This window comes from Odontesthes bonariensis, chromosome 17 (assembly GCF_027942865.1).
Source record: "Odontesthes bonariensis isolate fOdoBon6 chromosome 17, fOdoBon6.hap1, whole genome shotgun sequence".
Lineage (NCBI taxonomy): Eukaryota > Metazoa > Chordata > Actinopteri > Atheriniformes > Atherinopsidae > Odontesthes > Odontesthes bonariensis.
Genome location: NC_134522.1, coordinates 35931372 through 36003460, shown reverse-complemented (window position 1 = coordinate 36003460; position 72089 = coordinate 35931372). Strand labels below are relative to the sequence as shown.

Sequence of the window (72089 nt, the reverse complement as noted above, 5' to 3'; positions counted from 1 at the left end):
AAATGGAGATAAAACAATCTTCCATACTTTATATCACCATTTATAAACCACCACAGAATTGTTTTATTGATGATTTTACTGAACTACTTTCAATTGTGTGCACTGCTTTTGACTGTTTAGTCATAACAGGGGACTTGAATGTGCATGTGGACGTAGCACATAACAAGGAAGCTAAAGAGCTCACTGCTGTCCTTGAAATGTTTGGTCTAACTCAGCATGTGACTGAGCCCACCCACAACAGAGGGCACACTCTAGATGTGCTCATTTCAAGGGGTGTTGTTATTTCAAACGTGAATGTCGTTGATGTTGCTTTATCTGATCATTTCTGTGTTTTCTTCGACCTATCTACTTTACCCAAAACACCAGCTGGGTCTGCAGTTGTTTGGGGAAGACTCATAAATGACAGAACAGGGACACAGTTTATGGAAATGATTAGGTTTGAGAACACCCTGTGTTCTGATGTTGATGATCTGTTGAACTCTTACACATCAAGTCTCTTAAATGTTTTGGATACCATTGCTCCTGTCAAGGTTAGAATGGTTAAAAGTAGGCAAAGGGCGCCATGGAGGAAAGAAGAGTCGGTCAGGGCACAGAAAAGGGAGTGCCGGAGAGCCGAACGGAAATGGCGCAAGTCAAAGCTCCAGGTTCATTATGAGACTTACAAAGAAAAGCTATGTGTGTTCAACCAGACTTTGCGTAGAACAAGGGAGAGTTATTTTTCTGAAATCATCAAAAACTGCAGTAACAACTCTCATGTCCTGTTTGCTACAGTAAACAGATTAACAAACCCTCCAGTTTCACAGCCTTTAGAACTCATTTCTACATCCAAGTGTAATGAGTTTGCAACATTCTTTAATGACAAAGTTCAAGGCATTAAGAATGCAATAATTTCCACAACACAAATAACTACTCTGCAGCCAGCTAGACACCTAGAGCTGACACATTTCACACCTGTTACTGACAAAACAGTCGAAGAGACCATCTGCAGTCTGAGTTCATCAACGTGCTGCCTTGATGAGTTGCCCACTAGATTCCTAAAGTCTGTGCTGAGCAGTTTGTTACCACAACTCGCTCATCTAGTCAACATCTCACTCCAGACTGGAACATTTCCAAAGCCCTTAAAAACCGCTGTCATTAAGCCCCTTCTAAAGAAGAGCAATCTTGATGCCACAGTACTGAACAACTACCGGCCCATATCAAACCTGCCATTCTTAGGCAAAGTCCTTGAAAAAGTTGTATACCAACAGCTTAGTGACTTTCTCCTGTCTAACAATGCTTTTGATACTTTCCAATCAGGCTTTAGGCCCCACCACAGCACTGAGACAGCTCTGATCAAGGTGACAAATGACATCCGCCTGAACACAGATGCAAGTAGAGTCACAGTCTTAGTTCTGCTGGACCTGAGTGCTGCCTTTGACACAGTTGACCATGCGATCTTATTACAGAGGTTAGAAGACTGGGTGGGAATCTCTGGTCGTGCTTTAAACTGGTTCAAGTCCTATCTGGAGGACAGGAAATATCTTGTTGAAATTGGTAACTGTGTCTCAGACCAAATGGCTATGACCTGTGGGGTTCCCCAGGGGTCAATCCTGGGACCCGTATTGTTCAATCTGTACATGCTTCCACTAGGCCAGCTAATACGCAGCTATAATGTGTCCTACCACAATTATGCAGATGACACTCAGATCTACGTGTCACTGACGGCAGGAGAACACGGGCCTGTAGATACACTGTGTCGCTGCATGGAACAGATCAGTGTGTGGATGCAAAACAATTTCCTCCAGCTAAACTCAGACAAAACTGAAATCATTGTCTGTGGCCCACAGAAACAAAGAGAAAGTGTTATCAGTCACCTTGAGACTCTCTCTCTAAAACCTAACTATCAAGTTAGAAATCTCGGGGTAATATTGGACTCAGACCTGAACTTTAACAGCCACATTAAATCAGTAACATCAGCAGCTTTTTACCATCTAAAAAACATTGCCAGAATCAAAGGAATAGCATCTAAACCAGACTTAGAGAGACTGATCCATGCGTCTGTCTCCAGCAGGTTAGACTGCTGTAACGGCCTGCTCACTGGGCTCTCTAAACGGGCTATAAGACAGCTGCAGTACATCCAGAACGCTGCTGCTCGAGTCCTGACTAGAACCAGGAAATACGACCATATTAGTCCAGTGCTCAGGTCTCTGCACTGGCTTCCTGTCGCTCAGAGAATAGACTTTAAAACAGCTCTGTTTGTGTACAAGTCTCTTCACGGTCAAGCGCCAAAGTACATCTCTAACATGTTAGAGCCATATGAACCAACTCGGGCTCTGAGAACCTCAGGGAGGGGTCTCCTGCTGGTAACCAGAGTCAGGACTAAACAAGGTGAGGCTGCGTTTCAGTTTTATGCTCCTAAAATCTGGAACAGTCTTCCAGAAGATGTGAGACAGGCCTCAACTCTGACAATGTTTAAATCCAGGCTGAAAACAGTTCTGTTTAGCAGTGCATATGACACCTGAAAGTATTTTATCTGCACTCTTCACTTTTTAATTACTTAATGATTATTTTAATGGGTTTTAAATTTCTTTCTTTTTTAATTTCTTTCTTTTATTTTTTTTATTCCTGTTCAATGGTTTTATTGCCTTCTTGTGATTTTATGTAGCTGTAAAGCACTTTGAATTGCCCTGTGTATGAATTGTGCTCTATAAATAAAATTGCCTTGCCTTGCCTTGCTTGAGGCCTGTGATCTTCTTCATTCCTGACCACACATCTCTGATATTGTTCCTCTGCAGTTTACTCTCAAGCTTCTTTCTATACACATCCTTGCTCTCTCTGATCTTGACTTTGAGCTGCTTCTGTATACTCCTCAGTAACTCCCTGTCTCGCTCCCTAAAGGCTCTTTTTTTCTTGTTCAATAGTTCCTTTAGCTCACTGGTGATCCAGGGTTTGTTATTAGGGAAGCATCTCACTGTTCTGGTGGGGATGGTGTTGTCCACACAGAAGTTTATATAGTCAGTCACACACTCAGTCATGGCATTAATGTCCTCTCCATGTGGCTTACAAAGAGAAATCCAATCGGTTGCATCAAAACAACCCTGTAAGGCTTCTTCAGCTTCATGTGACCACTTTCTAACAGTCCTTTTTGTGACAGGTAGTCTCTGGACAAGGGGTTTATATGCTGAACAGAGAAAAACAAGGTTGTGATCTGATTTACCCAGGGGAGGTCTTGATTTCGAAATGTATGAATCCTTGACATTTGTGTAAAACAAATCCAATGTCTTGTTTTCTCTGGTAGAGCAGCTGACAAACTGTTGAAAAGTTGACAGTGTAGCAGAGAGTGAGGCATGATTAAAATCACCAGATATTGCCACAAACGAATTGGGGTGTTGTGTCTGTATCTTAGCAACAACGGAACTGATGACATCACATGCAGTGTCGGCAACAGCTGAGGGTGGAATGTAAACAGCCACCAAAACAACACTGGTGAACTCTCTTGGCAAATAATATGGACGAAAACTTACTGCCAATAGTTCAATGTCAGGACTGCAGAGACGACTCTTCACAGTAACATGTCCTGGGTGACACCATCTGTTGTTGACAAGCACTGCCAATCCACCCCCTTTCCTTTTCCTGCTACTCTTTAAATCTCGATCTGCTCATACAGTCAGGAAGCCCGGCAGAGAGACGCTGGAGTCGGGGATATGATCCTGTAGCCATGTCTCAGTAAAACACATAATGCTACATTCCCGATATTCTTGCTGAATCCTTGTCAAGGCTAGAAGTTCATCCAACTTGTTAGCTAATGATCTTACATTGCCCATGATGACGGATGGCAGAGATGGTTTGAACTTCTTCTTTCTTTCTCTCCTCTTTGCTCCTGCTCTGCATCCACGACGCCTCCTTTTCAATTCCAGTGGGATTTCTGGCTTCAGTTGTCGAATTATTTCTGCTTATCCAATGTTAATCAGCTGCTCCCTGTTGTAAACCACCCTGTTGCTATGGTTATGCATCATAACAAAAGAGTAAAATATACAAAAGTATTGGGAAAAATTAATCCAGTTGCACAGCATCCAAGGCAGGAAGGAACAGTTGTCCAAAAAATGCAATTTCTTCCAAGAAATAACAGGAATGAAATTTAGAGAAAAGAAAAATCTCAATGTGAGGTACAGAGCTACTCCAACGTGCAGCCACCCTCAGCAGCGCATTCTAGAAAAAAGTCATGTCATGTCACGTCATGTCACCAACATGTCGTCCTACAATCGCTGGCTGTCTAGATGGTGTCCAGAAAACAACGTGGGCTACATAGATAATTGGCAATCTTTCTGGAGAAAACCTGGTCTGATGAGGAGAGACGGCATCCATCCCACTTTGGAAGGAGCAGCTCTCATTTCTAGAAATATGGATGAATTTATTTGCCACCCTAAAACATGACAACCCAGGGCTCAGACCAGGATGCAGAGTTGTAGTCTTACACACTTCTCTGCAGCTTCCCACCTGCTGCTACCCACCCAATCGATTAACACAAAAGGAGCAAATCCTCTTGTGCAAAAAGAAATTATTAAAACAAAAACTTTAACTGAACAAAAACATCAAACTATTAAATGTGGTTTGCTGAATATCAGATCTCTCCTTTCGAAGTCTCTGTTAGTGAATGAGTTGATTTGTGATCATCATATTGATATATTTTGTCTTACAGAAACCTGGCTGCAGCAGGAGGATCATGTTAGCATTAATGAAGCAACTCCCTCTGACTGTTTAAATGTTCACGTTCCTGGAACCACAGGCAGAGGAGGAGGAGTGGCAGCTATTTTCAGATCAGGGTTACTCATCAGTCCCAGACCCAAGATTAGTTTGAGCTCTTTTGAATCTCTGATTCTCAGTTTTTCCCACGCAAAGTGGAAATCACAGAAACCTCTTGTGTTTGTTGTTGTGTATCGTCCACCTGGCCCTTATTCTGAGTTTCTGTCTGAATTCTCAGAGTTTTTATCCCAGTTAGTGCTGAGTACAGATAAAGTCATTGTAGTGGGTGACTTTAATATTCATGTAGATGTTGAAAATGACAGCCTGAATATGAACTTTAATTCTATATTGGACTCTATTGGATTTTCTCAGAGTGTACACAGACCGACTCACTGCCTTAATCACACCCTTGATCTTGTGCTGACTTATGGCATTGAGAGTGAACATTTAACAGTGTTCCCTCATAACTCTGTCTTATCTGACCATTTTCTGATAACCTTTGAGTTTACATTACTTGACTATACAGTTTCTGAGAAGAAATTTACATATAGAAGGTGTCTATCAGAGGATGCTGTAACCAGATTTAAAGAATTAATTCCATCATCCTTTTCTTCACTGCCATGTGCAGATATGACAGAGGACGACTACCTAAACTTTACTCCAGCAGCACTTGACTCTCTTGTTGACAGCACTATAGTTTCAATGCGTACAGCACTGGACAATGTTGCCCCTCTGAAAAGGAAGGTAATCAGTCAGAAGAGGTTGGCTCCTTGGTATAATTCACAGCTGCGTGCTTTAAAGCAGACTGCAAGAAAGCTGGAGAGACAGTGGCGTTCCTCTAATTTAGAAGAGTCTCAGTTAGTCTGGAATGATAGTTTAACAATGTATAAGAAAGCCCTTCGTAAAGCTAGAACTGCTTATTATTCATCATTGATAGAAGAGAATAAGAATAATCCCAGGTTTCTTTTCAGCACTGTAGCCAGTCTGACTAAGAGTCCGAGCTCTGCTGAGCCAGTTATTCCTTTAACTCTCAGCAGTGATGATTTCATGAGCTTCTTTATTAATAAAATTGTTTCTATCAGAGAGAAGATTGATGGAGTCCTTCCCACTATTATCAGTGATGTATCATCAAGTACAGCAGCTTTAGAAGTATCTTTAGAACCTGATTTGTATTTAGACGGCTTCTGCCCAGTTGATCTCTCTGATCTGACAATAGCAATAGTCTCTTATAAACCATCAACTTGTGTTTTAGACCCAATCCCAACCAGACTGTTCAAGGAGGTTTTCCCATTAATTGACACTTCCATATTGGATTTGATCAATCTGTCTTTGTTGACAAGATATGTACCTCAGACTTTTAAGGTTGCTGTAATTAAACCTTTACTTAAAAAAACTACTCTTGATTCAGAAGTGTTGGCTCATTATAGACCTATATCCAATCTCCCTTTTATGTCTAAAGTTCTTGAAAAAATAGTTGCAGCTCAGCTTTGTGATCACTTACACAGAAATAATCTGTTTGAAGAGTTTCAGTCAGGATTCAGAGTGCATCATAGCACAGAAACTACACTGCTGAAAGTTACCAATGATCTCCTCTTAGCCTCTGATAGCGGACTTGTGTCTGTGCTTGTCCTGTTGGATTTCAGTGCTGCATTTGATACGGTCGACCATAGTATCTTATTACACAGACTTGAACATGTTATTGGGATTAAAGGAACTGCATTAGGCTGGTTTAAGTCATATTTATCTGATAGATTTCAGTTTGTTCTTGTAAATGAAGAATCTTCCTCACACACCAGAGTAAGTCATGGAGTTCCCCAGGGTTCTGTGCTTGGACCGATTCTTTTCACTTTATACATGCTTCCATTAAGTAACATTATTAGACAGCATGGCATAAATTTCCATTGCTATGCTGATGATACTCAGCTGTACTTATCTATAAAACCAGATGAACCCAATAGGTTGGTCAGACTACAAGCATGTCTTAAAGACATAAAGACCTGGATGACTCAGAACTGTCTGCTTCTAAATTCAGACAAAACTGAAGTCGTTATCTTTGGACCTGAGCGTTTCAGGGAGAAATTGTCTAGCCATATAGTTACTCTAGATGGTATTTCCCTGGCTTCTAGTTCTACAGTGAGGAACCTTGGAGTTATTTTTGACCAGAACTTATCATTTGACTCGCATATAAAACAGGTTTCTAGGACTGCCTTCTTTCACCTTCGTAATATTGTTAAAATCAGGAACATCTTGTCTCAGAGTGATGCAGAAAAACTAATTCATGCATTTGTTACTTCAAGATTGGACTACTGTAATTCTTTATTATTGGGCTGTCCCACATATTCTCTGAAAAGCCTTCAGTTGATCCAAAATGCTGCAGCCAGAGTTTTGACGAGAACTAACAGGAGAGATCATATTTCTCCAGTTTTAGCTTCTCTTCATTGGCTCCCTGTTAAATTCAGAATAGAATTTAAGATTCTTCTCCTTACATATAAAGCTCTTAATGACCGAGCTCCATCATATCTTAAAGATCTCATTGTAAGATATTTTCCTAACAGAGCACTTCGTTCCTAAACTGCAGGTTTACTTGAGGTTCCCAGAGTTTCTAAAAGTAGAATGGGAGGCAGAGCCTTCAGTTATCAGGCCCCTCTCTTGTGGAATAAGCTGCCAGTAAATGTCCGGGAAGCAGACACCCTTTCCACTTTTATGACCAGGCTTAAAACTTTCCTTTTTGATAAAGCTTATAGTTAGGGATGGCTCAGGTGATCCTGAAACATACCACAGTTAAGCTGCTATAGGCCTAGATTGCTGGGGGGCCTCATCTGTCACACCTTTCCTCACTTTACTCTCTTTGTGTATATGTGATATTATTGTGGTCATTAACTCGTGTTTCCCTGTTCCAACAGATATCCTTTGAATGGTGTTATAGTGCCGCCGCCGCCGCCGCCGCCGCCGCAGCCGCCGCAGCCGCCGCAGCCGCCGCAGCCGCCGCAGCCCCCTCCCCCCCCCTTCTGTCTTCTCAAACCCCAGCTGGTCGAGGCGGATGGCCACCCTTCCTGAGTCTGGTTCTGCCAGAGGTTTCTTCCCGTTAAAAGGGAGTCGTTTCTCTCCACAGTCGCCTCAGGCACGCTCAGGCCGGGAGATTGGACCGAAAAACAAAAGTTTTCAGTGCAATCTGTTGGTTTTCTTAGCTAGGAAATTGTTTTTGAATTGGCTCTATATGAACGAATTGGATTATTTTATGAATTATGATTATTATTAATTAATTGAATTCCAATTGGCTTGAATTGGACTTACTATCTAAGTGCCTTGAGATGACATTTGTTGTATTTGGCGCTATATAAATAAAAATGAATTGAATTGTATTAATGGTGTCATGACAGGTTATACTTCATGATATGTTCATGACAAATCAAAATGCGACCACTTTACTTGAGATCAAAGAATATCTTCAATACGCTGTCATAATGGTGTCATGACAGGTTATACTTCATGATATGTTCATGACAAATCAAAATGCGACCACTTTACTTGAGATCAAAGAATATCTTCAATACGCTGTCATAATGGTGTCATGACAGTCAGGTTATACTTCATGATATGTTCATGAGAAATCAAAATGCGACAATTTTACTTGAGATCAAAGAATATTTTCAATACGCTGTCATAATGGTGTCATGACAGTCAGGTTATACTTCATGATATGTTCATGAGAAATCAAAATGCGACAATTTTACTTGAGATCAAAGAATATTTTCAATACGCTGTCATAATGGTGTCATGACAGTCAGGTTATACTTCATGATATGTTCATGACAAATCAAAATGCGACAATTTTACTTGAGATCAAAGAATATCTTCAATACACTGTCATAATTGTGTCATGACAGTCAGGTCATACTTCATGATATGTCATGACAAATCAAAATCTGACCACTTTACTTGAGATCAAAGAATATCTTCAATACGCTGTCATAATTCAAATTCAATTCAAATACAAAAATACTTTATTTATCCCAGAGGGAAATTAAATGTTGATGTAGCTCAATTAAATCAAGGAGTTATTATAGATGCTGATGGCTGTGGGCAGGAAAGATTTCCTGTAGCGGTCCGTTTTGCATCCAAACTGAAGAAGCCTTTGACTGAAGAGACTGTTTTCCGATAACAGTCTCATGGAGAGGATGTTTAGGGTTGTCCATAATTCTCTTGATTTTATGCAAAATCCTTCTTTGCATTATTGTCTCCAGAGGTTCCACAGTCGTCCCCAGAACAGAACCAGCCTTCTTTATCAGGTTGTTGAGTCTTTTTAGGTCCCTGGTTCTGATGCTGCTGCCCCAACAGATGACGCCAGAGGAAATGACGCTCTCAACAACAGATTTGTAGAAGATCTGCAACATCTTGTTGCAAACCTTGAAGGACCTTAGCTTCCTCAAGAAGTACAGTCTGCTCTGTCCTTTCTTGTAGATGGCTTCACTGTTGTGTCTCCAGTCCAGTCTGTTGTCCACATGAACACCAAGGTATTTATATTCCTCAACCACCTCCACTTCTTCTCCCATGATGGAAACAGGGTTTGATCTGACCCTGTTTCTCCTGAAATCTACAATCATCTCCTTTGTTTTGTTAACATTCAAGATGAGATGATTGTTCCCACACCATGCCACAAAGCGGTCCACCAGCTCTCTGTACTCAGCTTCTTGTCCATCTCTGATACACCCGACAACTGCAGAGTCATCTGAATATTTCTGTAGATGACAGGAGTCTGACTTGTACTGGAAGTCTGAAGTGTACAGAGTGAAAAGGAATGGTGAGAGTACAGTCCCCTGTGGTGCTCCTGTGCTGCTGATCACCTGGTTAGACGCACAATTCTTCAGTCTGACAAACTGTGGTCTGTTTGTCAGGTAGTCATTAATCCAGGTGATTGTTGAGGCCTCCACCTGAGTCTTCTGGAGTTTCAGACGAAGCAGATCAGGCTGGATTGTGTTAAATGCACTGGAGAAATCAAAGAACATGATCCTCACAGTGCTGCCTGCTTTGTCCAGATGACAGTGGGTTTGTTGAAGCAGGTGTATGATAGCGTCTTCAACTCCAACTCCATGGCGATAAGCAAACTGCAGGGGGTCCTGATATGTGCTGGTTTGCTTACACAGGTGGGTCAACAGGAGTCTCTCCATGACCTTTATGATGTGGGATGTCAGGGCAACAGGTCTGTAGTCATTGATGTCTGAAGGGTGAGTTTTCTTTGGTACCGGATCCAGACAGGATGTCTTCCACAACAGTGGTACCTTCTCTTGGGTCAAGCTAAGGTTGAAAAGGTGTTGCAGAATCCCACAGAGCTGCTCTGCACAGGCCTTCAGGACTCGGGGGCTGACACCATCTGGACCTGCAGCCTTGTTCCGGTTCAGTCTCTCCAACTGCCTCTTCACCTGACTTCTAGAAACAGAAAAGTGGGAGAGGGAGGCAAAGGGGACAGCAGCATCTCCTGATTGGGTTGAAGACAAACTAGTGGAAGCAGAAGAATCCATGACTGAGGTGGAGGTGGAGATGTTACAGGAAAGCTGTGAGTCAGAGGAGCGTGGGATGTCTCTTTGGCTGGGAACAGGAGGGGAGGATGGTGAGCTTGTTCCTGAACTGAACCTGTTGAAGAATGTGTTCAGCTCATTTGCTCTGTCCAGACTTCCATCCATCCGATCCTCCCTCTGCTTGAGGCCTGTGATCTTCTTCATTCCTGACCACACATCTCTGATATTGTTCCTCTGCAGTTTACTCTCAAGCTTCTTTCTATACACCTCCTTGCTCTCTCTGATCTTGACTTTGAGCTGCTTCTGTATACTCCTCAGTAACTCCCTGTCTCGCTCCCTAAAGGCTCTTTTTTTCTTGTTCAATAGTTCCTTTAGCTCACTGGTGATCCAGGGTTTGTTATTAGGGAAGCATCTCACTGTTCTGTTGGGGATGGTGTTGTCCACACAGAAGTTTATATAGTCAGTCACACACTCAGTCATGGCATTAATGTCCTCTCCATGTGGCTTACAAAGAGAAATCCAATCGGTTGCATCAAAACAACCCTGTAAGGCTTCTTCAGCTTCATGTGACCACTTTCTAACAGTCCTTTTTGTGACAGGTAGTCTCTGGACAAGGGGTTTATATGCTGAACAGAGAAAAACAAGGTTGTGATCTGATTTACCCAGGGGAGGTCTTGATTTCGAAATGTATGAATCCTTGACATTTGTGTAAAACAAATCCAATGTCTTGTTTTCTCTGGTAGAGCAGCTGACAAACTGTTGAAAAGTTGACAGTGTAGCAGAGAGTGAGGCATGATTAAAATCACCAGATATTGCCACAAACGAATTGGGGTGTTGTGTCTGTATCTTAGCAACAACGGAACTGATGACATCACATGCAGTGTCGGCAACAGCTGAGGGTGGAATGTAAACAGCCACCAAAACAACACTGGTGAACTCTCTTGGCAAATAATATGGACGAAAACTTACTGCCAATAGTTCAATGTCAGGACTGCAGAGACGACTCTTCACAGTAACATGTCCTGGGTGACACCATCTGTTGTTGACAAGCACTGCCAATCCACCCCCTTTCCTTTTCCTGCTACTCTTTAAATCTCGATCTGCTCATACAGTCAGGAAGCCCGGCAGAGAGACGCTGGAGTCGGGTATATGATCCTGTAGCCATGTCTCAGTAAAACACATAATGCTACATTCCTGATATTCTTGCTGAGTCCTTGTCAAGGCTAGAAGTTCATCCAACTTGTCAGCTAACGATCTTACGTTGCCCATGATGACGGATGGCAGAGATGGTTTGAACTTCTTCTTTCTTTCTCTCCTCTTTGCTCCTGCTCTGCATCCACGACGCCTCCTTTTCAATTCCAGTGGGATTTCTGGCTTCAGTTGTCGAATTATTTCTGCTTTTCCAATGTTAATCAGCTGCTCCCTGTTGTAAACCACCTTGTTGCTATGGTTATGCATAATAACAAAAGAGCAAAATATACAAAAGTATTGGGAAAAATCAATCCAGCTGCACAGCATCCAAGGCATGAAGGAACAGTTGTCCAAAAAATGCAATTTCTTCCAAGAAATAACAGGAATGAAATTTAGAAAAATCTCAATGTGAGGTACAGAGCTACTCCAACGTGCTGCCACCCTCAGTGGCGCATTCTAGAACAATGTATAAGTGTATCTTCAATACACTGTCATAATGGTTCATGACAGAGGTTATACTTCATGATATGTTCATGACAAATCAAAATGCGACCACTTTACTTGAGATCAAAGAATATCTTCTATAATGCTACCATGGAGACGGCGCCGCGGATGGCTGCCTCGGTACTTCGCTCTCTCGTGTTTTTTACGTTTTTGTGCATTTGTCGTGTTTTCTGTGCTCCTTCTCTGGTCACTTACTCCAGAGAAGAACTCCTAAACATTGGTATAACCACCAGCAAAGTTTTTTCTTCGGTTCTCATCGATCCGGAAAACTTAACAGAACTACTCATTGGAGGAGCAGCAGCTCTCTGTGGTCTCCGCTGGAGACGCCGGACACATCGGGGGAAGCGAGCCGGCGCACTTGTCAGATTGCGGCAGCGGGGGTTTCGCACTGCGCTCCCGTCTATTCACCTGGCCAACGTCCGCTCTCTGGCGAACAAGGTGGACGAACTGCAGCTCCTAAATACAACCAACACGGACTTCAACAGATCTGCTGCCTTGTGCTTCACCGAAACCTGGCTCGGTGAGCACATCCCGGACACTGCTCTCTACCTGCCTGGATTTCACCTGCACCGAGCGGACCGGATAACGGAGCTTACGGGGAAAACGAGGGGAGGCGGAATCTGCTTTTACATTAACGAAGGTTGGTGTACTGATGTCACGGTCCTAAACAAATCATGCAGTCCTCAACTAGAAACACTCTTCATCAACTGTAAACCGTTCTATTCGCCGCGGGAGTTTTCCTCGTTTGTTCTGGTCGGAGTCTACATCCCTCCTCAGGCCTGTGTTACTGAGGCGTTACAACACCTGGCCGACCAGATTAATAACGTGGAGAAAAAACACCCGGACTCTCTGCTCATTGTTTTGGGGGACTTTAACAGAGCAAACCTCAGCCACGAACTGCCAAAATATAAACAGCATATTAAGTGTCCCACCAGGGACACAAACACTCTGGACCACTGTTACACTGTTTTTAAGAACTCATATAACTCTGTCCCCCGTGCAGCCCTGGGACTCTCTGACCACTGTATGGTTCATCTTATCCCGACCTACAGGCAGAAGCTGAAATCTGCTAAGCCTGTGGTCAAGACGGTGAGGAAATGGACCAACAACCCCAAAGTGGAATTACAAGCCTGCTTGTAATTCCACTGATTGCACTGATTGCACTGATTGGAGTGTTTTTGAGACTGCAGCCTCAGACCTGCATGAACTGACTGATACCGTGACATCTTACATCAGCTTTTGTGAGGACATGTGTGTGCCCACCAAAACCTTCCGCACATACAGCAACAACAAACCCTGGTTCACTGCAAAACTCAGGCAACTTCGTCAGGCCAAGGAGGAGGCCTACAGAAGTGGGGACAGAGTCCTGTACAACCAGGCCAGAAACACGCTGACAATGGAGGTGAAAGCAGCCAAGAGGAGCTACGCTGAAAAGATTAAAAACAGCCTTTCAGCCAACGATCCAGCGTCAGTGTGGAGAGGCCTGCAGTCCATCACCAACTACAGGAGACCATCCCCAAACACTGCAGCGAATCATCAAGTGGCTGACGAGCTGAATGTGTTCTACTGCAGGTTTGACACATTCACACCTCTCCACCTCCCCCCCCCCCATTGACATCACCTGCCACTCTGCCACCTCTCCCCTCTGACCCCCCACCAGCACTCACGATCTGTGAAGAGGATGTTCTGTCAGTCTTTCACAGACAAAAGATCAGGAAGGCACCCGGCCCAGACGGTGTGTCACCTTCCTGCCTGAAGGTCTGCGCTGACCAACTGGCCCCCATCTTCACCCGGATCTTCAACAGATCCCTGGAGCTGTGCGAAGTCCCCTCATGCTTCAAACTCTCCACAATAATCCCGGTCCCCAAGAAACCCACCATCACAGGACTGAACGACTACAGGCCTGTTGCCCTCACATCTGTAGTCATGAAGTCCTTCGAGAGACTGGTGTTGGGGTACCTGAAGGACATTACAGACCCCCTGCTGGACCCCCTGCAGTTCGCCTACCGAGCGAACAGGTCAGCGGATGATGCCGTTAACATGGGACTGCACTACATCCTGCAGCACCTCGACTCTGCAGGGACGTACGCCAGGATCCTGTTTGTCGACTTCAGTTCGGCGTTCAACACCATCGTCCCAGCCATCCTCCGCAACAAACTCACCCAGCTCACTGTGCCCTCCTCCACCTGTCAGTGGATTACAAACTTCCTGACTGACAGGAAGCAGCAGGTGAGGCTGAGGAGCATCACATCCAGCACCCGGACCATCAGCACAGGCGCCCCCCAGGGGTGTGTACTCTCCCCACTGCTCTTCTCCCTTTACACCAACGACTGCACCTCAAGAGACCCGTCTGTTAAACTCCTGAAGTTTGCAGATGACACAACAGTCATCGGCCTCATCCGGGACGGTGATGAGTCTGCATACAGACGGGAGGTTGAACGGCTGGTCTGCTGGTGTGGTCAGAACAATCTGGAGCTGAACACGCTAAAAACAGTGGAGATGACAGTGGACTTTAGGAGAAGCCCCCCCACTCTGCCACCCATCACCATCACCAACAACGCAGTGTCTGCTGTGGAATCCTTCAGGTTTCTGGGCCCCACAATCTCTCAGGACCTGAAGTGGGAGACCAACACAGTCACCATCATCAAAAAGGCACAGCAGAGGTTGTACTTCCTGCAGCAGCTCAGGAAGCTCAACCTACCTAAGGAGCTGCTGATCCAGTTTTACACCGCCATTGTTCAGTCTGTTCTCTGTTCATCCATCACCGTTTGGTTCGGATCAACCACCAAACAGGAAAAAAACAGACTGCAACGGACAATAAGGTCTGCAGAGAAGATTATTGGTGTCAGCCTGCCCTCCATCCAGGATCTGTACCTGTCCAGAGTCAGGAAACGGGCAGGTTACATCTCTGCAGACCCATCACACCCTGAACACAAACTGTTTAAACTCCTCCCTTCTGCAAGGCGCTACAGAACTCTGTACGCCAAAACAACAAGACACAGGAACAGTTTCTTCCCTCAGGCTGTCTCTGTGTTAAACAGCTAAAACCGGACTTCAGTGTTTCATCCTTGCACCATGCACCAATTTGCACTTCTGATTTAATCTTGTTCTATGTCTATTTTTTTGTAATTGTTGCACTAAAGAGAGTGAGGTGTAACCGGAGTCAAATTCCTCGTGTGTGTCCACATACCTGGCAATAAAAAGCGATTCTGATTCTGATTCTGATTCTGAATACGCTGTCATAATGGTGTCATGACAGTCAGGTTATACTTCATGATATGTTCATGACAAATCAAAATGCGACCACTTTACTTGAGATCTTTCAGTATTCAATTCTTTTCCAAGAAATTTTGTTACTTTGATATCACCAAAATGAAAAAAAGTGTTGTGGCCACTGAATAACCGATAAAGGTCTTGATTTGAAAAAAAGTGTCGAGCGAACAGTGACTGGTGACTTCGTCCAGGGTGTACCATGCCATGCATGATTTGGATTAAGTGGGAATGAAAAATGAATGAATGCATTAATAATGCCTTTAAATGCTCAAAAATAACTGTCGGCACATTTGCATAATCCACATTGTTTCAGTCCAACCAAAAGAAGATTTTTAAAATGCATGTTAATGGTCCGTGCTGGTCCAATCGAAATCTTACAAAATGAAACTTCTGAAACAAGAGTAACTGGACATATACAGGATGTACTGATGAATTAAGTGTTAAGAGAGCACAACATCAATACATGTCAGCTTTGTTAAACTCCTTACTTTCATATGATAAACAGATAAATTTATCACATGGTCAATGTCTAAGCATGGCCAAGTTTCAACCCCTGAGAGTTTCTGTTTGTTCTGACTGAAAGAAACCGTTTCAATCAATCAGTGAAGAGCAGAACCAGACCAAGGCAAAGCATCAAAGAGCAAAGCCTGACCAAAATCATGAAGAGCCCTCTGTTGTTAGGCTCTTGGTCTGTCTGGGTTTTGTAAATTGAATATCAGTTTTCCATTCTATTTAACAATAACTTTAACACTCTGGGGTCTAAAGCCCACCGGTGGGCATTTTTGACACATCTCCAAAAACACATCTGTAACTCTGTGAGTTTTTGTCATTGAAACATATAAGTGACACCATTAAAAACATTGAAACTTCTAGTTTTCAAATATATATATTTTAAAATAAATTATATAGCTGGCCCTTTTTAAAGAGAGTGAACAGAAATCTTTGGATTTTCTGTCTCAGATTGCAGCAGCTTCCGAGGCCACACCTATCGCTATTCACATGTAAAGTACCAGGTGATTGAGTGGCTATTCACAGGTGAGAACACGCCCCATTCAGCCAGCATGTGGGGGAAGGCAGCAATGTCCTGCCAGTGACAGACAATTATCACATGGAGAGTGACAACACCCCTGATTGCCCCCACCCCCCTGATTTCACACCCATCTGATTTTTATTCAACTAACAGAGACACTGACTGGAGTTACAATGACTTTTTTACAGTTTGTGTGAAAACAAAAAAACATTTCTGACTGCACTTTTTACTTTTATGCAGCCAACACTTTTGTTCAAAAGTCTTGGCTAGATACATTTATAGTGTGTTTTCTTGCACTGTTTGAAGACCTCTAAAACTTGTTTTTTGTACAGTTGTGTTTCCCCTCAATTTAAATAAAACTTGTTTGTATTACATTCACTTCACTCTCATATTGTTTTTTGTTAGGCTTTTCCGAATACAACCATATGTGTCACTTTTGCATAGATGTTTACAGTTAGTTGAAATACTTGAAAATGTCAAGGTGGTGACAACTGCCTCAAAGTCTCTGAAAAGGCCTTAGACTCCAGGGGGTTAATCACATTAAGAAAGATGGCGATCGACCCAAGTAAAGTGTCAGTAATGAAAAACCTCAGCCCTTAGCATAATAAATTACCAGGAGAAATATATTCCTGACTTTGCCACAGTGGGCCAGACACTGTATGAACTACTAAGATCAAATTCAGTGTGGATGTGGCTTCCAGCACAGCTGTAGCTCAATCAAATAGCTCAATATCTCAGAACATCACATACATAGAGTTATTATGATGTTAACAGGTGCTGAAAACACAGAACACTAAGTAAGGATGGAACAGGATACCTTCATCACTACTGGACTGTATCACTGCCAGAAAAAAGAATGTATATCCAAAACCAGCTAGTATCCCAATGACCCTGTCCTTTGGCTGACATTTGTACTAGCAAAACAAAAAAAGAAAATGATCCATCTGCAAACAGTTTAAACAGTTTAAACAGTTTAAACAGTTTGGAAGTCAAGGCACCCCAGAAGGCTCTGACTGAACACACTTACTGTTTCAATACTGTACTACGTTATGTAGAGAGTGGGCAGTGTTGGTCTTTGTGTTCAGTATTCTTCTTTTAACAATCAGCTCCATGGTCCCAACAGATGGCTGCAAAGCAGATTGCACTTTGCACCACAGACAGATATGTAAAACATGAAATCCTCCAAGAGGACCATGGGCAATGATTTTGCTTGGACAGTCATGGAACTATAAAAAACCGAATGATTTTATGTCACTGTAGAATCAAGATGGAGTTTTTCAGTTTTAACCCAGGGATGGTAGCAGTGTGTTAATAACACCACAACATGGCAGTAATGTACAGAGTTGTACAGAAAAGTTCTTCACCACAGCTAGCTGCTGGCACAGCATATCTGACGCTGTAAGCTTACGTGTTCCACCAAAAGGAAACATGCAAAGCTAAAAGCTGTAGCCATCCAACATTTCTGCCTGGAACTCCTTCAAAAAGCAGGACAGACGTTCTGCACAAACCCTTCAGAGTAAAGCAAGCAGGCCATACTTTTACCTCAAGTATACACTGTTTAAAAGCAACCTAGTGCTTTTCTTTTTCTTTCTTTTTTATTTGACTGATGTAGGACAATATACAACACATTTAGCATGATATTACTTATAGAATTGCACTCCTAAAGAAAGTGGTGAACGTGACAGCAAAATAAGTAGTGAGTAGGGTGACATACTGTGTGTGTGCACGTGTTGCTGGGGAGAGGGTCAGAATGGTCCAATAATTCTCCTGTGATTTTCAACAGTATTTTCACTTGAAATGCACATCCCTCGTGTAAAAAGTGTTTAAGTGCAAACTGGTAATACTGTTCACACGCATACAAAGTGCTGAAAGTGTTAAACACAGCAGAGAAAGCTGCAGCGAAAAGGGGATTTTACTTCAACAGTACAGGGAGTACTTCAACAGTACAGGGAGTACTTCAACAGTACAGGGAGTACTGCAGCTGCAGCTTGACCTCAACAACAAAGAAAGTGATCGCAGCAGAAGGTGCAACACAACCCTGACCTTTGCTCTGCTTCTCCAGCTCCTCCACCCTCCTCCTCAGGCCTGAGCTCAGCTCCGTCAGCAGAGTCTTCCTCAGCTCCTCCGCCTGATGCTCCACTGCCACCTGCAGCCTGTCCAGACTCTGTCTCTGCTGCTCGACCTCAACTTCTTTGTCCCTCAGCTGGCTCTCCACGTTTCGCAGTGCCTGCCGCCGTCCCACCTCCTCCACCTTCAGGCTTAGGACCAACTCCTTCAAGCCCCGAAGCTCATCCCAGAGGATGGGGAACTCCGGGGAAATGTCATGGTGTATGGAAGCAGAGGCCTCTGCCCAGCCCTGACTGATAGAGCAGCAGACTGTCAGCAGAAAAAGAGCAGCAGACCTCATCCTGAAACCAAAACCTGCCTCTGACTAGTTCAGCGGCTTTAATACACTAATCCTGCAGAAAAACATTTGGAGATAGGGGGGTGGGCCCACTCAAATACAAACAAAGCACTAACTCTGCACAGTAGTAAGGGTAATACTGGAGTTACTCGGCCTTCTGTTTGAACCTGACTCTGAGTAAGAAGAAGAAACCATATCAGAATGAGAAGGTCTTTTATCTGTCAAAGTGAGAAATGTAACATATGGTGTAAACTTGATTTGCTTTACTGCTGCACTTTCTTTGGGTTTTAATTTCGACTCCTCCCTCACTGATAAATTCCTTTTGGATGGGCAAGAAACGCAGTGATTTTAAAATGGTTCTCCTGAAACCAAAGAGTGATGTCACAGTGGCTGCGTCTGTAAGTCGATGCACATGGGGAGTTGTAATCCGACGAGAGCATTTAAGACTCAAGGAAACTGCCATACTTACGTGTTTAAGTGCATTCAGACTTATTCATTTTACAAAGAAAAAAGATCTTTTAGCTCGTCCCTCAGTTTGTACTTCCATTGTCTTATCTGTTGTTCCACACAGAAACTCATTAGTTGACCAGTTCTGCAGGAGAGGAACAGTTTTAGAATCGACAGAAAAGTTAAGTACACTGACTGATGGATCCTGCTGGTTGTAACATCAGTAAGTTGAGCTTCAGCACTTCCTCCGAGGGAACACTAGTTAAATAACTTGAGAGTTTTTTTAGAGAGGATGCACAAATATAGCGGCCTAAAGTTGGTATTGGCCCATTTTCTTTTTTTTTTTCTTTTTCTTTTCCCCATGTCCTGTCCAGCATTATGGCAGCAGAATTGTAATCTGAATACCGTTTATGCTAAACACATTTGACATTTGCTATGCCAAGGGAAGCTTTATGAATGTAAAGCTCCCCTTGATGCCCATCAACTCCTCATTTTTATTTATTTGTTTTTGTTACAATATTTAACATGATACGATAATAGTGCCGAACCGGACCGGGGGACAGAGAGAGAGGGAGAGCGAAGAAGAGAAAAAAAGGAACAGAAACATGAAGAGACAAACATAAAAAACAATGAAAAATCAGACAACCAGCTGCTACACCTGTAAAAACAAAACTGAAGACGATTCACGGCTTTTGTGGGGAATCCAACCTTAGAAGCACCAGGAGCACCTGTAAACAGACAAGCAGAGAACAAACACACAAACAAAAACAAAAAAACACAAGCAGCAGCAATCTCATATAATACACAGGTGACCTTAAACCACAGGACAACACAACAACTGCTTAGTGAGCATGCTACTGGGCTAATGAATGTGTGTGTGTGTGTGTGTGTGTGTGTGTGTGTGTGTGTGTGTGTGTGTGTGTGTGTGTGTGTGTGTGCGTGTGTGTGTGTGTGTGCATGAACATGCAATACACATAGATGGTCCCACATAATAACCGGCCCCCGCGAGCCCGAGCGCCACCAAACCCCCCGGCAGGGGCCCCGCCCAACACCCGAGAGGGCCAGGCGCCTCAGACAGCCAACCGCAGTGGGCCAGCGCCCCGGGAGTCAAGACGTGCCCACAGGTGGGTGAAGCTGCGAGCAGCGGGGAGAAGCAATCCCCCCCCCCCATCAGGAACAGCACAAGCAGGCCAGAGGACAGCAGGACCCAGACCCAGTCACCCCATAAATCATATAAGAAAAATAAATAAATAAATAAATACATACATAAATAGAGAATAAATAAATAAATAAATAAACAGACATCCACACACACTGACACAGCACATGCATCCATCCCCCAACTCCGCTGGAGTGTGGCGCAGTGGGCACATCCGGGGGCCAGCAGCCCCCCAGCCACCACAGACCCCGAACCAGCAGGACAACTCCTCCTCCTGCCCCCGCCCCAGGCAGCAACCAGGCAACAGGGGCGCGGGAAGACCCCCCCGGCTCTTTGATATTGTCTAATAGTGAGCATTTAAAATTGAGGGGCAAGCAACCTTGTGGAACTGGGAGCGTGGCCCTCCGGGCAGCCTACATACCCAAAGAGCCCCGCCCACCAGATACCACTCAGTGCTATCGCCCCCCAAAACCTAATGTGTGTGTGTGTGTCTCATGATTAGTGATGTCTAAGGTGTAATTAAAACAAGGGCGGGGGGCTGCAGAGTGCAGCAAAGGGGACCACCTACGTGGACCCATCCGCTGCCCCCCACAGAACACACCCGCCCTCAAACCCTACGTGTGTGAATGTGTGCTGTGTACAGGAACCAGAAGGGAGAAGGGTATGGGGGTCTAGAAGACCGGGGGAGAGAGGCTCCCCGGGAGAGGGCAGCCAAGTAATGGCTGCAATAGGCACCCCTGTTACCTGGGATCCGCCACAGAGCAGGAGGGCTCGATGTTCACCAGGTCCGGGGCCCGCAGCGTATTCGGGAAGCCACTTGGCAACCCGAAGGTACCCACCCGCCCCACCCCAGACGGCCCCTACAAACGGCCCATTTTCAACTTGTTTTGCTTGTTGTATTGACTTTGCCCTGAAATTGACTGGATTCACCTGCAGCGACAGGTTCAGTGATTGTCCAATAGGTGGCAGCCTTATTCCATAGCGAGCAGTTTATCTTTCACAAGAACATTTTGTTTGGACAATCAAGTAATCAAAGTAATAGATTAAAAGAATAAAAGGGCTTTTTAAACTGTGATTTGTTTACATTAAGGATTTTTATCATGTGAAAGGTCATATTAAAGGTTGGGATTTATATATTTGTGCTTATTCAAAGATAATGTGATGAAGGGCTAAAATATCAACAGGCGGTAAGACGTGTTGCATCACTTCCTGTTACCTTGCTTGTGCACTGTGGAATTTCTTGCTCCGCTTGGAGTACTGTTAATCACTTTATTTCGATCTATAACTTACACAATTTTGCATAGTTAAACTCTATAGCTTACCGTTCTGTTCTAACACACTCCTACAGATCTTTATTCTCACTTTTTAACGGTGTGTCTGGTTCTCTAGCGTAGCATGGCTACCGGTTCTCTTTCTCCTTCTCCTGCTTTCACCTGCTCCGTGTGTCAGATGTTTAGTTACTCCTCTGCCTCCTTTAGCGATAATGGTACTTGTAACAAATGTAGTCTTTTTGTAGTTTTGGAGGCGAGGTTATCTGAATTGGAAGCTCGGCTCTGCACTGTTGAAAATCAACCGATAGCGAGCCAGGTCCCTTTTGCCAGTGTGGAGCCACCTAGCGTAGCTAGCTCACTTAGCCTCCCCCTAGCAGAACCTGAGCAGCCAGGATTACAACGTGGCTGGGTGACTGTCAGGAAGAGGCATAGCTCTAAAGTCAAGCCCGTTGTTCACCATCGACCTGTCCACGCTTCAAACAGATTTTCCCCACTCAGCGACACACCCGCTGAGGACAAAACCCTGGTAATTGGCAGCTCTATAGTCAGAAACGTGGCATTAGAGACACCAGCGGCCATAGTCAAATGCATTCCAGGGGCCAGAGCGGGCGACATAGAATCCTATTTAAAACTGCTGGCTAAGGATAAACGTAAATATGGTAAAATAGTTATTCACGTCGGCGTTAATGACACCCGGTTACGCCAATCGGAGGTCACTAAAATTAATGTTGCATCGGTGTGTAATTTTGCCAAAACAATGTCGGACTCCGTAGTTTTCTCTGGACCCCTGCCAAATCTGACCAGTGATGACATGTTTAGCCGCATGTCGTCCTACAATCGCTGGCTGTCTAGATGGTGTCCAGCAAACAACGTGGGCTACAGAGATAATTGGCAATCTTTCTGGAGAAAACCTGGTCTGATGAGGAGAGACGGCATCCATCCCACTTTGGAAGGAGCAGCTCTCATTTCTAGAAATATGGATGAATTTATTTGCCACCCTAAAACATGACAACCCAGGGCTCAGACCAGGATGCAGAGTTGTAGTCTTACACACTTCTCTGCAGCTTCCCACCTGCTGCTACCCACCCAATCAATTAACACAAAAGGAGCAAATCCTCTTGTGCAAAAAGAAATTATTAAAACAAAAACTTTAACTGAACAAAAACATCAAACTATTAAATGTGGTTTGCTGAATATCAGATCTCTCCTTTCGAAGTCTCTGTTAGTGAATGAGTTGATTTGTGATCATCATATTGATATATTTTGTCTTACAGAAACCTGGCTGCAGCAGGAGGATCATGTTAGTATCATGTTAGCATTAATGAAGCAACTCCCTCTGACTGTTTAAATGTTCACGTTCCTCGAACCACAGGCAGAGGAGGAGGAGTGGCAGCTATCTTCAGGGTTACTAATCAGTCCCAGACCCAAGATTAGTTTGAGCTCTTTTGAATCTCTGATTCTCAGTTTTTCCCAAAGTGGAAATCCCAGAAACCTCTTGTGTTTGTTGTTGTGTATCGTCCACCTGGCCCTTATTCTGAGTTTCTGTCTGAATTCTCAGAGTTTTTATCCCAGTTAGTGCTGAGTACAGATAAAGTCATTGTAGTGGGTGACTTTAATATTCATGTAGATGTTGAAAATGACAGCCTGAATATGAACTTTAATTCTATATTGGACTCTATTGGATTTTCTCAGAGTGTTCACAGACCGACTCACTGCCTTAATCACACCCTTGATCTTGTGCTGACTTATGGCATTGAGAGTGAACAGTTAACAGTGTTCCCTCATAACTCTGTCTTATCTGACCATTTTCTGATAACCTTTGAGTTTACATTACTTGACTATACAGTTTCTGAGAAGAAATTTACGTATAGAAGGTGTCTATCAGAGGATGCTGTAACCAGATTTAAAGAATTAATTCCATCATCCTTTTCTTCACTGCCATGTGCAGATATGACAGAGGACGACTACCTAAACTTTACTCCAGCAACACTTGACTCTCTTGTTGACAGCACTATAGTTTCAATGCGTACAGCACTGGACAATGTTGCCCCTCTGAAAAGGAAGGTAATCAGCCAGAAGAGGCTGGCTCCTTGGTATAATTCACAGCTGCGTGCTTTAAAGCAGACTGCAAGAAAGCTGGAGAGACAGTGGCGTTCCTCTAATTTAGAAGAGTCTCAGTTAGTCTGGAAAGATAGTTTAACAATGTATAAGAAAGCCCTTCGTAAAGCTAGAACTGCTTATTATTCATCATTGATAGAAGAGAATAAGAATAATCCCAGGTTTCTTTTCAGCACTGTAGCCAGTCTGACTAAGAGTCCGAGCTCTGCTGAGCCAGTTATTCCTTTAACTCTCAGCAGTGATGATTTCATGAGCTTCTTTATTAATAAAATTGTTTCTATCAGAGAGAAGATTGATGGAGTCCTTCCCACTATTATCAGTGATGTATCATCAAGTACAGCAGCTTTAGAAGTATCTTCAGAACCTGATTTGTATTTAGACGGCTTCTGCCCAGTTGATCTCTCTGAGCTAACAACAGCAATAGTCTCTTCTAAACCATCAACTTGTGTTTTAGACCCAATCCCAACCAGACAGTTCAAGGAGGTTTTCCCATTAATTGACACTTCCATATTGGACTTGATCAATCTGTCTTTGTTGACAGGATATGTACCTCAGACTTTTAAGGTTGCTGTAATTAAACCTTTACTTAAAAAACCTACTCTTGATTCAGAAGTGTTGGCTCATTATAGACCTATATCCAATCTCCCTTTTATGTCTAAAGTTCTTGAAAAAATAGTTGCAGCTCAGCTTTGTGATCACTTACACATAAATAATCTGGAAAAAAGGGGAAAAACGGAAGCGCTGCGAGGATCCAAGTCTTAAACACAGGTGCTCAAACAGTCTTAGTGGGTGGTAAGTATCATAAAAGAAAAGGCAGGAAACTGTGGCACTCCGGATTCATTATTTTTTACTTTTCTTTAAGGCAAAGGACTGACCGACGCGTTTCGACCTTTCACGGTCTTTTTCATAAATAATCTGTTTGAAGAGTTTCAGTCAGGATTCAGAGTGCATCATAGCACAGAAACTGCACTGCTGAAAGTTACCAATGATCTCCTCTTAGCCTCTGATAGCGGACTTGTGTCTGTGCTTGTCCTGTTGGATCTCAGTGCTGCATTTGATACGGTCGATCACAGTATCTTATTACACAGACTTGAACATGTTATTGGGATTAAAGGAACTGCATTAGGCTGGTTTAAGTCATATTTATCTGATAGATTTCAGTTTGTTCTTGTAAATGAAGAATCTTCCTCACACACCAGAGTAAGTCATGGAGTTCCCCAGGGTTCTGTACTTGGACCGATTCTTTTCACTTTATACATGCTTCCATTAGGTAACATTATTAGACAGCATGGCATAAATTTCCACTGTTATGCTGATGATACTCAGCTGTACTTATCTATAAAACCAGACTACAAGCATGCCTTAAAGACATAAAGACCTGGATGACTCAGAACTGTCTGCTTCTAAATTCAGACAAAACTGAAGTCGTTATCTTTGGACCTGAGCGTTTCAGGGAGAAATTGTCTAGCTATATAGTTACTCTAGATGGTATTTCCTTGGCTTCTAGTTCTACAGTGAGGAACCTTGGAGTTATTTTTGACCAGAACTTATCATTTGACTCGCATATAAAACAGGTTTCTAGGACTGCCTTCTTTCACCTTCGTAATATTGTTAAAATCAGGAACATCTTGTCTCAGAGTGATGCAGAAAAACTAATTCATGCATTTGTTACTTCAGGATTGGACTACTGTAATTCTTTATTATTGGGCTGTCCCACATATTCTCTGAAAAGCCTCCAGCTGATCCAAAATGCTGCAGCCAGAGTTTTGATGAGAACTAACAGGAGAGATCATATTTCTCCAGCTTTAGCTTCTCTTCATTGGCTCCCTGTTAAATTCAGAATAGAATTTAAGATTCTTCTCCTTACATATAAAGCTCTTAATGACCGAGCTCCATCATATCTTAAAGATCTCATTGTAAGATATTTTCCTAACAGAGCACTTCGTTCCCAAACTGCAGGTTTACTTGAGGTTCCCAGAGTTTCTAAAAGTAGAATGGGAGGCAGAGCCTTCAGTTATCAGGCCCCTCTATTGTGGAATAAGCTGCCAGTAAATGTCCGAGAAGCAGACACCCTTTCCACTTTTAAGACCAGGCTTAAAACTTTCCTTTTTTATAAAGCTTATAGTTAGGTCTGTTGAATCTGATAGTGTGTCTGCTAGTGTGTCTTGTTCTGCCTCCACCTCTGGCACCCTCTATACTTTCATTACCCCCTACCCGAACCAGGCTTTGAATCCCATTCCCGCTTATCTTACCTCTTTTATTTCTCCCCCTACCCGAACCAGGGTTTGCATCCCCACCCCGCTGTGACTGGTGTGCAGTTGGTGAGAGGCTGAGGTAGCTTGTGGCTGTAAAAAGATGGTTGTTGTGGTGTGAGGAGCAGATCTATATAGGGAGTGTAGGGAATTACTCACTAGCCCCTTTCACACTGCGACCCGCTATCTTAGCGGGTCCAAATTGCACCTTCGACCCGCGTCGAGCATTGTGAACGCTTGGCGTGTCAGGGTGACCCGTGTCACCTGAAGCCGAGTTCAGGGGGCGTTGCCTAGTGGCAGAGCGTCACACGAAACACATAAAATGCTGGGCGTGTACAATGACGTAGGCACAAGCCATGCGTCGGAGGTAGGGTGAAATACACCTGTCTGCATCAAATTTTTCAAACAAACGATGGCGGGACACCTTGAGAACTCATTTTTGCAATGCAGTTCATGGAGATGTTACTTTACGGTGCGTCTTGCTGCGTGGGAAACCGCGCTCTCCCATCTTTCTCGCCAGCCCTTCCAGCAGAGGTCCATCTTTCACCGTCCCCGAAATGTGGCGGAAAATTACATCCTCTGCTCGGGGGCTGAGGAGCTCGCGGACCTCCTTGTCTCACCAGTTGGCCATATTAAAAAATGTCTCCAACTTGATGTAGGCTAAAACAGAGTAAAACTTGTCCTCACCTGTCGCTGTTGTTCTGAATCAGTCATCAATCATTAACTTGTGTTTTCCTGTTCCAACATATCCTTTGAATGGTGTTACAGTGCCGCCGCGGCCCTCCCCCCCTCCCCCCTTTCTGTCTTCTCAAACCCCAGCTGGTGGAGGCGGATGGCCACCCTTCCTGGTTCTGGTTCTGCCAGAGGTTTCTTCCTGTTAAAAGGGAGTCGTTTCTCTCCACAGTCGCCTCAGGCACGCTCAGGACGGGAGATTGGACCGAAAAACAAAAAGTTTTCAGTGCAATCTGTTGGTTTTCTTAGCTAGGAAATTGTTTTTGAATTGGCTCTATATGAACGAATTGGATTATTTTATGAATTATGATTATTATTAATTAATTGAATTCCAATTGGCTTGAATTGGACTTACAATCTAAGTGCCTTGAGATGACATTTGTTGTATTTGGCGCTATATAAATAAAAATGAATTGAATTGAGTTCTGTTATTTTTATCATGCATATTTCATAATTTCACTGATAATAAAGGAAGAAAAAAAATGGCAAAAGCAATCAGTATCGGCTATCCAATTATCATTTGCAACATTGGTATCACCATATAATTTCACAGTTTCACATCCCTACTTTTTAGCATCATTGGCCACTATGGGATGTTATCATCATCCATCCATCTTCTATACCCGCTTAATCCAACTCAGGGTCGCAGAGGGGCTGGAGCCTATCCCAGCAGTCATTGGGCGAGAGGCAGAGTACTCCCTGCACAGGTCCATCACACACAGAGACAAACAGCCATCCACACTCAAACTCACTCCTAGGCTCAATTCAGAGTCACCAACTAACCTGAGTTGCATGTTTTTGGACAGTGGGAGGAAGCCGGAGGAATCCGGATAGAACCCACGCATACATGGGGAGAACATGCAGACTCCACGCAGAAAGGCCCCAGCTGGGATTCAAACCAGTAACCCTCTGCTGTTAGGTGACGATGCTAACCACCACACCACCGTGCAGCTCTCTTTGAGATCAAATCATGTTTAACTTAAAACATTTTTTCAGCCACTGGAAACAAGAAAAGCAAAGGTTGAGGAGAGCTAATTCAAAAGCACAAGCTGGATACTGGATACATATACATACAAAATGAGAGGAGTGCCGTTTTTCTGTCCAGTCTGCTTTGAACTTCAGCTGCTGCCCAGTCAATTATGAATATGATTATTCTCATGAATATTGTCAAAAAACTTGATGTGGACATTTTGTTGTTTGGTTTTGTCTCAAGGTTACATGTTTTTATGTGTTTCTTTAGGTGTGTGCGTGTGTATGTCAAAATTTGACTTAGTTCTGATGCAAGTTGAATATTTGAGAATAGTAAAAATCTGCAAAGAAAAGAAAAGGAAAGATGATTTCAGCCAGTGTGGCTCATTTTTTCATCTGTTGAACATGAGGTATCAGGCTATTATAAAGAATTGAGCCTATAGGGAGGTGGAAGGAAGCAGCACTGATATTAATTCAGTGGGATCAGTTTTTCCTCTGCAGCACTGAATACCACACATAGCTAACATGCTAATCCATGGCTCACACACTCAACTCAAAGCTGCTGCTGAGCAGATCTGCACGATCATCTGTCACGTGCAGCCCTGCCCCACAGACCCCTGTGTGTTGAAAAAATAACATGCTCAAGCTCCTTGTAGGAAAGGATCACATCGGTATCAGTGTTTCAGTGTTTGTGTATGATGACCGTCAATAAAACAACAAGCACCGTAACACAAGGTCAGGCCAGGCCAGGGATACCTGCTGAGAAAGAGAAACACAAGTTCATGACAACAATGATGTCATATGTACATGGAGAATGAAGAGAGCGGAGGGAGAAGAGGTGCATCATCAGGTACATAAAGCTTATAGTTAGGGATGGCTCCTGAGCCATCCCTAACTATAAGCTTTATCAAAAAGGAATGTTTTAAGCCTGGTCTTAAAAGTGGAAAGGGTGTCTGCTTCCTGAAGCCAAACTGGCAGCTGGTTCCACAGAGAGGGGCCTGATAACTGAAGGCTCTGCCTCCCAAACTGGCAGCTGGTTCCACAGAGAGGGGCCTGATAACTGAAGGCTCTGCCTCCCAAACTGGCAGCTGGTTCCACAGAGAGGAGCCTGATAACTGACGGCTCTGCCTCCCAAACTGGCAGCTTATTCCACAATAGAGGGGCCTGATAACTGAAGGCTCTGCCTCCCAAACTGGCAGCTTATTCCACAAGAGAGGGGCCTGATAACTGAAGGCTCTGCCTCCCAAACTGGCAGCTTATTCCACAATAGAGGGGCCTGATAACTGAAGGCTCTGCCTCCCATTCTACTTTTAGAAACTTTGGGAACCTCAAGTAAACCTGCAGTTTGGGAACGAAGTGCTCTGTTAGGAAAATATCTTACAATGAGATCTTTAAGATATGATGGAGCTCGGTCATTAAGAGCTTTATATGTAAGGAGAAGAATCTTAAATTCTATTCTGAATTTAACAGGGAGCCAATGAAGAGAAGCTAAAACTGGAGAAATATGATCTCTGCTGTTAGTTCTCATCAGAACTCTGGCTGCAGCATTTTGGATCAGCTGAAGGCTTTTCAGAGAATATGTGGGACAGCCCAATAATAAAGAATTACAGCAGTCCAATCCTGAAGTAACAGATGTATGGAGCAGTTTTTCTGCATCACTCTGAGACAAGATGTTCCTGATTTTAACAATATTACAAAGGTGAAAGAAAGCAGTCCTAGAAACCTGTTTTATATGTGGGTGAAAGGACAGACTCTGAATTTAGAAAAAATTATGCTATCCGCAGTAACTGTATGGCTAGACACTTTTTTCTGAAGCACTCAGACTTAAAGACAAGAACTTAAATTTTGTCTGAATTTAGAAGCAGAAAATTCAGAGTCATCCAGGTCTTTATGTTTCCAAGACATGCTTGTAGTCTGACCAACCTATTGGGTTCATCTGGTTTCATAGATAAGTACAGCTGAGTATCATCAGCATAGCAATGGAACTTTATGCCATGCTGTCTAATAATGTTATCTAATGGAAGCATGTAGCCTAGCAAGCCAGACCCGTACAGCAAAAAGCTGTACAGGGGTCTGGTGACGCTGGATAGCAGTGTGGGCGGGATAAACGGCTGTCTGTCAAGTTCAACGCCACGCAATAGGATGGCGCAACAACCAATCAGAGCGATGAAGAAGTTTTACGTAGTCAACGCGACGGAAGTTTGTAGTCTATGGCCTGAAAAGCTAATTTCTCTTAAGCTATAAACTCTGTAAATATATAACTTTAGCAACATTTGAAACATTTTCAGGCGAGAAAGTAGTCGTTTAGACCCCCAAGGTGTTGAAAATCTGACAAAATACCGGCTATTTACAATTTTGTTCCCACGAATTCAGCGCTACTAAAGCTAACCGCAGTGAGTAACGCACTTCCGGTTTTGCCGTTTTGACTGCTCTCGTCCCGTTAACGTAATTTGACCGTTCAAATGCCTTACCGTAGAGTTTTGTCAGCTCTGAGACGAAGATCGGCCCGCCGTCTTCGGTACATCATGCTCGCAATCGATTGGGGAAAGCCTGTTCGCCGGGCGCAGCCATTGTTTACCTCTCTCTGGAACTTTTTTTTTTTTTTTTTTAACCTCTCTCTGGAACCACTCACTGAAACGTCGCACCTCTGTCGTCACTAGGTAGCCCGGCCTCCAACCCCACTCCTCACGATTTGATTGGCTCGATTAAGTTTTGATTTGGAACCTTGCAAAACGACCACAAGTGACTAGACTAGCCCCGGAGCAAATTCCATTTGCGGCCGCTAGGGGCGTCTAGATTTCTAGGCTAGGAAGCATGTATAAAGTGAAAAGAATCGGTCCAAGCACAGAACCCTGAGGAACTCCATGACTTACTCTGGTGTGTGAGGAAGATTCTTTATTTACAAGAACAAACTGAAATCTTTCAGATAAATATGACTTAAACCATCCTAATGCAGTTCCTTTAATCCCAATAACATGTTCAAGTCTCTGCAACAGAATGCTGTGATCGGTGTACATCTCAGTGTATATCAAAGCCTTTTATTCAGATCCTCTATACACACAGCAGCTGCTCAGATTGTAAAGTAATCAGGAAAAAAAATCATTTACAGCTGACTTGAAACAGCTGGAATTGTGGTGACAGATGCATGGACACAACAAGTAAAAAAAAAAGAAAAAAAGAAAAAGAAGAGCAAAATGATGAATTAATACTCGATCGCGGTTTGCAGACTAGAATACTGAAAAATCCCACTGGATCCAGATGAAAACGTTAAGCTATTTTTTGGGCAACATGGCACTGATTGGTTTAGTCTGTGTGACATGTACACATGAGGCAAAAATAAACAAGCACACTGAATAAAAATATCTATCCATTTCTGAAAAAACATTTACTTCAAAAGCCCAGTAAACAGATTTTATTTCGAATGAAAACTTGTTTGTCCGACTGAACAAACAAACATTCTAGCTGAGTCAAAGTGGTTCAGATGCTGTTTCGTTATCACCATGGCAACCAATATCTGATTCGTGTTTCCCTCTCATCATCAAACATGTGAATAAAACAAATAAAATGGAAACTACAAAAAAAAGATGCAATGATTTCCCTTCATGGTGAGCTGATGACAGCTGGCGAGTCAGCCCTGCTCAGTCAGAGCGACGCTCCCTTTCAGACCTGCAGCAACCTCACAAGCCTGATGCAACATTAGCATTGGGTCATCATTTTAAGAGACATCAACATTTGTTTTTGGATTATTAAAATAAATTGAGAAACGAATGAACAGTTAGATCCTCAGGTTAACCGGTGCGCTGGTGTACATAACACGTTACATGGCTTTCAGACACTAATGTAATATGCAGCCATAAGTTAAGTGTTCCAGCTTCTCGACTGTCTTGGTCATCTCTGAAATGAGCTCCGTGATGGTCACTCACTCACACTGAGACTCTGGAGGAGGCACAAGGTAACTGGTCTGAGGCCAGCAGGCAAATAATACCAACCAACACGACTAATGTGTGTAAAGAAAGATAGATTGAACTTGTACAATCCCTTATTATGACTACATGACACAGTGTCAACCATTTACTACATGTTCAACATACTTGAGGAAAGTCATTTTATGCAAAAGTCAAAGTCAGTTGAACATTTAGTGTTCAGTCTGTGTATCTAAAAGCTGATAAAACTCCAAAGGATGAATATCAAGCAGAGATGACCTCATGGTTGCTCACAGGAAGTGGAACTGAAACTGAAACATTTCAGCACATTAACCTCCTGGGTTCCTCCTCACAACAACTGCAGTCACACTGATCTTTTTACAACTGCAACAACAAAATCAGCTGACCTGAGAACTGCAAAAAGTTCAGACACTCCCGTGTCCTGTGATTCTGATCCATCCGGAGAAGGCTTCATAGATAAAACGATATAAAGTCAGTCTCTGAGGACCTCTGACCTCACCCTGCCTGCTCCGAAGCAGCCCAGAGTCAGAGGCAGTGAGGGTGGATCAACGCTGGCCAGTGTAAGCTCTAAACCAAGAGGTGACAGATGCAGCGGCCGACGAGATCATCCCTCCAGAAGGAGCCGAGGGCTGGGAAACCTGCAGTGCACTTTGGGAAAGATCCATAGACTGAAGGAGGAGGAAGAAGAGGGAGAGGAAAGGTTAAATCCTGTTTTTTGAAAGCTGCCCTTACAAATTATAACTGATATATGCAGCACATCATGTAAACAACATTCCACAATATTAATTCATATTCAATTCAGCTTGATCATTCAGTAATCATGAATATGCACGAGTGTGCGTCTCTGTTCCCGACCAGGTCCGACGTGTTGGGCTGTTTTATGATGCACAGCAATTTTTTTCTTTAAAAAAAAAGCAGCAGAACAATATTTCAGACTCATCTCAAAAAGGATTCAGTTTTTCATTTTCTCATCAATACACAGAGAAAAGTGTTTGGAGTGTTTCGTAATTCTCGAGCCTGGTTAATGATCCTAAAATCTTGGCGCAGCATTCCTTTGGCAGGAACATTCAGGCTCAGTTGGGTTGGATGGGTCTGTCAGTGCAGCTATTCTCTCAGAGATGCTCTGCTGCATTCAGCTCCAGATTCTGGCTTTATCTGCACTATTCACTTTTAAATTAATTAATGATTATTTTTTTTAATGTTTTTTTAAAATGTATTTATTTTTTAATGATTTCATTGCCTCCTTGTGATTTTATGTAGATGTAAAGCACTTTGAATTACCTTGTGTACAAATTGTGCTCTACAAATAAAATTGCCTTGCCTTGCCTGGCTGGTTCAATGTGGGGTCTTGGGATTGCTTTAGGTTGTGGTATTGTTGAAATGAAAACTTTACCCCAACCTGAGATCCTAAGACTCTGCAAAAAGTTTTCACTCAGTATTTTTCTCTTCATCCCGACTCCAGACCCGGTCACATGAAACCGTTCCCTCGGGATGACACTACCATGTGTGACGTGGTATTAATGATTCGGTTGCTATGCGCCGACCTTATCGGCAGCAAGTCTGTGTAGCTCTCAATTTTTCTCATGGTTTATATGATTATTTGTCATTTTTTGTTTCTATCTAAACATTTTTAGTTCGTTTTTATTGATCTGCTTTTTTGTTTTAATTAATTTTTTTGACAATGTGCACTACTACTAAAGCAGTGTACACAAGAGAAGAACTGTTGGCACTGTCAAGGATTGGACGCGGAATTAAACATCCAATTCCGACCGAGCTTAAAAAGCTGTAGCTACCGTGGATGCAGAGCTGAAGTGAAACTAAAGGCAAAGAGGCACAACAGGAGGTGGAGGTACAAACCTTTTCTGCCCTCGGTGATTATGGGAAACGCTAACTCACTGCCTAACAAGTGTGATGAGTTAGAGGTGCTTGTGCGGAACCAACGGCTGTATAAGGAGAGCAGTTTGATCTGTCTGTCTGAGTCCTGGCTGAACAACAACACACCAGACTCATGTGGACATACCCGGCTTCACAGCCGTACGAGCGGATCGAGACCTGAGTACGAGCAGCGGTAAGCGGAAAGGCGGGGGTGTTATACTGTTCTTTAATCAGAGACGGGTAAACCCCCGCTATGTGACTGTTAAGGAGAGGGTTTGTTGTCCAGACATCGAACTGCTGTCAGTTGGTTTCCGTGCGTTCTATGCACCCAGAGAGTTCCCATACACAGTCGTCATTGTTGTTTACATTCCACCGAGGGCGGCACCTACAACGGCGTGTGACGTCATCCATGACGCCGTTGCTAGGATACAGACCCAGCATCCTGAGGCATTCATTGCAATCACAGGAGATTTCAACCACGTCTCTCTATCCTCCTGCCTGACTGGCTTTGTACAGTATGTGGACTGTCCAACACGTGGAGAAAGGACATTAGATCTGTTCTATGCTAACGTGAAGGAGGCTTACAGGGCAGTGTCTCTTCCACCACTGGGTAGATCTGATCACAGCATGGTCTATCTACAACCCACATACAGACCGTGTGTACAAAGACTTCCTGTTACTACCAGATCTTTCAGGAAGTGGTCACCAGAGGCGAGTGATGCATTGAGAGACTGCTTTGATGTCACAGACTGGGCTGTACTGCTGGAGGAAGAAGAAATGGACATGGACATGGACAGGAGGGTCAGCACCATCACAGACTACATTAAAGGTCCTTTGGCATGAAATTTTCACTTTTTAAGGTTGTTTAACATTAATATGAGTTCCTCTAGCCTGCCTGCGGTCCCCCAGTGGCTAAAAAGGACGATAGACCTAAACCATGCACTGGAAATTATTCTCCGCCTTTGGTAATGTGACCATGCAGATGGCCTGATCGGGAAAGCTGCCTGTTATGACGTGGAGGTTGTTTCCACCCAGAGCCAATAAACTGCCTTTCCCCGCCCACAGCTCTTTGGCCAGCTCATTACTCTGTACATGGATGTAAAAAATCTGTTTAGAGCTCCTGCATCAGAACCTCTAAAGAGCCAGTGGACAGATTTTGTTTTTTTCTGGGAAAGTGACGACAGAACCGAAGAGATTTGTGTGTGCGCCAAATATTTCACAGACGAATGTTTCCAGAACTTGGGATAATACCGAGCCCAAGGGAGAGCCCAGACACCCTGCGGAGGAAACTCATTTCAGCCGCTTGTATTCGCGATCTCGTTCTTTCGGTCACTACCCACAGCTCGTGACCATAGGTGAGGGTAGGAACATAGACTGCCCGGTAAATCGAGAGCTTAGCCTTCTGGCTCAGCTCCTTCTTCACTACGACGGGCCGGTGCAGAGCCCGCATCACTGCAGACGCCGCACCGATCCGCCTGTCAACCTCCTGCTCAATTCGTCTCTCACTTGGGGAAGGATCTCATTCCCGAGTAAGTAATTTAACGCTCTATTATTGTGTTGCTTTCCTGTATGTACAGTATGGTTACATAGCTTGTTACCACAGGAAAGGGGTTGTATCGTTAGCGGCTAACGTTAGCTAATGGTTAGCTATGCAGCTAATAGCATCTGCAAGCTCTTATCTCTGCCAACTAGGCTGTTGGAGGTGTTTGCATGCCCATGAGATGGTTAGCTCGCTCATTTTAGACCGAAACCCCCTACTTCAAGCTTCCTGAAGAAAAATGAATCCGCAGATTCAGTGCATTTCATCAGGATAATGATTCATTCATGGTTCCAGAGTCAAAACGGTCAGTCTGTCTGTGTCGTTAGCTCTGCAGCTAATAGCTCGGTCACTGTCGCTAATGTAACGGTAAATAGCATGAGGTATGGGAGTGGACACCTCATTTACTGTAACGCGAGTGTTGTGTACTTATTTGTTGTTCTGATAGCCGTCCTGCTGTTGGTGTTATGGCGCGCACGATATCTGCCTTTCCCCTGATTGAAATGACTCGCGCTACGTGCATCTTTGCAAACCAGAGCAATCAGCTGAGAATGTCAAAATCCTCACTCCTGCTTTCCCCTTCACGCACGCCTTTTTTGCTGTGTCTTGTGTAGCACTTGCTTGATGTTTGACTGTGTTAGGAGAGTTGTTCAGTAACTAGTTCGTCATATTGTCAAAGTAAGCTCATTTCAACAGGTTTCGCTAGTTTTACGGCATAGGGCTGCCGTGCCATCTACGTGCCATAGTGATTCACAAAACATTTGCACAAGGTACCACGGGCGTAAGTAAGGCCACACCCCCACTAAACAGCTCATTCTGAGGATCCTAAGGAAAGCTCATTTTTGGGACTGTAATTCAGAATTTTGGGGAAAAAAACTCAGATACAGTATTAGGGGACCACTAAAAATATATAAAAGCCTCCATTTATTTTCATGCCATAGGAACTTTAACTTCTGTAGGGACACTGTGATTCCAGTCAGGACTGTAAGGTGCTATCCAAATAACAAACCATGGATCAGCAGTGACATCAAAGACCTCCTGAAGAAAAAGAGGGCGTTCCAGAATGGGGATAGAGAAAAGCGGAGGAGTGTACAACAGGAGCTTAAAAACACATTACCTCGAGCTAAGGTGGAGTACAAGAAAAAGGTGGAGAGACAGCTGGAGAACAATAACACCAAGGAGGTGTGGAGGGGCATGAGGACCATCACTGGATACAGACTGAAGAACTCTCAGTCTGTAGAAGGTGATGTGGACAGAGCCAATACTTTCAACCATTATTACAACAGGTTTGACAGTGTGGCTTTTCCCTCCTCTGCTGCTCCTCCCTCCACCCCCACCACTACAGCTGCTTCCTCTATACTGCTTCCACTGCCCTGCTGTACTTCCACCTCAATGGCAACCTGCATCGCCAAGCCTCCTCCTCCGCCTGACTGCACCTCTACCTCTGCTGTCACCAACAAGCTTCTTCTGTCCAGTTGTACCTCCACCTGTGCAGCAGCTCCCACCGCCTGGCATCATCAGCCCAGCTGCACCTCCACCTCTGCGGCAGCTTCCACCACCAGGCATCCAGAGCCCAGCTGCACATCTACCTCTGCGGCAGTTCCCACCGCCTGGCCTCCTCTGTCCAGCTGCACCCCCACCCCCCATCTCTATGGTTGATAGCAACCTCACTCCTGTCGCCATCCCTCCGCTACAACCTCTGTGTCTAACTATAGAGGAGGTTGGAGCTGAGCTCAGGAGACTTAAGCCAGGGAGGGCTTCAGGCCCAGATGGAGTCTGTCCAAGGCTTCTGAGGGAATGTGCTGGTCAACTAGCAGTCCCTCTTCAGAGGCTCTTCAATATGAGCATTCAGATGGAAAAAGTCCCGGTGCTGTGGAAAACTTCTTGTCTCATACCGGTGCCCAAATTAGGGCAACCGGTGGAGCTGAATGACTGCAGACCGGTGGCTCTGACATCTCATATCATGAAGACCTTGGAGAGACTCCTTGTTCGTCGCATGAGATTGCAGGTTGCTGAGGCTCTTGACCCCCTCCAGTTTGCCTACCAGAAACACAGGAGTGGAAGACGCGATTCTGTACATGTTGCATCGGGCATATGCTTATCTGGATGTGCCTGGTTCATATGTGAGAGTCATGTTCTTTGACTTCTCCAGTGCCTTCAACACCATACGGCCTCCCATACTGAAAGACAAGCTGCTCGGTATGGGTGTGGCCCCCTCCCTGACACATCAGAGTTCAGGTACAACTCAGAGTCCTGCCACATTCAGAAGTATTCTGATGATACGGCTGTTGTGGCATGTGTGCGTGGTGGACAGGAGAAGGAGTACAGGGACCTTGTGGAGGCCTTTACTGACTGGACCAAAAAGAACTGTTTGCTCCTGAACACCACCAAAACCAAAGAGCTGGTGGTGGACTTCAGGAGATCTAAAACCCCATACCAGTCAGTCTGCATTGATGGAGGGGAGATAGAGACTGTTCAGACCTGCAAATACCTGGGGGTGGTGCTGGATAATAAACTGGAGTGGTCTGCCAACATAGAGGCAGTGTACAGGAGGGGCCAGAGCCGTCTCTTCTTCCTGAGACGCTCAGGTCCTTCAATGTCTGCAGTGATATGATGAGTATGTTTTATCACACTATCATTGAGAGTGCACTGTTCTATGCTGCTGTCTGCTGGGGGAGTTGCACTACAGTCACTACAGTGTCTCTGGAACTCTCTCCCAGTCTGAGAGCGCCGCAACCACTGGTCGACTTCAAAAGAGGCTTAAAGACTTTTCTTTTTAAGCAAGCCTATTCTGCCGCCACAAGATTTTTATGTTGATTTTATCCCTGATTTTAGTTGTACTTTGTAGCACTTTGAGATTTTTGCTAATGAAAAGTGTGTTACAAATTTGATTTATTATTATTATTATTATTATTATTATTACAGACAGAAACTGTAGGCGCCTGGACAAACTGGTGAAAAAGGCTGGTTCTGTTGTAGGCAGAAGGCTGGACCCTCTCAGTGCTGTGGTGGAGAAACGGATGAGGAGGAAGTTCAATTCAATTCAATTCATTTTTATTTATATAGCGCCAAATACAACAAATGTCATCTCAAGGCACTTAGATAGTAAGTCCAATTCAAGACAATTAGAATTCAATTAATTAATAATAATCATAATTTAGTTAAAAAGTTAGATTCTGTGATGGAGAATAATAAACATCCTCTCCACAGCATCCTGCAGGACAGAGGAGCAGCTGCATTGATTGATTTTTATTTATTTGTTTATTTTGCCATTTAGTCATTTATTATTATTTAGTTAGTAGTAGTAGTATTATTGTTGCTTTATTGTTGTTAATTCAATCATTGTAAATATTTAAAAAAAAAAATGTTGAGCTACTTGACGAATTTGAATTTCCCCCATTGGGGGATAAATAAAGTATTTCTCTATTCTATTCTATTGTATTCTATGATGTGGAAGGTACCCAAGTGAACAGTCTTTCATTCCTTTAATAGATTTACACTGTATAAGAAAAATTCATCTCTTCAGATGAGTCGGACACAACACAATGTGGAGCCATTAAGGGATTTGCTGGTTGCATAGGATAATAAATGGTGGCATTTTCCAAGCTTGGAAGCAGATCTATATTTTTTAGACCCTTCCCTACCAGCATTGTGAGAAGCAAAAAAACTATAAAGATTAGATTTAGATTGGTTTTGTTCATCTGTTACATCTTTCTGATTTTTATCATAACTGACATTTGATGTAAAATCTGTTAAATTTAAATTGTTCTCAGTTGAATGGTCTCTGTTATTCACCTGAAACTGGATTAAAAAAATACCATCTGCAGAATCATGTGCTACAGGACCATCGGTGCTACAGCTTCTCTTTTACAGCTAGTGTACAAGCAGCAGGACTCGTTTCATCTCTTCAGCAGTTTAAAAGGGGTCCCTACTTGAGAGGGGATGTCACAGAACCGTGGGCTGGGCACCGTCTCCCAGTCTGTGCCCAGGTCCGTCTCCTCGTCCGTCACCGCCTCATCCCCACTCTCCTCTGTCGGCCCTGCCTCCTCCGGCTCCACAAACTCCATCGACTCCTCCAGGTCAGCACTCACCTCAAATGGACCAGTCCTGAAGCCAACAGATAAAAAAAAAAGTTAGCAGGTATGAACAGCAGCTTTCTCACTGGTCAGAAGTCATGGAACAGTGGAAAATGCTTCTCCACCCGTCTCATTCGGTTTTCACCATTTCACGGATGTTTCCTGATTGTTACGTTAATCTAAGGCTCTGATCTGCCAACTGCCCCCGTGCAGGCATCAGCAGAGCAGGTCGACCTTTCACACCGAGACGCATCCGAAATTTTGACTGAAACAGTTTACTACTTTGTAGTATAAATAAGGGTCAGTTTTTCTTAAAAAGGAAACAAATTGGTTGTTACTATTAAGTGATCCGTCTTGTTTTCTGTTGTATATTGTATAATTGGGCTTTAATTAAGCAAAAGTATGTTTTATCCGATTACTCGATGGAATATTCGATAGAATACTCGATGACCAAAATATTGGATAGCTGCAGCCCTGGTCATGTTCACAGGATACAGTGGCCTTCTTCTGCCATGTACAGCTGTAAAATAGATTGCTCAGGTTGCGGTTTGGGAAAAGGTGTAACCCAGGACAGATCTGGAGCTTTGGAGCTGCTTTGTTCACCATCTCTGCAGAAATTAATATCACAGATGCGCAGAAGGTTTTCTGTAAATAATTCATCCTTTAAGTCTTCAAGCTTCTTTTAGCACATGTGAGTTTTTCCAGATAAAACATTCAGGGGTTAACACCAGGCGATCCAGGACAGATGCGTTCAGATTATCACAACACTGCAGACATGAGTTCTGGATCAGATCTGAATGTGTCCTGAGTAGCTTCACACCGGCTGTCCACTTTTAATGTCACTGACTGGTACACCAATGTAAAAGCAAAGACTAAAGGAAGTTTATGCTCAACATCAAAGGTCTCACCTGCCCAAGTTGTCGTTGTCAGGGGCAACCAGAAACATGATGTTCCTGAGGGTGTGATGAGGGTGGAGCTTATCACTGTCAACATGCTGAACACACACAAAACAGGATTTGTGTTAGTATTCTAACAAAATAGAATCAATTCTTTCTAAACTGTGAATACTTGCTATTACAATTCGACTTTGCTTCATCTTGCACAAACATATTACTTTCAACACAGTTTGGAAGGAAACCAAAAGAAAAAGAACCAACTAAACTATTTTGGTAAGATGATCAGTTTAAATGTTTTCATGCAAAATGAATAAAAAAACAACATGTCTGTGCAGTCTCAGGATTGTCCTTCTCATTCACTGAGAAAACAATCAGCTGATTAGTTCTACTCCATCATAACGAGAACTGTTAGCGGCTGCTCAGATGAGAAAAACTGAATCTGTGTTTCTGTTGACCAGAGCTTTAAAGTCTTTATTTCAATGTGTTCTTGTCAGTTTGTTGCGTCAGACCTGTGAGAAGCAGAGGTGGAGGATGTTGGTGTTGAGCTTGCTCAGGGATCTGGTGAAACGATACCGGCTGAGGTTTTCTCCACAAAACTCACTGAGAATAACACAAGCGAACAATTATCAGACAAGTGGTCACATTCTACCTGTAAAGCGAGCAGGTGTGTTCTGTCCTACCTGTTGCAGAGTTTCTTGGGCAAATTGACGTCCAGGATGTGAGACAGTATGGTGACCAGTTGCGTGGCATAGCAGAGGGCAGCACTAATGGTGTGAGCCGGGTTAATGTGGTCCAGCTCTGCAGGAACAAGAGCAGCCTTTAGTTTGCAGTTTGGACTAAACAAAGACCTGGTTTTAGTTCTGAACTGGTTCACAAAGTAAATGTCTGCTGCATGCTTTTGGACACTTTCAGTTTGAATTTTCACATTTAAACTTTGATAATATAAAAGACAAAAAAAAGAACAAACTTGAAAACCAAAAGAAAATTAATTTGAGAAAGAAAAAAAACTAATTTAATTAATAAAAATCAGCTTTCAGCTATGCGTGGAGCAACATGCTCACAATAACACACGTTCTCAAGTGAGAGAAATATATTTTTAAAATATCACAAAAAAAAGTATGAATGCATAAGATGAAGTTAAAAAAGTGACATGGGAAACTGTGCTCTGTGAAATACAGGCCATTATGAGTTGTCCTAGCTGTGATTTAGTCTTTGTCTTGTGTAGTCACACTACACCCAATTATCTATTCTAAACTTTGTTCGTTTTCACAGTTTTTGTTGCAAAGTTTTCGTCCGTCTACGCCGGAATATATGTACAACCGACAGGCTCTGTTAGACATCTGCAAGAGCAAGTTTTGCGATGTTTTGGACAATGCAACAGTGACGCTACAGGAGCTACGGATTACAGCACACGACCGGGGATGTTGTCTGGACCTGTGGCCTTGCGGGCACCTGCCCCTTGGCCTGCAGGCTCAGCTCCACCTGCCCCTTGGCCTGCAGGCTCAGCTCCACCTGCCCCTTGGCCTGCAGGCTCAGCTCCACCTGCCCCTTGGTTGTCGGACTCAGTGCGTACTGAGAGGCGGAGCCTGAGGGCGGCTGAGCACAAATGGAGGAAAAGTAAACTCCCTGAAGACCTTCTTGCCTTCCAGTCTTTGCTTTCCACTTTCTCCTCCTCTCTCTCTGCTGCTAAAGCTGCCTTCTTCTGGATCAGAATTCAAACTTCTGCTTCCAACCCCAAAAATCTCTTTCAAACTTTCTCGTCCCTCCTCCAACCCCCACCCCCTCTCCCCTCCTCCCTAATGATTTCCCCGACTTCTTTGACAAGAAGGTTAACAATATTCGATCTTCCTTCCCTCCCCCCAGCTGTCCACACCACCCACACGTGTTGCTCTCCCACCCCTCCCTCTCTACCACCTTCTCCCTCTCCACAAAGACAAAGACAAAGTCCCACTTCTCTCCCCCCTCTGAAAATGAGGTCCTTCACCTTGTAACATCTAGCCGCCCCACCACATGTTCCCTTGCCCCAGTCCCTTCCCCTCTCCTTCATTCTGCTGCTCCTGATCTTCTTCCTTACCTGACCCACCTCATTAACACATCTTTGACATCAGGCTCTTTTCCTTCTGCTTTCAGGACTGCCAGAGTCACTCCTCTTCTAAAGAAACCAACTCTTGACCCTTCAGAGATCAAGAACTACAGACCGGTATCCCTTCTACCCTTTCTGTCCAAAACTCTTGAACGTGCTGTCTTTAAACAACTGTCCTCTTACCTCCACCAGAACAACCTCTTGGATCCCCACCAGTCCGGGTTCAAGGTGGGCCACTCAACTGAGGTGCCATTTATACTAATCTGTTTCTATCGCAGATGCACTGTTCATTTACATTAAAATACTGGAATACGACTTCATAGGTGGAAGGATTCAAAGACGCCGGAGCCCACGTAAGCATTCGCATACGATGCTGATTTTAGCAGCTGTAAACGGGGAGAAACGAGGATCCGCAGTGCTGAGCTCTAGCTAAACAAACAGGCGTGCTTCACTTCAGTTACACACTTCCTTTCTATTCGTGTCATCGAGAAGAATATGGAAATCATGGACAACCACGATCAGCATAGGAGCCTGCTCCATGTCCTACTGCTGGTAGTACGCTGTGCACAACAATACGTGGCAAGGAGGCGCCAGATTCAACAAGCTTTTATGATGAGAACCCAGCCACTGCAGCAACGCAAGCCGTACATGGAGCGCCTGTAGCTCGTGTTTTCTAAGCAGTTGCGCATGCTCCAGATGCAAGGGCGATCATGTGATGTGATGGCTGATTAGTCATGTGACTAGCGAATCAGCCGATCCCCGTTTCAGAGTAAACAGTTAGGCTTTTATTGAGAGGACAGCAACTTTGTGTGTAAATGTAAATTGTTTGCAAGACGCCGACACGAAGAAATGGTGAAATGAATTAATGTAAACAGAGCCTGAGACGGCCCTCCTAGCAGTAACTGAGTCACCCCAAACTGCTGGAGCTAACTCTCTCTCCTCTGACCTGGTTCTCCTGGACCTGTCTGCAGCATCTGACACAGTGAACCACCACATCCTTCTCTCTACCCTGGAGGGAATGGGTGTCTCTGGCTCTGCACTCTCCATGTTCTCATCCTACCTAGTTTGTTGTTTTAACCCTAAATGTGACATTGTATAGTATCAACTGTTTTATGCTGCCATCTGGCCTAGGACTCCCTGGAAGAGATCTTCTATCAATGGGACATTGGTGGTCAAATGAGGGCTAAACCAAAGAAAGTGTACACACTGTTACTGTTGTCCATAACTTGTTTTTCTTTCATCCCTAGGGCAGATAGCAGATATCCCTGCCCTGGTGCTGTTGTATTTGTTAGCATCTCTTTTCCGTCCTCTAAACCTTTTTACAAACTGGCATTTTATAAATACAACCATGTTGATTATGACTGTATTGTATGTAGCTGGATGGGAATACAACTCATAGCCATCTCTGTAAAGTACCCTTAGGTTATTTCAAGGTAGGGGTGGGCGATATGGAAAAAATGTTGTATCACGATTTTTTTGCATAAAATCACGATTTCGATTTTTTTATCACGATCTTCCATCCAAAAAAAAAAAAAAGACCAATTACAGTAGAGTTAAGTCGACATGCTGAACCACAGAAGAGCTAAGGAGTAAAAGAAAGAATTTGGCAATCAACACATTATAATTCAACTGTAACCCAATTCAAGATGAAAAATAATGATCTAATTAATGACATCTGACACAGTGAGAGTGAAGCAACCGGAAATAGAAAAACGAACCACTGATGACGACTTGACTCCACCTCATGATGCCATTTAGCAACAGATGAGCAACGCTGCATGTTCATTTACTGCAGCCACAGTCACGCACTGCCATCACCAGAGCGCCCTAAAGGAATACTTTCCAACTGTGTAATGTTTGTCACGCTCGCGGTGCATCCCTTTTCTCTTGCACCGTAGTTAGCTTACGAGCTAGCGGTTTCCTCATCCGACCCGAGAGTGCTGCTGCTGGCCGTGAGTTTCTCCCGTGCGCCGCTATGGATGTGCTGTGGATGGTGCCGCTGCTGCCGTTCCCATTCCTGATGTGGACCAGCAGCAGTGGGTTAGGGTAGAAGAAAACCCGAACCAATTCCAAATTACAGAGGGGGATTTCCTCTTCTTCACCAGCTCGTCGGCTTGGCTTTCAGCCATGGCTGTCCATGCGTTTTCTAAGTTTTTACAAACACAACATGGAGGCGTGTAAGAAAGTGTCACGACGCACAGTTCGCTATGATTGGTCAGTTAGGTTAAGGACGCCCTACGTCTGCCGCATCGGCGGGAACCAGCATTACAAAAAAAAAAAAAAAAATCATTGCGCTGATTGGCAAAGGCGATCTATACGGTTTCTCTAATTTGGTAGATCGCCTGCGATTCTCCACTCTTCCTCGCCAGTCACGATTTTATATCGTCAGATCGCGCACCCCTATTTCAAGGAACCAAAAGTGAACTAATTCAATTGCTCCTCACCTGGGCCCTGGCTGGTGCTCTTCTCCTCCATCCAGCTGTAGTAGGCTGAACAGTCTCCATTGCTGGGCAAAGAGACAGGAGGTCCAGTGATGCTGATGCTGGTTTCTCCATTCTGGTCATCCCAGATCCAGCGTCCTGACAGGTAGGTTGTCCTTCGAGCCTCAGCTAGCTCAGTCACTGTGCTGGATGTAAGTGCAGGGTCACACTCTGCTACAACATCTGCAGGGTCTCTGACAGACAAACACAGAAGTAGAGGAAAAACTGAACACCAAGGTGTTTACACACGTCATGTCAAGGGAAATCCGTCCAGCTTTTTGGACGCAAGCCTTGCAAAAAGAGGCTTTCTCCTGCAACACTTCCAGACAAGCCATACCTGTCTTTTTCTAATTGTGCCGTCATGAACGTTAACATTAAAATGCTAACTGAGGCCTGTAGAGTCTGAGATGTAGCTCTTGGGTTTTTTACAGTTTCTGTGAGCATTGCACGGCCTGAGCTTGGAAGGGAATTTTCTGGGATATCCACTCCTGGGAAGATTGACATCTGTCTTGATGAGGACCAGATGACTTTTTAAAATCCTAAATTATTGCTTTCCACTGTGACTATAAGTGGAGGTAACCATTTGTCTCCTATATAAAAAAAAAAAAGGATTGAAGCACTAAAGATTCCAACTTTGAGATAAATCTTTCCTCTCCATCACTCGTCGCCTCTGACGGCATCTTAAATGTGCTGTAGTGAGGTGGGGTTCAACTCATAGCTAACAGGTGTGTTCACTTGTGCTGGCACACACTCTCTGTGATCACCTCTTACACACAGGGCACAATGAGCAGCGAAGGACATCAGTCTCAAAACAGGCTGTGTGATAACTGGCTCACCTTAAACCTTCTCCTCCCCCGTCACAGTTTTACAAGGCATTCTGGAACCCACATTGTGGATTGGGTTGAGTTTGGGAAGTGGTGCAGAAAAGCAAATTTCCAAGAGTTTGGTAAGTGCACTGAAGAAGCCTTAAATCCTATCCCTAACCCTAAACCCTTAAAGCGAATCGCTTTTGTCTCTTCAGTCGCCAGCGATTCAATACAAAGTCAATTACTTCCGTCGCGTCGCTCGCTCATATCGCGCTTGGTCTATTCGTGCGGTTAGTGTGAAGACAAGGGATGCATGTAAAGACATGCAGAACAGCACGTTGTACAAACCACAGGGAATCTGTGCAGACAACCAGTTTTAAGGTGAAGCAGAGTGTATTTATACACAACCAGGGACTTTTTGAGTGTGAATGCAAAGTTTTAAAGGAGAGCATAGCAACAAGGAATCCTGCCTTCCAATAGAAAAACTAATCCCTTGATAAAGTACTGTACTGTGGCCATTATTACGATCATTTCAAGAAATGTTTTGAGTACTTCTAGAGAAAGACTGAACATGAAGCAAGGCAGCATCTGGCTGCAGGTAAATACATACAGCGACAACAAAGACGTAAGTCAGAGAAATGAGGCATTATTTTCTGATCGTTTCACAGTGGTTATGTTCACAGCAAACATAAACTCAGACCTAAGCTGCACCGTTAGCAGAGAGTTAATCCAGCTGCTGCACACTGACTTTTGATTTGAAACAGTTTGTTAGGGCGCTATCCTGCTCGTATGTGATTTATGGAGATAGATAGATAAATACTTTATTCATCCCAATTTGGGAAATTATTGTGTTGCAACAGCGTACAGAAAAACAAGCAAATAGAATAGAATAAAAATAGAGAGTAAACATCAGCTATAAACAAATCTACAGTATAGAATAAACATCAGAGAAATAAACTTTAGCTATTTACAAATCTGAACAGAGAGCTGCTGCCTCCTGCTGTGTTCTACGTATTTGCTGACCTGCTGCCCTGCTTCTCCTCCTGCATGGAGAAAATGTGGGTGGTGAGCTCCAAGATGTGGTCTCGCCTGAGAGCTGCCAGCTGGCTCAGTCTGCTCTGCTGCTCTCGAGTGCGTCTCTCCAGCAGCTCCACCAGACGCCGGTTGTGTCGCTCGATCTTGTCCCTTTTCTCCTGGTGACGTACTGCCCGGCGCTGCAGCCGCTGAGCCTCCTCCTGAGAGCGCAGGAGAAGCTCCTTATCTGCAGCAGGGGCGAGAGGATCTGGAGCTCTGACTCATGTGACTTGATCAGAACACACAGATGATGATTAGAGGCTGTTCATAGCTGGTGCCAACACATTGTCCTGGCTCATTGGTTTACAAACGGACAGAACTAAATACAATACTCAGGACGGGCTGAGGAGGCATTCAAAGAGGTGGTCCATGACACTGACCCCACACAAGTAGCCAGATACCACTAGAATGTTTTCCCTGTTTCCAGGAAGAATACAGCCTGTAAAAGCAGTGTCAAAATGAGGTTGGATACAACGGCAATCTGTGGAACTCTGGAGGAAACTACACTGACCAAAAATATAAAAGCAACACTTTTGTTTCTGAGCTGAACTCATTAAAGGACCCAAGACCCAAAACATCAAATATTGTTCACAAATCGGTCTAAATCTGTGTCAGTGAGCACTTCTCCTTTGCCGAGAGAATCCATCCCACCTCACAGGTTTGGCATATCAAGATGCTGATCAGACAGCATGATCATTGCACAGGGGTGCCTTAGAGGAGTGGACCAACATTCCACAGGCCACAATCAAACACAGACCAGACACAAAAGTGTTGCGTTTATACCTTTATTCAGTGGATTTCTTTGGCAAAAAGTTTTACTGGACTGGATTGTTGGGACCCTCGTCGGTGAACTGAATACAAATACATTTACGTCTGGAAAATATTGATTAGCAGAATATTTGGAGGCTTTAAAGGAGAGTTGCCTCCGTTTATTTAGTTCTGATTGTTAATAAAACTACACCGCTGTGGTCAGCTCAATATAAAACACATTGTAAAATACTTTGCCGCCATCAAATGTCCAACTGTATGTTGTACCTCCGTTTATACAAAGCAGGAGTATACACAGATAAGCTGTGTAGAAGACAGCTCACCCACATGACAGGTGGCAATCTTACCACTACACTATCCAGTCCCGTTTCCTGGTGCACGCTGGGAATAGAACCGAATCGGTTGGTTTCAGAAGCTAGACAACTTTTTACCAGTTGGCAGTATAAGAATCGGACTAATGTGGATTTTAATGAATTAGATTGTGATAAATTTGATAAAGTTGGAATGCATCTTTTAAAGTGCCTTGAGATGACTTCAGTAATGAAGAGGCACTATGTAAAGACAACTGGAGCATATCATGTTGGCTGCATATCAGAATGTACGACTCGGGAGAATGTTCAACTTGTCCGTAGACCTGCTGAGGTCCCGTTTCTTCATCAGCAGAGGGCTGGCCATATGACATAGGAGACATGCTTATTTGTATAAATAGCAGGTTAATGAAATGTGATCACAAGTGGTGACTCAGGGTGCAGTGGAATGGCAGGTGTGAACACACGTTTGGGGCCATCCACTTGTAATCTGAGCACGCAGGACACATGTTAGCACCCAAAGATGAACAGCCAGAAGAATTCAAATTCTTGAGACAGACTCACCATTCTTCACCTCCTCGTTGCCCCAGGCGACTGCTTCCTTTAGCTGGCCAATCTTTATCTTACACAACATGATCTTCCATTTCTGAGAGACAACAGTGGCTGATCAGTTTATTCTGCAGCAGGGCTGAAATCCAAAGGTGGCTAATGGTCAGACAAACAGCCCACAGAGGCAAATTACTGCGAGGCGGGGCCTGCTGGTGAGAAGCGGCTGAGGGAACCACAACTACCTGCTGCTGTCAGATAGGCCGACCATTATCCACTTTGGGATCTCAGTGTCTTTTTATTCCGTCTGAGCTGCGATGAACATGGAAACAACACACAGCTGCACTCTCATCTCATCTAAACAGCACTTCTTCTTTTTTTTTTTTTTTTTAAAGCAAGGCTCACAAACATCTACTAACAAACTGAACTTTCCACTAAATCAGGTTATTTGAGGCAGTAATAGAAGTTCCTGCATCTCCTTGGTTTTAAAAAAAAAAAACAGCAATTCATAGTGCATGAACTCACCATCTCATCAGCCTGCAGCCTCCTGCCCATGGCCTGGAAAACACTGAGGACAGATGAATCCACATTATATCCATCTTTGTTTGGTACGATGAAAACATGCTCATTTATTTGATTTGTCTGCCATCAGTCAGAATTCAAAGAGGTCTCTGAATAGTAACGTCTGAGAAGCTAAACGCTAAAAGCTACAGTGTGCCCTGAATGGTTTTACCTATACTGCAGCTTCTCTTTCTCATCCTTCAGCTTCTTCAGCCGCCCCACCTTCTCAGAGTATCTACAGACATAAACAACACCAGTAGCAAAGCGTCAATGAGACAAAAACATTCTGCTCCACACTTCACAAGCCGCTTAGTTCTTCGGGTATTTGGAAGCCTCTCAGGGACCCTTGATGGCCCCTGAAGCCCAGATTGGGAAACTACCCCCTCACAAGACAGAGTTATTTTGGGTGTTCACATGCGCCTGTAGCAGGACAGTTAGCTACCTTGCTAGTTGCTAAGGTGGCTAACTGCTAAGAGCTAGTTTTCATCAATAAAAACATCTAATGATCAAAATATAAAACTAAAAGTCGGCGTGGCAAGCTTTTCCGATAGCGAAGGAAAAATGACTGATTGTAATACAAAAAAAAACATGAGCCATATTCATATTTAACACATTATTATTAACCTGACCCACCTGTTAGCACAGAAATATTTTCAAATTTCACTGCCTTACAGTCAGGTTTACCTCTCAGTGTTCTTCCCATCGAAGAACACGAAGTCTCCGGCCTGGATGCACCGGGCACAGGTGAGTCTGCGGCGGGACGTGCTGCACAGAGGACACCGCTCCACCGCCACGTACAGACCCTCCGCGTCGTCCACCGACTCCACCATCACACAGCCCGGGGTGGAGTGAGCCGAGTGGGGATACTGTCGAGGAAGTGGCAGCTTACCTCCGGAGTGAGAGGCGGAGGATGAAGCAGCGCGATCAGGGCCGAGAGGCGGCAGTCCCGCGGAGGACGCCATGGACAGGTAGCTCTGAGATAAGCCGCTGAAATGTCACCGCTGAAGGGAGCCAGCCGCAAGGAAAACGGCCTCTACGGCTTCTCTGACGCGCGCCATAATACCGCCGACATGTTTGGAAGATTTCTGTTGAGACGGAAGTGACAAACGGGTTTCAAGTGTTTTTGTTTTGATCGGAGATGAGTCCACAGCTTCCGGTTTAATGTGCTATCTGGGCGGGACCTGTGACGTAGCGTTTGTACTGATTATGGCATCATTTCCGTCCGCTGTCCTGAACTTTGGGTCCGGTGTTATGCCGGGAACTGCCTGCGGGAACACTCACAGGTAAATAAACTGAGCCCAGCGGTTAATAGAATAGAAAAATACTTTATTCAAACGAAATTCAAATTAGTCAAGTAGCTCAACATTTTTTTTTTTAAATATTTACAAAGATTGTATTAACAACAATAAAACAACAATAATAATACCAATTCTAGTAAAAAAATACTACAACTAACTAATAATAATAATAAATAATGTCTAATGTCTCTCATGCAATGATTTATGATTGACCGTATTACCTGTCAATGTCGATGCAGCATTGTTTGTAGGTTTCATTCATGGATATAAGTTATCTGGAGTCTGCAGCTGACAAACATTTAGAGCTGAGATAAACCTTCTCTATACGCGTCATCTTTTGGATAGTCAAACTCTTGCACATTACATTAGGATTGGTAATCATTTCATTTTCTGTAAGTAATCCTGTCATTGTGTACGAGATGCTGACTGTGGGAGAACTGGACATCTTATGGTGAAGGAGAAGTAACTCCAGCAGTGATGCTGAGAGGATCAACAGGACACTGAACACGTGACAAGGTATGTTCCAAATAAAACAAACAGGAAGAATATTAATGATCCCCTATACTGTTAGTTAAAAAATAAAGAACCATTAAACAATCATTTGTGATAAATAAACCCTTTAACTCAATTGTAGCAAAAACCATGATTAATTTGTTCAATATTGAGACCTAAATTATTTCTGAAGAGTCACATCTGTTTTTCAGACTAAGGCAGAGTGACTGAAGATGACCTCTCAGTCACACCTGCTGGGTTTTCTGCCCACATGCAGGTTCTATAGAAAGTTAACTACAGGCAAATAATACCCTTATTCACCTTCATGTGGCATGACAAAGCGATGACATGGCTCATTTCTTCTGTCTTTTCTCCCCTGCAGCACAGTGGGATTAAATGGATATTGGATATATTGTGCAGGGAGAAGACACCCTCACTCTGTGTCTACTTCCTGGGCTTTACAAGCCTTTCCATGTTCCTTATTTGTATTCAATCATACATGAAGCTTTAGAATTGTGTGGTCATTAAAGAAATATGCAGTATTTTAATAAAAGTACTTTCAATATTCTGTTGTAATCTTTGTTTTTTCCTCTCATTGCCATCCATCAATCCATTTTCTATACCCGCTGAATTCGTCAGTCGGGTCGCGGGGGGGCTGGAGCCTATCCCAGCGGTCATCGAGGCGAGACACAGGGCCACACAGAGACAAACAAAACAAACAACCACTCCTAAGGACAATTTTTATTATAGACAGCCGGGAGTTGAAAACCTGGAACCCTCTCGCTGTGAGGCGACGGTGCTAACCAACACACCACCGTCAGTGTGGAGTAAACATGGAGAAAAACACTCACTGTCCTATATTTATTACACATTTATTTAAGACATCTTTTGTAGTAAATATGTACACACATTAAAAAGACAAAGAAAACTTGTACATCTGTAAAAAACATGTTTAACTGGATCCTGTCTGGGTGTGATGCTTTCAATAGGTCTGTTTTTATCAAATATCTCCACATTTAAGCCAAATGGGAAATTTCCTCTTGCACACAAAAAATGGAGTATTATGATATACATGAACATGCTTTCACATGACAAATATCAGCCATCATGTGGTGGTCTCCTGCTCTTCCACCTGAAAGGCACATTGTAAGATGGCTTAGGTCCTCGTGTCTATCACTGTGGTTACCATAAAATCACCAAAGCCCCTTTAGAAAAGGAAAGAAAACTTGTCTACTATGAATTTTGAAACTTCTATTCACTATGCATATATTAATGTACAGTACATTAGGATGGGATTGAGTTTATGGGGGGAAACAGGAGCAAAAAAACAAACAAACTGGGTCTTCATAGTAATGAAAGTCTAAAATATGTCCACAAAGAGGATTGTGTTAATGTGACTTCACACTTTATATATAATATTATGTATAAAATTCAATATGAATGAATTCTACTTAAACAGTGATGGTATTAAATGTCAAACTCAGGAGTGCATACACATGCCAGGGTGTTCCACAAATATGTTAAATCCACGGTTCTGCCTCCGTATGTTTGCCTGCAACCTGTCTGACACAATGGCACACAAAGCTCTTCAACTTTTAACTTGATACTCAAGAAATGCATTTAGCTGACATCTCCCCATACCACATAAAATAATTCTGACTGAATATTACCTGTGTAAGGGAAGAATTTATTTTCAGTTGGAAAGAATTTATTTTCAGTTTCTCTGGGGTTTTGTATACTACGAATACAGATGTTTGTATGGTATTTTAAGTTTGGCTGCCTGAAAAGCTATTGCTAGGAAATGGTAAAGCTCAAATGTCTCATCTTTGGAAGATTGGCAACAGATTGTGTACGGTCTGTTTGTTATGGAAAGAATTATGTTCACTGATAGAATGCAAACAGACAAATGTGACAAGATTTGGGACAAATGGAAAAATTAAAAAAGCGTCCAGAATTTGTGTAACCCTCTGTATTGTGTTGGTTCTTTAATTTGCAGTCTCTGAATATACAGTACATATGGTATGTATGTGTATATGTGTGCAGATACAGATGTATATATGTATATATATATATATATATATATATATACACACACACACACACACACACACACACACACACACACTAAGGTCTATGTTTTGCTTCACTGTATAAACAAAGGTTTTGAAAATTTTCAGTTCTGTTATATTACATCTCATACAAGTGGTGTAGATCACACTCAATGGGTGGTCAGAGGCAACATCCACCTGTTATATTCTATGTTTCTGAGCTGTCATTTATTTTGATCAAAACAGAATCCATTTCAGAAATATTTGAAAAGGAAATAAAACCCACCTCATTCAGACTACAACTTGCCTGTGCAGGAATTTAGCAACCTATAATTTATTTTCTTTTAGGATGGTGAACATTTTACAAACTAAAACAAGTTTATATTAATTTACTCCACTTGGTGGCATGACAAAATAAAACATATACACAGTACAGACATAACTAAGGACAGCAAGCGTTATGAGAGTCCTCACTGCTTCCTGAAGCCTTTCAGGATTGGATAAATGTTCTCAAATGCTTCATAGATCTCAGCTCGTTCTTTAGCTCCTGGAATACAACACATGATTACATAATTAAAACACCTTTATAAGGGATCTAAGGGTGCTATAATACAACTATATTGTCAATAACTAGCATGGAAAAAAATCTGTTGTATTAATAACACATAAAATGAAAACACAAAAAGCTTTTCAACTCAACTTGAAACTCAAGAACTGCATTTAACTCTGACATTGTCCCATAATAACGTGAAAGTCACCAAAATCTTTGAATCCAAGTGAAATTCCTAATCAGCGGTCTCAGTTTCCACTCTTGGGTCCAACTGACCTGCAGAACTCTCAACTTCCACTTCAAAGAAAATTTCGTTCCTCATTCTTAAGACTGAAAAACTTCACCAAAAACATGCTGGGCAGCCGAGTGAGCAACATATTGCAAACGAAAGAGCGCATCCTGTATGGCAAACATACAGCATGCGGTCCAGTCCACCTGATGGTTTCCATCTGTCCAGGACCTGAAGAAACTCCAAACACTTCTCATCCTGCTAGCTCCCCCTGGTAATCTCATCTGTTTGGTGTCCCTCTCTTTTCCAAACTTCGAAAAAGATCTTTTCGACTTCTTTAACCTAACTCAGTCTGTGAACAAATTGCACTATAGTTTTCATATTCTCTGTGGCCCCATTACATTTTGGTAATTGTCCTGTGGTTGTGGCTGAAGATGCCATCATCTACCTGAATCAGCAATCCCCCTCTGAACTATACAAAGCAGGCAGCACTGTGAGGATCATGTTCTTTGATTCCTCAAGGGGTTTTAACACAAGTCAGCCTGTACCGTTATGTAAGAAGCTGCATAAAAACAGGTTGATGCCTCCACAACCACCTGGATTACTGGCTACCTCCCAAACTGAAGGGTTGTGTGTCTGATCAGCAGCACAGGAGCAGCACAGATGACTGTAATGTCACAGTTTCTCTTCATTCTGTACACCTCAGACCTCCAGAACAACCCAGAGTCCTGTCATCTCCAGAAATACTTCATATAATACATAAAATACTGAAATACTGCATGTATCAGTGATGGAGAAGAAGCTGAGTACAGGGAACTGGTCAGTCACTTGATGGCATGGTGAGGGACAGTCACCTCATCTTGAACACAAACTAAACAAAAGAGATGATCGAGTATTTTAGGAGGACCATGAATAAGCCAAACACTGTCTCCATCCTGGGAGAAGAGGTGGACATTGTCTAGGACTGCATATACCTGGAAGTCTATCTGGACATGAGATTAGACTCAATGCAACATTGAGACTGTCTAAAAGAAGGGACAGAACAGACTGTACTTCTTAAGAAGCTTAGGTCCTTTCTCCATGTCTTGACCAAGATGTTTCATATCTTCTACCAGTCTGTGGGGGAGAGTCAGTCTGCTGTGCAGCATCTGTTGGGGCAGCAGCATCAGAGCCAGAGACTCAAAGAAACTGAACAAACTGATAAAGAAGGCTGGCTCTGGGCTGGAAACTACCCCGCAGCCGATTGTTAAAAGAAGAATGCTGCAAAAGCTGCTCAGCATAGTGGACAACACTGTACACCCTCTTTATAACATAGTGTTGAAACAATTCAGTGTGTTCAGTCAGAGGTTTCTTCAGCTCTGCTGCACCAAAGAATGATACAGGTCACACTGTATTGAAACATTTCATTTCCATTACCAGTCAGAACCACCTTCCCAGATACAAAGATGAGCAGGACAATGCGAGGCTTCACCATCCGGTAGATGAGGCCTGGAAATAACTCTGGTTCATAACTGCAGAGGAGAATGTTCACACAGTCAGTCTGAGGAACTGTTTAATTACACATGTTAACATCAACAATTAAATGCTGCAAATCTGCTGCCTTGTATCACATGAAAGATGAGTGAGCACAGGCACTTTGCTGTGGTCTACCCCTCATAAGAGCACAACTTTCCACCTCTGGTTCCCACTCATGCACATTAGACTTCTCTCTCGCACATTGATGACAGCTTGTTCTCAAATGTATACTGTACATTGTTCATGTCAATCTCTTATTGGCTCTAACAATTCCTGTCCAATAAAAACTCACAATTTCTTCTGAGGTAAAGAGCAAGAAGTGAGGAAAGTAATGGAGAATATATAAACTGAGGATTGACATTGGGTTGATCGAACTAGGGAGGAGATGGGCTGTTCTTGCTGTAATTTCTAATTGGATATCAGACTTCCCAGTTCGAATGCAACACACCACAAGCTTCACCTGACGTTTGTCTGTGGAGCGTACTTGTTCAAATCTATGCTGTGTTTGGGTATAAAAGATGACGTTTGTACCTGCTGAACTGTTGGTGAGTCAGCACCAAACCTTCCAGTCTGATCGGGAAACAAACGTCACAGCTGGCCACCATGTTCTGGATCTTAAAGTCAAGGAAGCGAGCTGGGAACCCAAGCTTTTGCACCACCCGTGCGTATTTTCGAGCTGCTAGTCGTGACTGTTCCTCACTGCATATGCCCAAACACACAAGGATACCAAGAGTTAACAATAACGAATAATGATGACAACATCAGAATGATTCAGAAGAGGTTATTTTCAAAATAGTGGCACAAATTTGTCAAGAAAAGCACACTGCAGGAGTTCTGGTGGGTCTTAAGCCCAAACTGCAATCGAAACAAATGTCCTGTATTTCTACATCATATGAGTCATCAACTTTATTAGTTAGACTGATGATGTTATGGGAAAAAAAAGAGGTTAATCTAGAACATTGTATAACTGTAAGGACTAAGACAGAAAATAATAAAATAATGTCTATTTTATATTGGAAAATTGATTTATAACTAACTGAAAAGAAAACAAGTCTGCATACTCTCAGAAACATCTATTGCTTGTGTATGTTGTGTGTGTGTGTGTCCAGAACAAGATTTTTATTCCATGTATGATAGAGTGCTTCTTGCATTAGTTTTAATAAAATATGTAAAAAAAAAAAATTTAACCTCAAATGGCTGCAAGTTGCAGGCTTTGAAGCCTTTTTTTTCAGCGTAAAATTAAGATGTCAATTTGTAGAAATTAAAGCTGCAGTCTGCAACTCTTTTTCAAGCATAATGCCTGGAACTGTCCGGGGATTCTGAAAGTAGTACATTAAATACCCCAATACAAAAAAAAATAGTTCTCTAGGTCCCCTATATGTCCCGCTAGGTCCCTCCAAAGCCAGCAGGTTTGTTTACAAAATTGCAGACCGGACCGGTAAAAGGTAACCAATCAGGTTTACGAGCTGGGCTCTGCTGCCTGTCAATCACCGATTGTGCACGCGCGATACAAGGTAGGCTCGTCCCCACGCTTATTTATCTAGACTATTGAACTTCATTACGGGCTAGTCTACTTACTGTGTCTTCCATGATCGCAAATGACAGGTGAGTTGATGAATGAGGAGTCGTGTAAGCGCATCTGGCGTGCACGTCTACGTGCACGAGTTCTCATGTGTTTTGATGGGGCAGGACAGGAAGTTGAATAACTTTTTATTTTTCGGTTAAAAAATAAGCATTTCTTGCATTTTGCGACTACGGAGGTCACCGTTTTCAACTTCAAGCGTTCTGATAGATCATGTAAACTCTTAAAATGCCAAAAAGTAGGACTTTACGTATGACAACAACAAATCCTGCAGACTGCAGCTTTAAGCAAGTTTATAAAACATCACAATATGATCCAGAACATTAAACCGAAGTCGAGTTAAACTTGTTTCAGTTCAGTCTCTCTAAAATCTAACAACAAAGCACCAACAGTTTTGTTAGAAGAATAGAAAAATACTTTTATTCATCTAATTATTCATCTCCCAGTGGGGGAAATTCAAATTTGTCAAGTAACTCAAAATTTTTTCTTTTTTAAAAAAATATTTACAATTAATGTATATTAGAACAATAACAATAATAATTATAGCTGAATAATAAATAAATAAATTTGAGAAGAAGTCAGCAGTCAGTGTTAAAAAGCCTTCTGGCTGTGGGGACAAAGGCCCTCCTGAAGCTCTCAGTCCTGCAGCCTCTCACTGCAGCTGCTCCTCTGTCCTGCAGGATGCTGTGGAGAGGATTATTCTCCAAAACAGAATATCATTTACCCCCTTATCCGTTGCTCCACCACAGCACTGAGAGGGTCCAGCCTTCTGCCTACAACAGAACCAGCCTTTTTCACCTATTCATAGTATGGTCTTACCACAGCTATGTTAATGCTTTTTACCCATTTCTTTTACTCACAGGTTCTAGTGGTAGAAAACAAAACCCAGCCTGTTAAATAATGAGAAATTTATCTAGACCTATCTGGCTAGTAAGAGTGTATTGATGGAAATGTGAGAATTGCCAGCCCAGTCCATATCCACATTACACTAAACAGAGCCATTTATGATTCAGTTCCTTGGCAAACATCCACAGCTGAAAGCTGTCTGACTGCCAACCTAATGGGAGAAAAGTTTGTGCTCAATAGCTTTATTCAAAACACACCAGTCTATCCAATTTGTCTTTCCCCCATGTTACATTATTAACTTTGTAAAACTGACTACTATGTAGAAATCCAATACATGCTGCAAGAGGAAGAAAATCAAAAAGATTGAACTAAATCTGTATTGTTTTAATTGTTTTTTGCAGGCTGCTGAAAATAAAATCACTGGTATAGGCTGCTTAAACAGGCATCTAATACCTGGAACTATATGATAACAAATCCATTTTTTAAAAGACAAAAGGTGGAGTAGTAAAACAGTAATTTCACTTTATCTGCTGGAAGTTTGGGGATGCATTTGTTTATTTTGCTCCAATGATCTGATATTTGTGAGCCTGATCACGCTTAAGTCAGATAAGCGACTTACCTCTTGGCTCCTGTACAGACCATCTTCCCTGAGCTGAATATTAGTGCTGTTGTTCGTGGCTCGCGGATTCTCATGATGACCGCTGCAAAGCGCTGAAACAACATGCACAAAAGATATGAAAGAGTTTTAAGTTGACAAACCAAACTGATAAAGTAACATAATTCTGTACCTTTGGATTATACTCTGCATTTCTGGCTTGCAGTGCAATGAACTTTAGATCCAGGGGACATCCCAGGTTAACTGTGGAGACAATGTTCCTGCACAAACAACAAGCATTATTATTAAAATGAGAAAGAAAGTATTTGCTTAAAAGATAATCTTTCTCAGTCAAGTGAGTGTTCCTTCTTGCTTGTGCACCTGATGCATAAACAGCGCGTGCACCCTTTCCTGCTCACAAACTGTTCTTTAAAAAATACAGAATATCTAGAAAAGACATATTCAGAGATGGTTCTGATTTCCTTCAGCTTCCACAGGACTGTTGAAGAAAACAGCAAACATCCCATGATGCATCTGTACCCCAGTGTCTCCTCCTGATCCCCTCCACACAGACTGTGGTGTACAGGCTGTGTGTTCATCTCCTGCAGATAAAGCAGGAGCTGCTGGTCCTCCTCTGTAGTCTTGATGCGATGTGTGAGCCCATGAGCCTTTTGGCTGCTGCTTTATAATCCCACCATTTCTCTTGACCTCTGCAGGGTCGTTTACTCTGACCTTCCAGAGCTGATCACCTGTTACGTTTTAATTCAGCAGCTTTTGTTCTGTTCCTGACCACAGAGGTGAGATCACCTAATAAAAGGGATTTCCTTTTTCTCTGCTTCTCTGATGAGCGTCTGTTTTATATTCAGTAAAACTCTTCTTCTTCTTTACTGTTGCTCTCATGATCATGTCTATTTAAACAAACAATCTCTCACTATGCAAATGACAAGTAAGGGGAGTGTCTGCATCCATTCATGAAAAGGGAGTGGAAATCAGCTTTGTGTGCACGTGTATAGTTTCACCAAGACTGAGTTTTCTAAAAGAGATAAAAGGTTCCTTTTTTGCCAAAGTTATGTTCACATTCTACTTAAGGGAAAACATTTGTCCAGGTTTATGCAACTTTGAACAGTATTTCTGTTGCAGCAAAACTGCATAGCCCATGTATAGCACAAACCTGACAAAACATAGAATAGAAATAGAAAAATACTTTATTCATCCCCCAATGGGGGAAATTCAAATTAGTCAAGTAGCTCAAAAAAAATTATTAATATTTACAATGATTGTATATTTACAACAACAATAATAATACCAATTCTAGATATTTTCCTAACAGAGCACTTCATTCCCAAACTGCAGGTTTACTTGAGGTTCCCAGAGTTTCTAAAAGTAGAATGGGAGGCAGAGCCTTCAGTTATCAGGCCCCTCTCTTGTGGAATAAGCTGCCAGTAAATGTCCGGGAAGCAGACACCCTTTCCACTTTTAAGACCAGGCTTAAAACTTTCCTTTTTTATAAAGCTTGTAGTTAGGGATGGCTCAGGTGATCCTGAAACATCCCATAGTTAAGCTGCTATAGGCCTAGACTGCTGGGGGAGTTCATCTGTCACACCTTTCCTCACTTTACTGTCTTTATGTATATGTGACATTATTGTGGTCATTAACTCGTGTTTCCCTGTTCCAACAGATATCCTTTAAATGGTACTACAGTGCTATATAAATAAAAATGAATTGAAAATTGAATTAATAAAAAATACTACTACTAACTAATAATAATAAATGAATACATAAAGAAATAAAATTTTAGAAGAACATGTCAGCAGTCAGTGTTAAAAAGCCTTCTGGCTGTGGGAACAAAGGATCTCCTGAACCTCTCAGTCCTGCAGCCTCTCGCTGCAGCTGCTCCTCTGTCCTGCAGGATGCTGTGGAGAGGATGTTTATTATTCTCCAAAACAGAATACAATTTCCTCCTCATCCGTTGCTCCACCACAGCACTGAGAGGGTCCAGCCTTCTGCCTACAACAGAACCAGCCTTTTTTTTTACCAGTTTGTCCAGGCGCCTACAGTTTCTGTCTGTAGTACAACTCCCCCAGCAGACAGCAGCATAGAACAGTGCACTCTCAATGATAATGTGATAAAACATGCCACAACAGCCGTATCATCAGAATACTTCTGTATGTGGCATGACTGAGTTGTACCTGAAGTCCGATGTATACAGGGTGAAAAGAAAAGGAGCCAAAACAGTACCCTGCGGAGCCCCAGTACTGCATTCCAGTGTTCCAGAAACACATCTCCCCACCCTAACATACTGTGGTCTGGCAGACAAATAGTCTACAATCCATGATGTCAGGGAGGGGGCCACACCCATACCTAGAAACATGTCTCCCCCAAGTCCTCAGACCGTCTCCTCAATGGAGGACATGTTGGCCAGATTAAGGAGATCCTTACAGTGCTCCTTCCACCACCCGACGATATTCTCTATTTGTAGTAGTAGTAGGCCACCTAGGCCAAGCATAACCTGGGACGGACCCCGCTTTCTCTTTGATTTGCCGAATGGTTTGCCAGAACATCCTTGAGGCCAGCCAAGAGTCCTTCTCCATGGCCTCATCGAATTCTTCCCATGCCCGAAATTTTAGCTTCAACAACCATCAATGCTTTAGCCTTCATAGCCCCTCAGTACCTGTCAGATGCTTCAGGTAACCCCCGAGACAACTAAGCCCAAAAGGCTTAGTTTAGCTTCGGCTGAATGAGGCACAGACAACCCTCAAGACACAGCTCCTGCAAGCCATATCCGCAATGGAGGTCCTGAACATGGTCCATTCAGATTCCATGTTCCCAATCTCCCCGTTAGATGAGAAAAATTCTCCCAGAGGTGTGAGTTGAAGGCCTTATTGACAGGGTCTTCACCAGATGTTCCCAGTTCACCATAACTAGCCATTTGGGCTTGCCAGGTCTGTCCGGCAGTCCACCAAAGGATCAAACTGATCACCAGGGCCCAGTTGTTCAAAAAATTTAATCTGGATCAAAATGATCCGGATTTGGAAATCCCATGTTTTGCTATCCAGGATCACCTGATCCAGATTACTTTTATGCCAGTTTTTTAAAGAAACTTTGGATCACTGTGATCTGATCCAAATACCGAAATTCAGAATGACCAAATCTTGGTTAGCAGAAGTTTAAAATAGACTCACTAGTGTAGCCTACAGCCTGATTTATGCTTCAGACGCAAAGCCTCTGCGAGCGTCAAAATCTTGACCACTCCCCCACGCAGAGGCTCTGCGCGCGTTCTCGTGCACCTCAGAAAAATCCTGACTACGCGACAGACGCACGCAGACAAAAGCGGCTGTGATTGGTCCTCGGTGTGCTTTTCCGGGTTTAACAAGTGTAGCAAACTCCCCAGTCTCTTCCCTGGTCTCTTCCCTGGTCTGGTTCAACGGGCGTACATACCACCTACGCTTCCTCCTTCGTCTTTTCGCCAACTCCAATAGCAGAATCCTTTCTTCTTCAAGGTCGAGCAACTCCATATCCATCTCCATAATATCTTGCAGACGCGCCATTGTTGTTTTGACCAGGATCAGCATTTCAGCGGAATATATAAATTCCCCCACCGAAGTTCTCGCGACTCGCGAGAGTCATTATGGTTGCAGAACCATAACATGAAAAGTGGTTCGCGACCAGAGCAAAGCAACGCGTCAAGACGATAGACGCAGAACTATAATCTGCCCTTACTGGCTTAGCAAAGAACAACAGGTACACCTAAAATACAGGTGGCCACAAACAGCCATTGTTTGTTTTAATGTGAAGAAACAGAACAATTATAATAAACTGAAACATTTACATTGCTTATTTTCTTATGATAAGTAAACAAAAAAACAGCACTGTCCAATATTAAAAAAATATTAGGATTGTTTACAGGACAGAGACCAGCTCTTTCCATCTCTGCCTTTAGGAGTTGTATCTCCATTTTAACTTTTGTCTGCTGCAGTTGGGTTAGCAAGAGTTTCTCTTTTGCCAGTTGAATCTGCATTTCCGCTCTTTCCGTTTCCCATTGCAGAAGCAGCTCATAGGTGTCACCATCTTGGCACTAGGAACGTTTACGTATTCTCTTACCAACTCTAGATACAACTGGCTCCATGCTCACTTGGGATCCATCCATCTCCTCCTCCTGAATCACTGGAGTCAGGTCCAGGGCAAATTCCTCTGCAGGAAGATTCAGCTCACATTCTCTAGCCTCTGAAATTGTGGCCTCTCCATTCCCTTCTACACCTTCAATTCCATGAAGATCCTCTGAATTTTCACCTCCAATGATATCGAGGACCATGTTGGTGTAATCACCCCTTTTATATGGCTTGTTACCTGTGCTAGGGTTTTTTGCCTCACTGAGGTCCTTTGTTGCCTTGGCCCGCAGGTTTTTCCAGCGCAGTGTAACTTGTTTTGTGGTCCTCTTTTGGCCAGACCCCATGGCATTAATCCGGTTGGGGATGTCTTCCCAAATGCTCTCTTTACCTTTCTTCGTGACTTCCCCACCCTTTGCTGAGCTGAAACCACCTACAATAGTGGCAAAATTGGCCCGAACACCCTCCAGCAGTGCATACGTTTCTGCCACAGTGAAATTAGGCCCTTTTGACTCCATGATTTCTCCTTGGTGTAGCCAACACTGATCTTATAAGCCTTGACCATTATTGCTTTGGCCTGTGATCAATTAGGCATGCAGCAATCAGCTCGTTGGTGGTTAACTGGATCGACCACTTAAACACATCATGTTTTGCACACATTTCTCTTAACCTACAGAGGCATCCACATGGCGGGTATTGTTCATCGTTACCATAGGAGAAGGCACCATGCTAGGGTGCATGCTGAACGTGCCAAACCACTTGAGCAATACAAGTCAGAAGAACTATATGCACGGTTTCGCTTTGGGAGAGATGACATTAAAGGATAAGACCGGTTTTTTGACATTGGGCCCTTGATTTCACATTATAACATGATGTTCTACTCACCCCTGCTTGTTGTTTGTCATTTGGAGCTGTTCCGAAGATATTCGAGAGGCGTCAGGCTGCTCTCTTGAGATATTCGGCCATGAAACGGTTTCCTATGGGCAAGCTTATACAGGCACAAACTATGCTGTTTATAATTTATTAATTACTCTACACTAGCACTGATAACGTGGAGGTGCGTCGCTTACTTAAAAAAATCCGGGTTATTGTAATTTTGATTTTTTTGTCAGAAAGTGGGTGTTACTCTCTTCATCGTCGTGCTACTGCCACAGACAGCCCACAGACCTGCTGCCTATTTATTCATTCGGTTAAAATTCAAAATTAGTAACCCGGATTTTTTTAAGTAAGCGACGCACCTCCACGTTATCAGTGCTAGTGTAGAGTAATTAATAAATTATAAACAGCATAGTTTGTGCCTGTATAAGCTTGCCCATAGGAAACCGTTTCATGGCCGAATATCTCAAGAGAGCAGCCAGACGCCTCGCGAATATCTTCGGAACAGCTCCAAATGTTCAACAACAAGCAGGGGTGAGTAGAACATCATGTTATAATGTGAAATCAAGGGCCCAATGTCAAAAAACCGGTCTTATCCTTTAAGTACATTGCAGATCTGGTCAGACCAACACTACAACACAAAACCCAAAGGAGTCATGCTTTGTCTGTGGAGGAACAGTGCTTAATTGCGTTGCGCTTTTATGCATGTGGGACTTTCTATCAAGTAATAGGAGACAATATGGGAGTGGATAAACCAACCGTGAGTAACGTGGTGAAGGTTGTGTCAGTGGTACTGGGCAGTCTGATCAATCAGTTTGTTTCCTTTCCCAAGGATGACCAGATTCCTCAGACTAAGCACACGTTTTTTCACATGGGGAACATGCCTAACACTATTGGTGTTATCGATTGTACCAATGTGCATATCCAAGCACCTCATGAGAGGGAGTGGGAGTATGTCAATCGGAAGGGGAGGCACAGCATCAACATTCAACTTGTGGGTAACGCCGACCTCATCATCACCAACTGTGTTGTAAAATGGCCAGGGTCTGTCCATGATGCACGCATTCTAAAGCCCCATACACACACGTCGCTGCTATTTACTCGCTACTCGCTCACTCGCCTACTCGCCTCGCTTGGGTGCTTTTGCTGACTTGGTGTGTAGAAGTTGGGTGGCCACTGTTTGGAGGAAAACTGGGGGAACGTCACCTGTCAATAATCTGTATTCTGCATTTTAATTGGCTACTCGCGTCGCTCGAAGTTGAAATATGTTCATCTCGGAATCCGCCCACATCGCATCGCTTGTACTCGCTTGTACTCTCCTCGCCTACTCGCCTCGCGTGAACACATAGACATTCTATTGACTTCACTCGCTGAGCGAGTAAATAGCAGCGACGTGTGTGTATGGGGCTTAAGACAGAGTGCACTTTACAGAGAGCTTCAAACCAACCGACCAAATGGCATTCTATTGGGAGACAGCGCTTACCCTCTTCTACCATGGCTAATGCCCCCTTTTCCAGTTGCAAATACACCTGAGCAGGCACGCTTCAACACTGCTCATTGCAAGACAAGATGTGCCATTGAGCGCTTAAACAGAGTGCTGAAGAGAAGGTTCGCCTGTCTGAACTACCTGCGAGTAGAACCGAAGGTGGCATGCAACATAATCTTGGCCTGTATTGTTCTGCATAACATTGCAACCAGGCGTCATGTCCCTTACGATGCCAGTGACAATTATGATGGACCTGAGCCTGATGTAGACCCAGAACAGCCACTACCTAATGAGGGACACACTGGACATGTAATAAGAGACGGAATGCTATGAAACTACTTTTAACTTAGCTACTGAATAACTGAGTAACATTTTTTGTTGTCTTTAATTCATATGGATGGCTGGTAGCTCTGAGATTTTTCTTTTGACATCTCATTAGATATGAAATGCTTCATAGCTTTTTTTTGTTTTCTTTTTACTCATTATCATTTTTAATTATCATTTTTTTTATTTGTATTCATCCAAAATATGAATAAATGTATATCATATGAAAACATTGATTTTGTCAGAACTCATTTTGTTTAAAAAAAAAAAAAAAACTTGAAATATTTGGAAAATCACAACTGAATCCACCCTTCTGATGGGATCAGGAATATCTTGTTTTTTTGGATCAAATACATCCCAAACCAAGTTCAAAGTTTTGAACAACACAAAACAAAGGTTTTATCCAGATCAAATGTAAGATTGGATTACATGATCTGATCTTCTATCGGAATCCATCTTTTTGTTTTGAGCAACCCATTTTCAAGATTTGATCCAATCCGTTATCCGAAATCCCATTGGATTACTTTTGAAAAACTGGGCCCAGGTAGTGATCAGTTGACAGCTCTACTTCTCTCTTCACTCAAGTGTCCAAGACAAATGGCCACTGGTCTGACGATACCACTTCAAAGTTGATCACCAACCTTTTGCCTCAGGTGGCCTGGTACTAGGTACACTTATGTACCACCTTATGGTTGAATATGGTGTTCAAAATGAACAATGCAGGACGAGCACAAAAGTCCAAAAAGAAAAACACAGATCACATTCAGATCAGGGATTCCATTCCTCTATATCACACCTCTCCAGATCACTCCATCAATGCACACATAGGCATTGAAGTCCCCCAGGAGAACAATTGAATTCCCAGGTGGCACCCTGTCCAGGACTCCACCAAAAGATTCCAAGAAGGCTAGGTAATCTGAGCTTTTATTTGGTGCAAACGCACACAGTCAGAAACCCCAGAGTCCTCTCACTCAATGGGGAGAACTTTAACATCTAGGTGCGCAGACAGGCGCTTGCGAGTATTCCCACACCCGACGGAGCCATTCTCCAGGTTTGGTTCAAGAGCCTATGCTGTGTGTGGAGGCGAGCCCAACTATATCTATGTTTATGCAATTGGCAGACGCTTTTATCCAAAGCGACTTTCAAAAGAAGATATAACAATGCAGCTAACATCAAAGCTAACAATAAGCTACACAGAAGGAAAACCACTTGTCAGGCTTTGTCAGAGATGACAGTGTAGAAATAGAGTGCAGGCATAGAGGGAAGTACAGAAATAGAAAGTGCAGTAGAGTGGTAGGAAAGTACAGGGTAAGTGCTAGGGTAGGAGATACTCTCTGAAGAGCTTGGTCTTCAAGAGTTTCTTGAAGATAGGTTGGGATGCCCCTGTTCTGGTAGCACTCTGGTACCTTTCATCTGTTCCATGATGGTGGAATGACATGAAAAGAGTTTGGATTTTCTTCAGTGTAGGCACTGCTAGATGACAATCCTTTGACGACCGAGGTGAACGAGTCGTGACATAAGCCTAGTAGAGGGAGTATCAAGTTGGTACCGCTCCATCTCACGCACCAGCTCAGGCTCTTTCCCTGCTATAAGGCTGCTGTTCCATTTCCCAAGAGCCAGTTTGCCATGCTATGAATCAGCACGGCAAGGCCCCCGCCTTTGCCTGCTGCCCAAAGCTTAGAGTGTCCCAGCATCCTGTTGCTTCTTTGGGTTTCAGTTTCAGAGTGAGGTGACACAGCAAATTGCAACTGCTCCGTCAAGGTCTTTGAATCGCTTTTACTGACCCCTCCCTTGAGACCAATTTTCTATAGGAGACCCTACTTGGGGCAAACGTTGTTGCATCACGTGATGTTGGAAGTAGCTCTGATGTCACACTGTTGGGAGCACATGAAGGGTTTCATGGAGCAGAAAAACTTAATGCTGATCCTGAACTGTCTGTGGATGGCTCAGCATCACCAAACACAGCCACTGGACAGAATCAAGGAGAATTTAGTTGTAACTGTTGGTGGTGGTCAGTGGTGTAGTGGGTTAAGCAGCCACCCCGTGTACAGAGGCTAGAGTCCTCGCTGCAGCTGGCCCCAGTTCGACTCCCGCACCGAGCGGCCCTGTGCTGCGTGTCTTTCCCCTTTCTCTGCCCCCTGCTTCCTGTTTCTCTCAAACTGTCCTAACATTAAAAAAAGGCATAAAAAGCTCCCCAAAAATACTTTATAAGTAAGTAACTGGTGAGAATTAAGTATATTATGGTGAATTTTATCTCAACTCTGAGCTGAATTAAGAGAGGGCAGACAATATTTATCCAAACAGGTTAATCAGTTAGTCATTGAGAAGAAATGGCTGCTTACTTGATGCTGTGCTGCTCCCAAAATAAACTCTAGACCTGGATGACTCAGAACTTTCTGCTTCTACCATCAGACAAACTGAAGTCGTTATCTTTGGACCTGAGCGCTTCAGGGAGAAATTGTCTAGCTATATAATTATTCTAGATGGTATTTCCTTGGCTTCCCATGCTACAGTGAGGAACCTTGGAGTTATTTTTGAATTGTAACTTAGTTCACAGCTTGAAGGAGACTAATATTTGCAGTATCTGTAGCTGCATTTGTGATTTCATATCCAAGCAGTTTGGTCTGGTTATAACAACCTCCCTTGTCTGTTTACCCTGTAGTGTGGTTCATTCATGTGGCCTGAGATTTGTCAGTGTCTTCAGCTCAAATGTCCCCTACAGCTCTTATGATTTGAGACCCATGTTTATTTACGTGGTGACTATTTTAAATCATCTTTAAAGTGGTTGATAAAAAAAATAATAATCTGTGAAGCGACAACGCAGATTTGTTTTGGCTTTATTCAGAGTTAGAATATCAAGATTGTTTCTGGAATCATTAAAACTTACTGCAACTGTGGGATGATTCCTGATCTCTCAGTAACAGGTGTCATTGGAGTCATTGGTGTCATTGGGGTCATGGGACAGAAGGGGGAAGCCCTAGTCCCCAGGGATGACACGCCCTTGTTGAGCTGAGCCACAGTTGAATCCTGTGAGCAGAAGTCCAGACCGATGCCACTGTCCTGGGACACATCCAGAGCTGCTGTTTGACTATCTGCTGCTGCAGCTGCAAATAAAACATGATGCAAATGTTAGAGGCATTCACAGGCTGATTTTTTTTTTTCTTCAAGTTTATGCTGCCCCAAGTCTTCGCCCCTTTTATGAGAAATATTCAGTATTTCATGTGGTAAGTGTAACCAATAATGTGAAGAAAGCAGAAATATTTCCATTCTTGTGTTGCAAAAGAAACCTCTCCACATTTTTAAAAAGGAACATTAATAAAATGATTTTTAAAATTTTTTTTTTAAAGAAAGCAACCCGAGGGGATGTACAATGTGTGAAATTCCCAAAGAACACTTCTTTGTTTATCTACAAGTCAAATATCTCTTGTAACTCCTGTAAGGTAAGTAGTGCATCATCTTTGATAAAATCACCTACAGCATGAATTCCCATGTCCTGCCAAGAGTAGAATACAGCAAAGCTAACACCTACAAGGAAGACAGGACTCTGGGCAATAGAAGCAAACAAGAATTTCACATTCATTCTACCCAGATATTTGGTTACATCTTGCCAAACTTACAGTAATGTGTATACTAGGATTGCAATTAATATGTGGATTGATTTTATTAGCATTACAAGTGACCAGGCTCCGTTAGGAGTATGAAAAGCAAGCCCATAAGTCAATAAAAGGGTCTCTCTTAAAGGTTTGAATGCAGCCATAGATGAGGTAGACAGGCCCACTTGTAAAACATCAAATTAGGCATCCATCCATGTCCCTTGGCAACTTTAACATCTTAAGTTTCTGTCTGGGTTCTTGCCATGCCAAATAAAATTGGAAAATTATTTTTCAAAATTCTTTAATTGTTTCTTTGGCAAAAAGACGAGGAGAGCCGAGAGAGGATTGCATTTTACTTTTAATATATCCTGGGCCATAACTCAGTCCACATGTAAACCATTGTATCTTTAATGGTTTCTACAGTAATGTGGCATTAGCAGCATCAGTTCTGTCAACAGGCTTCAGGCTTTAATAGAGTCCGAGTACAACAAATGATGGACCTTCCTTCAAAATCCTAGGCCTTTGTCCACAACCATTGAAGCACACTGTAATAATGTTAATTTAAGAAGTCTGAAAAATTTTTTAAAAAAAACACCTAAGAAAATATTGAAAACACTTTTTTTTTTATATATATATATATATATAAATTGAGTCCAACTTAATTACCTGCATCCGACACAGCTCCTGTGTTGCCATAACCTGGCTCATCTTGAGTGCTGAGCTCATCAGGCAGGAAGCTGAGGTCGAGGTCATCACCCAACTTACGCCTACCAGACTCCGCAGACGGGTTGGAACCATGCTGCACTAAGGGGGCGGGAGCAAGTGCATGTTGGGGGGGATTTGGAAGGTCAAGTGTCTCCTCCAACAAAAACTCCTGCAGGAAAACAGACCAGAAGAGGTTGTACAGCTTCAGCTTACTTCTCCATGTTGAGTTCCCCATATGGGTTTCATTCATCCTTTTTTGTTGTTTGTATTATTATCCCCTTGACCACCTTATTACCATTGACAACCTGTTTTTCACCCAGCCTCAAAAACACGTTGACATCACTCGTTACACTCAGCCTTTATGATAAAAAAATGCAATGAAATCATAATTTTTACAAATAGTTGAATTTAAGAATTTTTCCCACCTTTCACTGTATGATCTCAAAATGACTAGAAATATTCGAAAAGCGATACAATAGTGGGTGTCTATCACAGATCATACAGGGTTTTGGTTTTCATGGCAAAGGATAATAGATATACTGGCTCACACTGCATACATCGTAACTATGGAAACCAAACCCTCCATCCTGAGAGTTTATTTTATTTTTTTGAAAACAGCAAAATAACTAAAGAAGAAACAGGGCAAGACTTTCATACTGAAGCAGTTGGAGTAAAACAACAAAAGTCAGAGTTATAGACATTACTTTTCCTGGCAGGATTTAGCCGATTTTATTAAATTGTTGGCAAAACAAAGGATGATCTCCTGTTGATCCACAACCTGAGCATGTTATTCAGCAGCAGATAAGTGTTCTCCATATGAAATCACTTCAGCTTTTCTCTCATTTCAGCAACAGAATCTGACAAAAACATTTCCAAACCAAATCCAGACATTGCCAATGTGCTAAAATCAAGTTATCAAATTCAGTTTGAAGCATTTTAACTGAATATTTTTCCATCTGCATACATAAAGAAGCAGAAGCTGCTGTCTGTTTGCATTAAAAAGCTACATCAGCTCATGTTGCAGTTGCCACTAAAACAAATCATATTTTTAGGGTAAAGAAAAAAACTCCTCCCTACATCACATATACACCTCTAACTCCAGCTTTAAACTCCGTTCAAATATCAAAGTTTGTACTCACATTTGCTATGGAATCATCAAAGTAACGCTCCAACGCTGACTCATCCATGAGTCCACAACCACAGGACCTGATCTAGGATCTACTACACCTGGTTCTGCAGCCAGAGAGCTGCCCAGCTGCAACCAATCTATCATTCAGACCCAGCTGCTGTCACCTGCCTACACCTTCCTGTCAGCCTCTAAGGTTTAACACCACTCAACCAACAGAGCACCAGTCTGAAATCAGCTTTTACTCGGGAGTTTCATCATATTGACCTGCTGCATTAAATAATCTGAAACTAAACTTCACCACTTATGGTCTATTACATCACCACATGTTCTTTTAAATGACTGCTGTCTGCGTTATCAATTCTATTATTGGCACCAACGACAGTAACATTATTCATGACCAAAGCTAAGCTGCAATAATTTTCTAATAGTGTCAGAAAATTAGTAAAATCATCTTGGCTTGCAATGAACCAACTCAATAGCTCACACCACATGGTGGACAGCTGCCTTTAATGAGGATGTTGAGACTAAAGAGAGAGTTTTTAGTGACACAGTGTCTTTCTTTTACCTAACTCAATCACTGTGGTAACTGATGCTGAACACACAACCTGCCCTGGAGACGGTTTAGAGTTTCAGACTAAATCAAATGTAAAAAGTGTCACCTTTTCACAGAAAAACTAAACTGAAACATTTAAACACTGGCATGAAAACAGTCAAACTTTTCAGTATGCTGAAATATAGGTCAATTAGTTCAATTATTTCATTTCGTTCAATTAGTTTGATTAGTTTGATTTGTTCAATTAGTGCAATTAGTTCATTAGTTAAATTAGTAAAATTAGTAAAATTAGCTCAATAAGTTAAATTAGTTCAATTAGTTCAATATGTCTACTGGAAGGTTGATACAGCATGGATTTCATCCAGAACCAAAAATCTACCCCTTTGGTCACAGCTCAGTTTTACATAAATAACCCTCACCATGTTAATATAAAATCTGTTGAACTTGTAGGGACATTTTGCAGGTACAGCAGAGCAAACAAAAACATTGTGTATTAAGGTCCTTGTATTGAGAGTTAATAAGTAACAAGGCCCTCGTTACATGTTAGTCTTTAACAACATGTTAAGAGTTGATAAGACTAAAACTGTTAATGTTAGCATAACAGGTACATTTATTGTTAGATTTTAAGGGATCAATCTATTTTCTATACCCGCTTAATCCAACTCAGGGTCCCGGGGGGCTGGAGTCTGTCCCAGTTGTCATTGGGTGATAGGCAGGGTGCAATCGGTCTTAGTCCGACTCAGTGGGGTCACATGGCACTGAAATAATCGGATTAAGGGCTAAATTACAATAAAACTGAGTTATTAAGTTCTTGTTTACATCTTAGTTTGACTAAAAATTGGATCGGATCTGAGAACTCTCGGTCGGATTTAGAGCCCGAGATAACTGGGTTGAAAGTCACTCTAAACCTGCTTGTAGACGCTGAAGCACGTGGTGAATCAGACTTTGCGTTCTGCGCATGCTCCAGATGTTTTCCCGGGGTCGTGACCCGGAAGTCAAAGGAGACGATATTCCTGTTGTTGTCGCCGTCAGAAAGAAACAAACAACGCGATGGAGAATGCTCCGTTGGGCATCGAGTTTGTGCAACAAGCAGCTCATCACAGACCAAATGTAGAGGAACGTAGCTTCATCTGGCTCTGCGTTCTCCATCTTTCTCCAATGCCTGAGTTTGTTGTTGTTGTTGGTGGTGAAGAGGTCAACAGGAAGTGGCTCTATTAGCAACAGTTGGAATGGGTACAGCGCCACCTATCATACCGGGGTATGACACGCTTTGTGCCTCTGATCCCATTCATTCACCGCCATATATCCAAGGAGAATTACCCTTGCTCAAATAAGGAGCAGAACCCAAGTATAGCTGTAATGGAATTAATCTCATCATGTAGACCCACTCACTGTGAGTAACCTGATCCGGTCCAATTTTTAGTCAAAATAAAGTTTGACTTCAGGAAGCAGACACCCTCTCTACCTTTAAGACCAGGCTTAAAACTTTCCTTTTTTATAAAGCTTATAGTTAGGGATGGCTCAGGTGATCCTGAAACATCCCATAGTTAAGCTGCTATAGGCCCAGACTGCTGGGGGGCCTCATCTGTCACACCTTTCCTCACTTTCCTCTCTTTTTCC

General features: G+C 43.0%; 3 protein-coding genes across 5 annotated transcripts in view; all 3 read right to left on the bottom strand.

Moving 5' to 3' along the window:
• LOC142366533 (uncharacterized) overlaps positions 1 to 21060 on the bottom strand; it is a 97733-nt gene extending 76673 nt beyond the window's left edge. For both annotated transcript variants that reach the window (XM_075448440.1, XM_075448439.1), the window contains exon 1: positions 18280 to 21060. In XM_075448440.1, the coding sequence (XP_075304555.1) occupies positions 18280 to 18643 (364 nt within the window). In that variant the 5' untranslated portion in view covers positions 18644 to 21060. The remainder of the gene's footprint in view (positions 1 to 18279) is intronic.
• Positions 21061 to 30468: 9408 nt separating this feature from the next.
• Positions 30469 to 49709, bottom strand: atg14 (autophagy related 14). Of its 2 annotated transcripts, none has more exons than XM_075448427.1 (11): positions 49227 to 49709; positions 48715 to 48777; positions 48507 to 48549; positions 48000 to 48081; positions 46309 to 46567; positions 44444 to 44673; positions 40597 to 40714; positions 40426 to 40516; positions 39929 to 40014; positions 38877 to 39051; positions 30469 to 32200 (listed from the first exon to the last, which is right to left on the bottom strand). In XM_075448427.1, exons 1-11 carry the CDS (start codon positions 49502 to 49504, stop codon positions 32078 to 32080), a joined length of 1548 nt encoding a protein of 515 aa, XP_075304542.1. In that variant the 5' UTR covers positions 49505 to 49709; the 3' UTR covers positions 30469 to 32077. The 2 variants fall into 2 exon arrangements, with proteins under 2 accessions (XP_075304542.1, XP_075304543.1); XM_075448428.1 differs by having other exon boundaries at positions 46309 to 46546; positions 49227 to 49708.
• Positions 49710 to 52850: 3141 nt separating this feature from the next.
• On the bottom strand, positions 52851 to 69974 carry tbpl2 (TATA box binding protein like 2). Its single transcript, XM_075447797.1, has 8 exons — positions 69927 to 69974; positions 68749 to 68956; positions 67377 to 67566; positions 57891 to 57978; positions 57722 to 57813; positions 55206 to 55373; positions 54576 to 54670; positions 52851 to 52927 (listed from the first exon to the last, which is right to left on the bottom strand). Exons 1-8 carry the CDS (start codon positions 69972 to 69974, stop codon positions 52851 to 52853), a joined length of 966 nt encoding a protein of 321 aa, XP_075303912.1.
• Between the last annotated feature and the right edge of the window lie 2115 nt (positions 69975 to 72089).

Bases quoted from the DNA above. Each gene is read 5' to 3' on its own strand.
- atg14 (XM_075448427.1), bottom strand. From the start codon at position 49,504: ATGGCGTCCTCCGCGGGACTGCCGCCTCTCGGCCCTGATCGCGCTGCT. The intron at 40,517-40,596 runs GTAGGACAGAAC...TGTTATTCTCAG, and splicing joins CCCAAGAAACTCTGCAACAG to TGAGTTTTGTGGAGAAAACC. The intron at 32,201-38,876 runs GTAGGGACCCCT...CTCCTCCTTCAG, and splicing joins TCTGTGACATCCCCTCTCAA to TCTATGGATCTTTCCCAAAG.
- tbpl2 (XM_075447797.1), bottom strand. From the start codon at position 69,974: ATGGATGAGTCAGCGTTGGAGCGTTACTTTGATGATTCCATAGCAAAT. The intron at 67,567-68,748 runs GTAATTAAGTTG...GTCAAACAGCAG, and splicing joins AGGAGCTGTGTCGGATGCAG to CTCTGGATGTGTCCCAGGAC. The intron at 57,979-67,376 runs GTAAGTTTTAAT...TTGTTTGTGCAG, and splicing joins GGAATCATCCCACAGTTGCA to GAACATTGTCTCCACAGTTA.